This window comes from Vulpes lagopus, chromosome 11, assembly GCF_018345385.1.
Source record: "Vulpes lagopus strain Blue_001 chromosome 11, ASM1834538v1, whole genome shotgun sequence".
NCBI lineage: Eukaryota > Metazoa > Chordata > Mammalia > Carnivora > Canidae > Vulpes > Vulpes lagopus.
The window spans coordinates 47,042,085-47,112,240 of record NC_054834.1 but is presented as its reverse complement, the minus strand read 5'-3'; the positions used below and the strand labels follow the sequence as shown (position 1 = coordinate 47,112,240).

The following is a 70,156-nucleotide window of genomic DNA, read 5'->3' as shown; positions in this document are numbered from 1 at the left end:
GGCCAGTTCCTGTCAGCCCTCCAGGGCTGTGCTCCAGCCCGGGCTGCTCACAGAGCAGCATTGTTCCCCAGGAGTCTCTTGAGCATTTAGCTTGTCTCGTCCTGCTGGTACATTCGTTGGCTGTGATTCCCACTGAAGACATCTTCAGGGGGCGGGCAGGGCGCCAGGCCTGTGGGCAGGACTCAGGCTGTTCCACTGAGCAGGGAGCTCAGGAGAAGCAGGGGCTCACCAGTCTGTGGCGTGACCATCAGGGCCCTTGGCCAAGGGCCACGGCAAGCTGGCCTGGGAGTTGTGACGCCGCTGCTGGTCCCGGGCCAGGGGGCTCAGAGCAGACTCATTCCCCAGAGCCACACAGGGGGTTCGCTCAGACTCCCCAGGGACCAGCTGTGGGTTCATGGGCAAGTTTCTGAACTTTTCTGAGCTCTCACTCTCCTCATCTGCAAAACGTGGATAATAACAGCACCCACCTCAGAGTGACACAAGACAGACCCAACAAGGTAAAATGTGAAAAGCACCCACACTTTCCAGAGTCCCCCCAACACTGTCCTTCCTCCTCTGCCCTCTCCCCATCCAGCTTGAAATGTTCTTTCCTTTCTCAGCTGTCCCTGTCCTTCAGTTCAAGCCACACCTCCTCCATGAAGCCCACCTTGTTTGCTCTGATTGTACCTACACTCCTGCAGTACTCTCAGGTGGTAACAAGCTAGGCGCTCGACTGTGTGCTGTTAGGGATTTGGCTGTAACGGTTTACAAAAAGCTTCCTTCCTGCAGCAGAGGATTTGGGTGTTTTGCTTCTGTTGTGTCCTTCTTAGACCAAAATGTACTCTGCATACTAACAGGTGCCTGCCACGACTGAATGCACCCACCCTGGGTCCCGTCCCAATTAGAAGAGCCGTCACTTATTGTGGTTTCAGCCATGCTCTGGGGAGGTCCAAGGGTTCCAAAGAGGGCTTCAGTGGGGGCCAGCCCATCAGCTGCTGAGCTCTTCTTATGATTTACCTGCAACCTGCTGGCATGTGCCCCCTCCCTCTGACTCACAGCATGAGCATTCCCCTTGGCTGTACTTTCTCCCGTTGGGCTTGGGAAGCTCCGGGGTCACTGGGAAGGTTTTTCTGCTCCAAACACATTCTTCCTACCCATTGTCCAGCAGCCATGGAGAGAGGGTCCCTCTTGGAGAATTCCACATGGCTCCCTCTTGAGGCTCCAATCCTTGAGAGCCCAGTGTCTCTGGACATACTGTCAACGGCATCCTCATCATGTGTCACACAGAAGTGTGGGGGGTGGCTTCTCTCCAATCTGTGTCACACTGTGTTGGCCCAGCCCAGGGGGGCTGTGGTAGGTGGCCAGCTCTCTACCATCGGGGACAGTATTACCGTGAGGTGCATGGAGGCAAGCTGGACTCTGTTTCCCAGCTCTCCTCACCATGAGGTGTGGCCATATGCCCAAGTGCTCACTGGTGGAATGCAAAATGAGGCGAGCCACTTCCAGACCCGGTCTTAAAGTGTTGGGCTTGTCTCTGCCATGCTCTTTCTTCCTCTTGCCAAGCTGGCGACACAACTTCCACTGTGCATGATGACAATGGCCTGGCAGACAGGAAAGCAATAGGTGGAAGGGATTGTAGCCCATGAATGACCTCAAAAAGCTGAGGGCTCCCCCAGTCTGGACAACTCACTTTGAGACTGCCGTATAAGAGAAAGAGTCCTATATTCTGCTACTCGTGGTATTGGGGTGGTCTGCCCTTTGTGGGAGTTTCATCTTTAACACACACATGGGCCTGAATGTGATGAGAACACAGCCCCTCCAGCCTGTTTGTAGTCCTGCACCTAGCACTCTAAGGGCTGGACCCATTCCCAGGACTTAGCTTTGCAAAGGGGCAATAGAGACCCATTTCTTGGGTTCTCCTTCTCTGTCCCAAAGAGTTGAATACAGGGCTTCTTCCTCTCCTTTAAATTGAGGTCTGGAGGGCCTCTTACTCACTGGCTCATCAGACACATCCAGACTCTGGATCCTCATTCTGGGTCAGCTGGGTGCCCAGCTCTGTGTGCCTCTCACAGCAGAATCTTCGGGATGGATGCCCCATTGAAGGTGAGCCTCCCTGGGTGAGGTCTCAGCCCTCCTGCTCGAGAAGACAAGGCAAGGTTAGGGGGCTTTAGGGTCAGGAAAGCACCCTGTGGGATGATAACTTCTAGGCTGTCCTTGATAGTCTTCCTGGGAAGAGCAAGCAGGTGATACAGAAAGTTGTGCTACTAACAGAGGTGAAGAAAACATAGTGCTTTAATGGCTCCTTGCATTTGCAGAGTACTTATAGTTTATGGGATCCTTTCACATGGGTTTTCTAATTGCTGGCCACATCCTGTGATGTGGACGCTACTCATTCGTATCTTACACTTGGGGAAACTGAGGGTCTCACATTCCCATTCACAGCTAGGAAATGCCCAGGCTGGCACTAGACCTCAAGGTTCCTGCTTTCTAGCCTCATATTCTCCCTTCTAGACCCTGCCAGGCCAAAAACCAGTGTGTTTTGACTTATGCTCAGGAAGCGTTGGCCACTGAAGGTGATGTTGGAAAGTAGGCATTGTGTAGACTTGGGTGAGCCCCTTCACCAACCCAGGCCTTAGTTTCTTCTTCTGCAAATGGGAGGGAGATCCCTGTCATTCCCAGACCAAGCAGAGGGTTTGTTGTTCTTCCCACATGCCTTTCCTCATCTGATTCCTGCCCTGACTCCAGGACTGCAAAGTGGATTGGTCTGTGGGCCCAGTCTTGTCCGAGGAAGTTGGGGTTAAGGGAGGAAGAGGCATCCTAGGGCTGCTGTCCCCAGATGGGCCTGCCTAGGACAGACTACTAGGCTGCCCCTGATAAGCAACATTTGAAAGAAGTCCTCAGTCTAGGGAGACTTTGGGGGAGGGAGAGGGGGAAGGAGACTTGCTCTTTCACCTTGAGTGGCTCAACCAGACCTGGTGCTTGGGTGGAGTGCAGGATAAAGAGCCAGTGGGGAAGAAAGGTTGGTTTAACCTCAGTGCCCCTGATTTTGCTGCTCCACCAATTATACAAACACAGCCCTGTGCACCCGACATGAGAACACCCATATGCTGAGAGCCACAGACCCTTGGCACCACAACCCTTGAGCTTCTATAGGAAAGCAGCATGCAGGATTTAAGTTAGACACAGAAGAGAAATTTTGGGGGTGAGAATATTAGATCAGAGACTGAACAGTGGGAAATCTTCCAAAAGAAGTATAGTAGTCTTTATAAATGTGGACGAAATGCTTGTCCCTCTGGTCATGGTGGTGAGGGTGGGGTTGGGGAAGACGCTTAAACTGGACTTGCCCAGAGGCAGCTGGCTAAATAAGGCATTGCAGTCCCCATTAGTGAGCCTCTTCAAGCCCAGGCAGAATGAAAAGCAGTAAAAGAGCAAAGTCAGAGATGCAGAGGAATTACATCCCTTACTTTTTTCTGTGCCTGGGCATGGCAGAGAAAGAGGGATTCTGGGCTTGGGGTACAGCAGTGAGGGGCTACTTGCCCTCTGGCCAAAAAGTTATCAAGGAAGGAGGATTCTTCAGTTCTTAGAACAGGGAGATGGTAAGGAGTCTGTGAGATGCAGCATTTCCCTGTGTCCAGTGGGCCAACAACATCTGGACTGGTGATCAGGTCATCGGGTCTGCCCCCCAATGTGAACTCAGGCACTAGAGCATGAGGGAACTTGGTGAAGAGTGTCAAGGAGGGCGACTCGCCTCTCCACACAGCTGGAATCCACAAAGTGGAGTGAACTAGGCCTTGGCAGAGGGGCTGAGAAGGTCCTTGGGAAGTAGGATGATTCCCTCATGACTGGATTCTTTTTATAACCATGCTCTAGGGACACCTGGGTGGCTCAGTGGTTGAGCCTCTGCCTTCAGCTCAGGCCACGATTCTAAGGTCCTGGGATGGAGTCCCACATCGAGCTCCCTGCAGGGAGCCTGCTTCTCCCTCTGCCTGTGTCTTTGCCTCTCTCTCCGTGTCTCTCATGAATAAATAAATAAAATCTTTAAACCAAACCAAACCAAACCAAACCAAACCATGCTCTATTATGAAAGTTGTAAACATATGGAATAGTGAGCACAAGAGACCACCAGATTCCACCATTAGCATTTTGTTAAACACACTTTTTCCTGCGTCTACCCAGCTCTCCATCCCTCTATCCACCCATCAACCCTTCGTTTTTGGGGATGCATTTTATTTTATTTTATTTATTTTTTATTTATTTATTTTTAAAGATTTTATTTATTTATTCATGAATCACACACACACACACACACACACACAGAGGCAGAGACAGGCAGAGGGAGAAGCAGGCTCTGTGCAGGGAGCCTGATGTGGCACTGGATCCCGGGACCCCAGGATCACACCCTGGGCCAAAGGCAGATGCTCAACCTCTGAGCCACCCGGACGTCCCTGGGGATGCATTTTAAAGTAAGGTGCCGACATTAGAACCCATTCGGCCAATGCTTCAGCATCATAGCATTAATAGGAGTTCAATATTCTTTGCAGTTATTTAAGTTTTACAGGTGACCATACATGGATCTCAAGAACAACATGTATGAGTTCTGACAAACACCTACAACCATAAAGTTCAAACCCCTATCAAGACACAGAACTTGGTGATGACTCCAGAAAGTTTCCTCATGCCCCTTCCCTATAATCCTCACCCCACCCCCGTCTAACAACTGTCCTGATATATTTCTGCCCAGATTCGTTTTGTCTGTTCTCTAAGTTCATTTGTATAATTGAAATTATACAGTAAGTACACTTGGGAAGGTTTCTCTCCCTCAGCGTAATAAGTCCACATTTTTTGGGAAAGAGTCTACTTTATACAAAATCAGGAATTTTTTTTTTTAACCATCAAAAGCCATGTCCCCAGATCTAATCTTTATTAAATGCAGAGAAGCTGTGTTTACAAGGGCATGATCAACACCTCAGCACACCCTTTCTGTTTGTCCTTGACTAGCTAAAGGTAAACAGGGCTCAGCCCCCAGGGAGATCTGTGGGGTGTTCGAGGTTTCTTAGCACCCCCTCCTCTCTGTTGTGAACTGCCCTTTCAGGCACCCCTGGCCCCCGTTTCCTATCTTCTTCCCACTCAGTGCACTTACCCTCTGCCTTCTTCGCCCTTTCCCCCTGCTTTCTCCCCCCAACCAGAAGGATCTGATAACCCGTCATTTACACTTGATAACTGATAGCTACACTGTAACTGGGCCGCCTTCCACCTAACCACTGCCTCCACTGGGTATTGACTTGTTCCCACTTTTATCTCCCAACGGGGCCCCGATAGGCTTCCCAACCCTGTGCCTCTCCGACTTCCACGGAGGCTCCCTAGGACAGAGAGCCCTGACCATGTCCCCACAGGGGCCCAAAGGCCTAACCCAGCAGTGCTCAGGGGGTTCCAGCAGTGCCATGTTCCTTGAAAAAGATATCATAGATTTTTAGTCATGATTAGGATCAACCCAGAGACAGAGCACTGAAGGCTTAAAACTTTGATGATATAAAAGTTTGAGCAGAAACTGTGCTGGCAGAAACTGGGAGGAGGGGTGGAACGATATGTTTCTGAAAGACCCAAAGGCAGCTGCCAGAAAACCCCAAAAACCAAAAATTTGGGAAGTGAATAGACTAGATGGTAATAGTTTCAAAAGTGTCATTGAAGAATGGTGTATTTCCTCAAAAGTGCATGTGAGTGAGCCATCCCACTATATACTACGTTCAGGTTTATTCATAGTAGGAGAGCACCCACCCCAAAACCCTGCCAAATCGCTGAGTAGAAGCAGGCTCCAGGGTTGTACCAAGATTTCCCTTGGCTGGGGGTCTTCTGACTCCTCTCGCCCCGCAGCACACCCTGGGCTGAGAGGCACATACTTCCTTGTTGGTGGGAGATGGGAAATGGGTCCGGAGTCCACGGGACCTAGAAAATCACTCTCAGTCCATCCTGTTAGACCTGAAGGGAAGCCCAAGTGAGTCCTTTTTTCAGGAGTTGGTTGTTGGAGGGGGTGTTAAGGGGCCTGGGCCCCTCCCCACCACCCCCTGTCCCCAGGTGGCCTCCTGCCCTCTTGGAGCTCTTTCAGCAGGGGAACAGATAATACCATCTTGGGGATAATACCATATTGGTCCGTGATCCCCACAGAGGAAAATATGCACCAACAAACTTGCATTAAATTATGGAAATCTAACCCCTCCTAACCTTTCCTTTCCAGAGCATTTGTAGTTAGGGCGGGTGGGGGGAGGGGGAAGAAAAAATTCTGTAGGAAGAGGGTGAGAAATGCCTAGTCCTAAAATGAAATTTCGAACACCAGTGAAGAAGTCCTTCCAGATTGGGACATTGTTGAGGTCCCTCAAATCACAACTACTTGCTACAGTCCCTGATGAAGGGAGGGAGAAACCGTAAATGTGTGTGTGTTTGATTGATTCACCTGAATCATAGCTTGCAAGTTGCTTCCTCCTTCTCTGGCAAAGGACAAATAGAGGGAAGCTCCCACTAATACTGAGGGTGTTAAAAAAAAAGTGATATCTGTAGAAAATTCCTTTGAAAGGTCAATAAGATCAAAAAAAATTTTTTTTTTTTAATAAACGACCTTCAAAGAGCTTCAGGCATTTTGCCCTTCACTGGTGTAGCCCAGGTTCAGGCTGGGGAGTGAGGTGATAGACCAGAGACAGGGGTCAAGAGAAACACCCCAGTTAGGAGCCTGCAACCTCCTCTTGGCCTGGTCCCAGTCTCACCTTAGGTTCTGCTTGCTCCCTGGAATACATCAGCTCAAGTTGATGGACATCCCCCCGGGCTGCCCTGTGGCATCCCAGGGAAAGGACTGGCCCAATTAATGAACACTCCAGCCACTGCCAGGGGGCTCGAGTCAGACTTACTGCTTCTCCAGGCCCCGGAGGGGACTCCCTGCAATTCCCCCTGCAATTTCATGCTCCCCCAATGCCATGCTTCTTAAAGTTCCATCATACAGAGAACACTCTTTCCTTGTGTATTCTTTTTTTCTGTCTGTGAAAGTAATTCTTGCTCATTGCAAAGATTTCACACAAAATAGTGATGTGCAAATAAGAAAGCCAAAACCTCCACAACCTAATTCTCCTGTGATAACCAGCCTTAGCAGCTGAGCATACACCCTTCCAGATTTTTCTCTAAGCAGGTGCAGTTTATTCAAGCTCTACTAACTTGTTTCCCCATTCCTTTGCTCATGCTTTCTATTTTTGCTTCTTTGAATGCACTTGCTTCTCTTTTGCTGGGCTTACATCTACACATTCTTCTGAGCTCATCCCGCTTCTGTCATCCACCAGCTGGGATCAGGTGCCCCTCCCTGGGCTCCCGGAGCCTCTGCACAGCCTTATCATGGCACCTAGCACGATGAACAATCAATTCCTTGTTAATGTGTTTGTCTCTCCAGTTAGAATACAGGTTAAAAAATAATAATAATAAAGAAAGAAAGAAAGAAAGAAAGAAAGAAAGAAAGAAAGAAAGAAAGAAAGAAAGAAAGAAAAAAAGAAAGAAATAATGTAGGTTAGTGGTCAAGAGATGAGGGCCAGGGTGGGCCCCAGCCCCTCTGGCTCTGCCGGGTTGTCCTATTCACTTTGGCATCCTCAGTGTCTAGCACACTGCCTGGCACATGATGGGCACTCAATATGTGTTTGTTGAATGAGTGGCAAAGAGTAAGTTCTGGATCACGGCAGCTGGCCTTACCATGGGACTTTTATATGAAGGTAGAGGGTTACAGAGAGAGGCAACCACCCAAGAACGGAAGATCTCCATGTTGCCTGGTCTCAGGAGCTGCCACTAGCTTACAGTAGTTGTGTAATCTTGGGAACAGCCCTCTCAGGGTGTTGTGAGGGTGAGTTTATGAGATGTGGTTTCCTGCCATCTCCCACCACGATGGCTCTGCTACTCCCACCTAGGAGGCAAAGGGCCCTTTCCCCTTAAGCCCAGATAAACACAAAGAGCTCAGGTCTCTAACAGAACTTGTCATAATTGGCTTCCCAGGAACAGAGCTCCAGATACGCCAGCTGTGCGACTGCAGGCAGGTGCCCTAACCCTTCTGAGCGCCCTTTGCGCAAGAATAAAAGTAAAATGCTGCAAAGAACACCTGCCTCACAGGTTAGAGAAGACTCAGTGAAAGATGATTGCTGAGCTCTTTATAAATTCCCTAGCCCCTCATCCTGTCCCTCCCAGTGGGGTTCAGAGTAAGAGCAGAGTGCCAGGAACTCTGGACTCCAGCTCAGCCCCTCCTCCCAAGGGGACTTTGGGCAGGTCACTTCCTCTTTCCTCATCTGTAAAGTGGAGATAGGAGGGGTATGTGGGATGAAATGGTCCCTAAGTCTCCTTCCAGCTCTAACATTCAACATGCTCTGGGAAGTAAAAAGTATTGCAAAACATCCCAGTTCCTCGAACTACCATTTGGCTGTGAACAGAAAGGTCTTTGCTAGTGGCCAGCACTGCCAGGGAGGGTCTCTTTTTCACCAAAGCGCCTGCCTAGGAGCAGTGAACACTGCCACTGGCGGGCCACCAACTAGAACCCACCCCTCCCCCTGAATTTCTGTGCTGGGTCACTGTGACTTCACCTGATGCTGCAGAGTCCTCAACTAGCTTCCACGTCCCCAGAGAGGGACGGGCTTGGGGATGGTTTGTGTGATGTGTCTTTCATGACATTTGAATTCTTTCGAACCTGATCATTTGAGGTTGGGATTAAAGAGGCAAGTCCTAGAGTTTGCTCCTGGGGAGGGTGGAGTCTCTGCGGAGAGAGAAGGCTGACAGATGACCTGGTTTGGGGAGTGATGGGAGAACTCAGTATGGGATGGTGTCTGCAGGCTTTGGAGTTGCTTAGGATTTGGGTTTACAGAGGGAAGGTGTCAGGGAGGCCAGTGATGAGGCCAGGCCAGCTGAGGCTGAGCGGGCAATGTCTAGGCAATAGAGCATGCATTTATTTGATTGATCAAGCACCCTCTTTCCAGAGAGTCCCCTACACCCCCCCGCCCAGAAGGAGTAGTGGCTACTTGGACATTTTTATTTAGAAGTCACCTCCTTGAGCATCAGAGAAGCTGAATAGATGTCTCCTTTCATTGTTTCCCCAGGCAGGCCTATGGTAAGAACACGGAGAACATTCTAAGTGAGTGCTTCACACTAAGCTCCTCGGGACAGTTTATCTCATGGTCTGATCCTCCATGGGCCCCATTTACAGACGAAGAAACCAGGGCTCAGGAATACCAGGACTGTGCCCCAACTCACACTGCTTGTTAGCGGCAGAGCTGGAGTTCCTGGGCCAGGCCTCTCCGCTCCAAGCCCTGAATACCAGTCTGCCCGGGGCTCCTTGGAGCTGCCGATGTGTGGCTGGGGAGCAGCATGTTTGCACAGAGCCCCATGCAATCTGGGGGTTGGAGTGCGGGACTGCACTGAAGGGCTCCCAGGGCTGGATGGAGTGAAGGGGCAATGGGGGAGTGTTTTCTGTTCGTCTTTAGGCTGGGGGACACTCAGGACAGAGGCACAGACTAGAGGGACAACTGGACAGTCTTACAGGTCACTGAGGGACCAATCACCCTGGGTGGAGGTGGGCCATTGCCCTGCCCTTGCCCCCTCACCCAGCAATCAGATGTCCCTGTCAATCGGACAGCCAGTCTGTGCCTGTTTGGTGCCCCGGGACCCAGTGAAATGTTTGTTGCTACAGAAGCTGCCTGGCCAGGCCATGTCATTTCTTCTCCTCTCTGGGGCTCGTTTGTTTCTCCCTCTCTAGCTTCTTGTTACTCTGGGCCCTGAGTCACATGTTCGTGGGAGAGGGTTTCACTTTCCCATGGTGGCTAGATCCCAGATCCCAGCTAGATCCCTGCTGCACCTCTTCATCTGCCTCTTGTCTGGTGTGGGCAGCAAGGTCTCTGCTTCCTTGAAGGAGCCGCCCACCTCCCATCCCATCCTCCAGTCTCCTGGAGAGGTGGCATGGGGACAGCGTTTGGGACCCGCAGCACCTGGGGAGCTTGTGAGACCAAGCTGGTTGGGCCCTACCCCAGAACCTTGGGATTGGAATTTTTGAGGATAAGGCTCGGGAATCTGCATTCCGACGGGCTCCCTAGAAGAGTTCTGAGGAACTGAAGGTCAGGAGCCAAGAGCTCCGGCATGAGATCATCACCCATACCCTGCTGGAGGGACTAATCTCCCAGGATGCCAGGAAGGAGTCTGGGTTAGTGGCAGTGAGATAAGACTGGTTGAATGAGCAGAGTTTCAGAAACCCAGGCAGGAAGGCAGTCCCCTGGCTGGAGGCCCTTGAAGTGGAAAATTGCTCTCACCTCCCAGTCCCCACCCCCACACCACCCCACCAGGGCTTCTTCAGAGGAGAGCTCTCTTCCCCAGCAGAGCAGGCCAGGAATGCTCAGCTTCAGTCCAAAGAGGAAATGTGAGGACGGGCTTGGAGATGGGCCAAGAGGAGAGCTGAGGAAGTGATGAAAGATATTTTTGGGATTACTTCTTCCAGCAAAGGCTGAGGGGGCACCTTATCACCATCCAAGAACTTGGAGAGGCTTATTTATTAGACTCTTGACCTAACAATCAGAGATTAAACAAGAATGGACCTAAGTGAGATGGCAGGAAGGGACCTGTGAGGTGCTGACATGGGTCCAGGATCAAGGCTATGGGAGCTTCTAGCCTGTTGCTTTTTTTTTTTTTTTTAATTTAAGATTTTATTTATTTATTCATGAGAGACACAGAGAGAGGCAGAGACACAGGCAGAGGAAGAAGCAGGCTCCTCACAGGGAGCCCAATGCGGGACTCTTTCCCAGGACCCCAGGATCATGACCTGAGCTGAGGACAGACGCTCAGCTGCTGAGCCACCCAGGCATCCCTAGCCTAGTGCTTCTTGAGTACGGTTCATTCAGGGGTCCCTGAGACATGGTTTAATGTCCACTCTGTGCCCACTACTTGCTCAGTACAAGGAAGAGAACTACAGACAAGGGCATGATTCCTGACTTCTTCAGCTGAAGTTCAGGTGGACAGTCTGTTCTGCCTGGAAAGACTTTGTCCTTATGTCTGCCCAGGGCAGACACCTGGGTGGCTCTGGTTTCTGCCCAGAAAGACTGGCATGGTATGAATCCCCAAAGTGGGAGTGGAGCGGAGCAGAGGGGAGGATGTGCGGGATCCTGGGTGGATCTGGAAAGTGATGCCCAGAAACATGAAATGCCCTTCTGTGGAGTCTCTTTCCTCCCTACCAAAATACCCATTCTCCCACCATTGGCATCATGATTCTTCAGGGAAACATCTGGAGAGTCGGACTGGCTGCCAGCTTTCAAGCATGGGGCTGCATGTCCACAGGAGCCTCCTTCCATTTGACTCCAAGGCCTGTGGGCCAGCTGAGCAGCCCAGGCTGTCCTGGCCTCTGACTGTTCCCTGGGGCAAAGCTCCTACCTCCAAACCAGTGCCCCCAGCTTGACTTGCCAGGCCTGCCAGGTAGCTTCCCGAGCCCCCATGGCATCATCTGGGTGCTGCTCCCCGCTGCTGGATATCTGGACCACCCGGGCAGCCCTGTTCCATGCTGGCGTCCTTGGTTCAGTTCAGGTTTCTCTGGGAGCCTGGAGCAATCAGGGAACTACTTCTGCTTTGCCATCTGCTTGTCAGCCTTTCCGCTATTTAGTTTTTGAGGGTTTCTACAGCCCAGCACTGCCAAGGGGTTAAGAGGGACATAGGAGAAACCTCTGTCACTGCCTCCTAGGGTGGCTGGGACTTGCACGCATGAAGTAATGAGAGAATGATTCAAGTTCAAAACCACAAGGAAATGAGAGTAGAAACTGGGGCACCCTGGATCTGTCCAACTCCCCTTCTTGAGTCATTGGTAGCCTGTGGTAAGTTCCGGAACCTCTCTGGGTCCTCCTTTTGTAAAATGGGAGGATGATCTGTGTGTTTCCCCAAACCAAGGCGAGGTTCAGTCCTGGGACAGACTGGCACTATGGCTTGTGCTTGTGGAGCACTTGGGTGCCGGCAGCCCTGCTAAATCTTTTACTCATCTCATTTAAGCTTCTTGGCAGCCCTAGGAAGCAGGACTGCCACTGTTTCTGTTTTATAGGAGAAGAAGTTGAGGCAGAGAGAAATGAGTAACTTGCACACTGAATGATGGGATTCAATCTGCCCAGGCTTTATTGCCTCCAGTAACCAGGAGAGTGCAAGGACAGAAGAAACAGGCCATCTAGTTTCAGGCTTGAGGGTTGTCTCCTGGGGTTTCCAGTTCTGGGGACACAGACTCACAGACTTGGCCTTCAGACCTGGAAGCAGGAACCCCAGGTCTCCACCCAGCTCCTGTGGCAAGGTGGCAGCTGGGTGCCCGCGGGGGCCTCTGCACTCTGCCTGAAGAACTATATTTCCTCTCCTAACATGCTCCGTTTTCCTCTAACCAGGCTCCTTCACATCTCCCCACATAATAGCTCATGCATTAACTTCTTGGCCATTTCCAGAGCATTCTTTCCATCTTCCCAATATTATTCTTCCCATTTGCCAGAAGAGGGGACTGAAGTTTGGAGTGTAGGTATCAAAGACTTGCCCAACATCCTATGGTTGGTAGACTCTAAGCCCAGTTATATTCATTAGACAGGAGTCTCCAGAGAAGGCTGTGAGAGATTCCTGGTTCTTTCCCCAGATCTCTTCATGACTCAACATCTCTTTGGTCAGAATTCTGAGGACTCAAGACCCAGGAATGGCCCACACCTGCTGAATTCATTCAACCATTCATTTACTCAACCATATTCATCTGCAGGGACCTTCTCTGTCATGCTCTAGGAGTTGTGCCACACATGGGTGCCATTGGGAATTGCCCCCAGGTTGCTCAGAGGCTGGGGTGTCAGAGGGACAGGGAAGCAGATTCTGAGCAGACAGGTATATTACCAGGTTCGAGTACTGAGGAGGGACACCTAAATTTGAGAAGCAAAGATGACTTCCTGGAGGAAGTGATGAAGCAAAGTCTAAGCTGAGCCTGGAGGGGTGGATAAAACTAGCCTGGGAAAATTAGGTTGATAAGTGGAAGGCAGGAATGTTCCAGGCAGAAGTAGCAGCATTTGAGAAGGCCTGATGGCAAAGGAGCATGTGGTGTACCTGCTGTTGTGTCCTCAGCTCCACCTGAAGCTCCCTCAGCCCAGATCTTTTCCTCTCCCCCTACCATCACCCACCCCTGGGTGCCCAGCCCCCACTTCCTCTCTCTGATGGGCAAGTAGGGTGTGGGCACCATTGCATCCGGCTGTCCACTGCCCTGGCATAGAGCTGTCTGGCATGAAAGCGGATTATTTCCCTCAGGGGGTAACTGGACAGGCAGCGGCAGGTGAGGCGGCAGGTACAGTAGCCCGGAACATCCTGCGCTGGCTCTGTCCTGGAGACCTGTGGAAAGCCTTTGTCCCCACTGCCTGTAATGGGTTTCAGGAGAGAGCTTTAATATTTGCAGCAAACAGAGGCACAAAAGATGTGGAGGGCTATTGTGGGCTCTCCAAAGAGGAGCTAATCCTCAGGCAAGCCACCTCGGTCAGGAGGGGTTCAAGTGCTGGGCGGGCCGCTGGGGGCTGTTGTCATTTATGAGCAATTGTGGGAGATAATAGCACAGACTGGACAAGCTCTACACAGGGGAGGGCGGGGGAAGGGGGATAGCACCTGTCCTGAAAGCCCAGGACACGGGCAACTCCCCCACCCCCACTCATCCCCACTCAGGGCCCACTCTGGCTCCAGCTCCGTGCCTGGAACCTGCAGCTCCCTCCAGGCAGCCTGGACTGCCCTGTTGGCTGTCCTTTGCCCCCGGGGGGTCAGTTGAGTCTGGGGGTGGGGAGTCCGCCAGGGCTCTTGGCCTCTCTTTCTTCCCGTTCCCTCTCTCTAGCTCTCTCTCTCTGGGGCCTCTTTTCGGTCCACTGCACATAGACAAGTCATTTCTTGGCTCCAGGGGGCCAAGGAATGAAAAAAAAAAAAAAAAAAAAACCCAACAGCTGTATTTGCATATTATTAGCATAAAGAAACTGTATTAGCATGAGTGTATTTTCAGCTCCTCCCTCCTCCAAACCTGCCCCATCCTCTCTAAGTTTGGTACATAAATGTCCTATCCAGTCGCCAAGACAAAGGGAAATCTTGGGGGTGGTGTTCGGAAAGGGGTTTTGCGCTGTGGCCAGAGGGGAGCGAAATAGCCCCAGTAAGAAATCTGCAGTCCTGGGAGCGAGAGGTTGGAAAATTCAACTCTGCAAGCCTGGCATTGTTAGCACAGGGGGTGCTGCCAGAGTCCCCTCACCTCCAACAACGTCAGAGGTACAAAAAGCTAGGGCTGGGAATAATGAGGAGGAAATGTGACTGTGCACTGATTGGCATTACAATTTGCATAATTCTTTGTAATTTGCGTGGGTGGGATTATTCTGTTTTCTAGAAATTTTGAAAGACAATCTTTTTGGCTTCTTAAAAGTTTCTTTCTTGTTTTTTTTTTTTTTTCCTTTGCTTCTTGTCAGCTTCCTGTGATTCAGCTCTGCTTCCTCTCTAGGAGGGAGAAAAGGACTGGACAGGAGCATGGTGAAGGGGACAGGGAAGAGAAGCCAAGCAGTTAGACACCCAGCTTGGAGAGGAGAGGCAGGGTCCTGCCAGGACCCGGGACACTCAAGGATCCTGAGGTGTGTGGAATGCACTCTCTTTGCCATGGCTCTGTGGGATCTTGTCTCCACTCATAAATTCGTGGAAGTGGAGCTGAGATGAGGCTGGGTTTGTCTGTCCACTTCCAACTGGGCAGCCAAGGGTACAGGATAGGAGCCACGAGAAAGCCTGACTCTCAGGCCATCTTGCACAGAGACTGAACTGATCGAGAAATCGAGAGCCTTGCTCCTGGGGGTCTTAAGAAGAAGCATCCTCCAAATGGCTCAAGAGATACTTCTTCCAGGCAGCAGGAGATGGGTTATGAGCCACTTCTTTCCTTGGAGTAAAAGGGAGCCTGCTTCTCCCTCTGCCTGTGTCTCTGCCTCTCTCTGTGTCTCTCATGAATAAATAAAAAAAATCTTAAAAAAAAAAAAGAGAAGGGAGAAGAAATCTGATCCCTCTTGTAATGGAACCCTGGACATTGATTTAGTTATTTCCATCTGCAGCCTATTATTATTATATATAAGATGAATGAGGCTTAATTCAGTTGAAGCTGAGCCAAAGGAAAACACCTGCAAAAGTCCTTTGTTAGCTGAATGACTTTCTCCACTCCCATTCTACCTCCACCTCTTCTGCCCTCTTTTGTTCACTTTCTCTCTTCTAAACACATTAAAAATATATTGTTATAATTACTACTAGCAAATCCTAATGCTATTCATTTATATTTTTTAAAAGTTTATTTATTTACACCCAATATGGGGCTCAAACCACGACCCCGAGATCAAGAGCAGCACGCTCTTCCAATTGAGCCAGCCAGGCACCCCTCCAATACTACTTAAACAATAACAATATGTCTTTTAAAACACAGATCAGATCACATCTCTATTCTGCCTGGAAACCTTGGATGCTTCCCTGGCCCTCCTTTTTGCAGTCTCTAAGGACCTGCGTGGTGTGGGTCCAGCTTTTCTTACTTTACTCCTTACTGCTGTATGTCTTTCTTATGACTATTTATTTTTAATTTTTTAAAAGATGTCATTTATTTATTTGAGAGAGAGAGAGAGAGAGAGAGAGGTTTGGGGGAGGGGGAGGAGTAGAGGGGGAGGGAGACGGAGGAAGAAGCCCCAGCAGACTCTATGCTGAGTTCAGAGCCCAACATGGGGGCTCAATCTCACAATGTTGAGATCATGACCTGAGCTGTAATCCAGAGATGGATGCTTAGCCAACTGAGCCACCCAGGCACCCCTCTCACCACTCTTTAGGCTCATAGGCCGCCCTATGGCTTGGAGAACATTCCCACTTCATTCCTACCTCAGCTTCTTTGTCTTTGCTGGCTCTTGCTCCAAGGTCTGCTGGAGACCAGTTTCTTCTCATCATTCAGGGCTCCTTCTCAGACAGACCCTCCTTCGCCTCCCCACCTGGACAGGATTCCTGGATGTATCACAGCAGCACCAAGCTTTTTCATTTGTTAAATTATTCATTTTGTCCTCTGTATGGAGAGGCCTCATCTGCCTCATCCGTTTCCATGTTAAAGCTCCTGGAATGTGCTCATGAAATATTTGTTGCGTGAATGAGTAAGTGTGAATAATGATACCCAACAACGGCTTGGGGTTGGTGACGGAACGTGGATTTTGGAGTCAGAGAGATGCAAGTTCCTATCCTGGTTCTGTCACCCCCTGGTGAATATTTGGCCATGGGCAAGCTGCTCACCCCTCTGAGCCTCTGTTCCTCCTCTGGGAATAGGGATCATAGTAACTTCTACACTGAAGGTTAAATTCAGCAGTGTCTACCGCTACTAGTAGGAGCTTACTAAAGAGTGATTACTAGCATGAATAATTATACCTCTGTTTCATACTCATTATGTACCAGGATCTGGTCCTGCCCTCAAAAATTCAGTTTACCGAGAGACCCAGAAAGCTGGGTGGCCGACTATGAAACAATGGGGAACGTACTAAGTAGAGACATGCATCAAGTGGTACAGAAACAAAGAGGCAAAAACAACAAATGCTACAATCCCTGTGCTGGAATAGCATTTCACGGTTTGTATACCAGGTAGACAAGGCAAAGCAGGTCTCAGAATGCCCACTTTACAGTAAGAGAATAGAGGCCTGGATAGATGACAACATTGGCCTCTGGTCACCCTAAGTCCCCTTGCCCTGCTGTGTGTACCCCAAAATTGATACGTTCAATTCTAAAGCTTATTATTTTTATTTTTTATAATTTTTAAAGATATTATTTATTTATTTATTTATTTATTTATTTATTTATTTATTCATGAGAGACACACAGAGAGAGGTAGAGACATAGGCAGAGGGAGAAGCAGGCTCCCTGCAGGGAATTCGATATGGGACTCAATCCCAAGACCCCAGGATCACGTCCTGAGCCAAAGGCAGACGCTCAACTACTGAGCCACCCAGGTGCCCCTAAAGCTTATTTTTTGAAAAGATAATCTTACACACATCGAGTGGCTCGAACTCATGACCCCAAGATCAAGAGTCACACACTCTCCTAGCTGAGTTAGCCAGGTGCACCCTGGCATGTTGAATTCTAATCCCCAAAGTGATGATGTTAGGAGGTGGGGCCATAAGTCATGAGAGTGAAACCTTCATGAGTGGAGTGCTCTAATATATCTATATCTATATCTACATATATATTTTTAAGAAGTTTCTTTTTTTTTTTAAAGATTTTTATTTATTTATTCATGAAAGAGACAGAGAGAGAGAGAGAGAGGCAGAGACACAGGCAGAGGGAGAAGCAAGCTTCATGCAGGGAGCCCGATGTGGGGTTCGATCCCAGGACTCCAGGATCATGCCCTGGGCCGAAGGCAGGTGGTAAACCATTGAGCCACCCAGGGATCCCCAAGATGTTTCCTTTTTAAAGGATTTTATTTATTTGAGAGAGTGAGTGACAGAGCAGGCAAGAGTGTGCACAAACCCAGGAAGAAGCTGAGTAGGGGGCTCATCCTAGGACCCTGGGGTCATGACCTGAGCCAAAGGCAGATGCTTAACCAACTGAACCACCCAGGTCTCCCGCATTAGTGCCCCTAATAAAAGAGATCTCTGGGAGTCAGCTCACTTCTTCTACCACATGGAGACATAGCAAGAAGTCAACAGTCTGCACCACGGAAGAGAGTTCTTACCAGAACCTGATCGTGCTGGTGCCCTGATCTCAGACTTCCAGCCTCCAAAGCTGCAAGGAGTGAATGTCTGTTGTTTATTGTGATTATCCATACCCAGTCTGTGGTATTTTGTTATAGCAACTCGAACAGACTAAGACACCTGCTTTGTTTTTCTTCCACTGCACTTATCCCTCTGGACACCTTATGGGATTCCTGGTGTGTGATCCATTTGTCACACTGGAATGCAAGCCCCGCATCAGTCTCAGTTCCTGGAGCAGCACCTGGCACAGAGTAAAGGCTCAGTAAATATATGTGGAATGAGGGAATGGAGGATAGGAGAGTAAGTAAATGGCAGAGGTAGGATGAAACTCTCAAGCAGGAGGCAGAAGAGCTGGTGAAGGGCCAGCTTCTGGAGCCTGACTGCCTGGGTTTGGATCTCAGCTTTGCAACATACTAACTAGTGTGCAAGTTACTTAGGGTTCCCTGTGCTCCTCGCCCCCCCCCCAAGCTGTCTGATGGGGGTGGTAATACACCCCCTAGTTGGTAGGACCTTGGTGAGGACTCCATGAGATATTTGTAAACTGTGGAACAGGCACAATATATAATAAGCCTCAATACATAATTGGCAGCTTAAAAACAACCACCCAACCAAGGTATCTTGACCCCAAATGCGGTGTTCTTCCTCTACAACATATAATATAAAGCTGTATAGTTTCCAAATCACCAATTATAGTCATAGTTTTCTTTTAGTTGGCAAGAAATAAGTATTGTCCCATTTTACAGAGGAGCAAACTAAGATGATATCAGAAAGGATACTGGCTCCAGATCACACAAAGGCTTAAGATGTTCGGACTTCAAATATACAACTCTGGCCATGATCTCACAGGTAATTCCCTCCCCCAGATGTATTGCCTGAAATTGGGGGAGGGGGGAATCAAATCAGAGACTGGCAGGTATTCTCAGGAGGCCTACACATATCAGTCTCCTATTGTCAGGGTTTGGAAATCCGCTTACATTTCCTCTAATCTTGGGCTGTCATTGTAAGACAAATGTTGCTGAGGCTTAAAGTTCTGGGGGAACTTAGGGATTTAAGAGTGACAGTCCAAGGCTGTGAAGAAGGTCTAGGGAATCTCCCTGCAGACCAAGGGCCTCTCTTCCCTCAGAGCAGCTGTCTTGGCCGAGCAGCTGCGTGGGCCAAGACCTATGCCAGGAGATGTGGGGGCAGGGAGGACATAATGAGGTTCTCCTGCAGGGATCTTTGGTTCAGTTTGCAGAGCGGAGGCCGGATCTTCCTGGGGCTAGGCCTGGCAGCTGCCTGCTTCTAGAGACTCTGGGTGGGTGTGAGAATTGTATTTTGGATTTTGTTTGAAGTGACCACAAGGCTAACCAGACCATTTGGGTCCCAGAGCTCACTCAGGGGAGGACATGTAGAGATAGGGATCGAATGGAGGAGCTCATTTGTTTATTTGCTCATTCATTCATTTAGTTCCCATTTATTTCACCCTGAGCCTGCAATGGGGATGCTAGAACATAGGTCTATGTTCACAAGTAGATTTGAAACAAATTCCCCTGCGACTGTTCCCGACCCAAAGCAAACCACCACGTATTGAGTATTGACCACGAGTTAGGCATGGGACATACAGCAGTCTCTTCTTATCCGTGGTTTCAGTTACTCATGGTCAACTGTGGCCGGAAGCAGATGATCTTCCTGACAAATCTCAGAAGGTCAGTAGCCCAATGCTACATTACAATGTCTATGTCACTCCCCTCGCTTTGTCTCATCACGTTGACATTTTATCGATCACATCATCACAAGAAGAGTAAGTACGTACAATAAGATATTCCGAGAGAGAGAGAGAGAGAGAGAGACCACATTCACATAACATTTATTATAGTATATTGTTACAATTGTTCCATTTCATTATTTTTTATTGCTGTTAATCTCTTGCTGTGCCTCACAGCCAGTATACATATATAAATATGTATACTGAGCTCTATCATAGATAGATATGTATAGCAAGAAATGGTATAATACATAGGGTTCAGTACTATCTGTGATTTCAGACATCCACCAGGGGTCCTGGAATATGTTCCTTGTGGACAAAGGGGGACTACTGTACCTAACTCTAACCCTTGAGGTAAGCATCATTATTCTCACTGTACAGGTGAGACAAGGGAAGCTCTGAGAGGTCAGGTAATACACCTAAGGTCAAACAGCTATGGGAAAAATAGGGTTCAAACTCAAGTGAGTTTGACTCCAAAGCCCAGGCTGTGGTTGATGTTTTAAAAATTTTTTAAAAATATGTGTAACAACCATCTAAGATGCAAAGTGTAATAATAAAATGATTGCCTGTGGCCCCACCACTCAACTGGAGGACTGGATAGTGCAAACATTGTTCAGTCGCCTGTGTGTCTGGTGTCAATTGCGTTCCCTTGCTTCTCCACAACCTTGACCTCCATGCAAGGTAACTGCTTCCCAAGTTTTGGGCTCCTCATCTCTTTGTTTGCATGTTTTTTTTTTTATTGTTCTATGTTGTTTTACCAGATGTGTTGGTGATAAACATGTGTGAAGATAAACCGTATAGTGTTGCTTGCTTTTGAACTTTACGTAAGTGGTAACTTACGTCTCCTTCTGTGCCTTGTTATCTTCCCTATGCTTTTGAGATTCACCCAGTTGATGTATGTGGCTTTAGTTTATTCATTTCCACTACTGTGAAATTCCATTATTTGAATATATCACATTTTATTCATCTACTTTTCTGTTGAAGAACATCTGGGTCGTTTCCAGTTTTGTTTTGTTTTCTTGCTTTTCCTTGCCTTTTTCTTTTTTTCTATTACAAACAATGCTACAAAGAAAATTCTTGATCATGTCTCTAGTGTCCACCTGCAAGGGTTATATATGTGCAGGGGTGGAATTACAGGATCGTAGAGTCTGGATGTGGTGCTTTTATTCAATAAAGCCCCAAAGCAGCTGTACCAGTTTATCTTGGAGCCCATCCTTGGAAGAGGATCATTTCTCGGGTCACTGTCTGGCTTAGGAAAGTGGGCTCCAGAGGGTTGACTATCTGGTAAGTCTTGATACTAACCTTGGGGAATACCTACCCCTGAATGTAGTCATTCACAAGGTAATGCACAGAGCAGTGAGCAAACTGGATACTATCTCTAGGGCTGAACCTCTGGGGTTGGAAACACCTGTTCAGTTATTGACCAACATCCCAGGCAACCGAAAAGTCCCAGCTGATCTTGTCTCACATGGGACACTTGGCATGTTGGCCAGAGCATGTGGGCTTGGGGAATTTCTTAGACGTGTGTCCTTCTTTTATGACAGAGTCCAATTATGTCAGCCTCGGATTCAAGGCTGTGTGTTGTAACTGGCGGAAGGCAGCTAAGTCCTGGTTGGAGTTCCACTTCTCTCCCTGCTCGTTCTTCTGCACCTTCTTTCTCCCACCATTATTCATCCTTCCTCCCTTTTAAGGGATTTTATTTATTTATTTGAGAGAGAGAGAGCACAAACTGGGGGTGGGGTAGGGAGAGAGAGAGGGAGAGCAGGCTCTCTGCTGAGCAGGGAGCACAATGTGGGGCTTCATCCCAGGACCCTGGGATGATGACCTGAGCAGAAGGCAGACGCTTAACCGACTGAGCCACCCAGGTGCCCCCATTCCTTTTAAAAAATGTTTGATTACGTAATACAAAGAGTTAAAAATTCAAAGTATAAGATTACATAAGCAGAGTCTTACTCCTATATCCGACTCCAACTTGCCCAGTTTCCCCTCTGAAAGGTAGTCACTTTTATTAGTTTCTTATGCATCCTTCTAGAGTTTTCTCTCTGTACAAGCAAAAAATGAATATAAAGTCTTATTGAGGACTCTTTTTACCAAAAAGGTAGCATTTTATACATGTGATTCCACCATTGTCTTTTCATGTAACGATGCTGCTTGGATGTTGTATTCCATGTCATTACACAGAACCTTCCATCGTTCTTTTTAATAACTGTGGTACATTGTTGCATTGCACAATATTTATGTATCATCTACTGTGTGCCAATCTCTATGCTCAGTTCTGGGGTTCAAATGATGAATCAAAACAGCCTTTAGGGAGCCTACAGTCTAAGAGCATACAGACAAACACTTAGGAGGGCATCTCCTCTAAGCCGGAGGCTAACCCCTCCTCCGTGGGCTGGGGTGGGGCCTCGCAGACACGAGGAAGTCTCTCCGCAGCTACTGTTCCACTCCTCACCCCTCACGCCTTCACCTATTTTCTTGCTTTCCTCCAGTCTTATGAACTTGTTTGTGATTTCTCTGTACTTTAACAAGGGAAATTCACTGGCCCTCTAAGTCCCTGCTTCCTTCCCTCCCCACCTCCCACACAAGCACCCCCATGCTGCACACACTGCTCCATGCACGCTCATATAGCACACCCCACACAGACATGGATGTATACACTGCTCCATGCACACACCACACACACCATGCAGATACCTACACACATGTTTCTCCCCACCAGCACACGTCCTAGAGGGAGCCTCCAGGTGTGCACACCGCAGGCAAGTCCTCATGTCCTCAGCCCACTGTCACGGCTGGGCCAGCCATGCATGGCTGCTAGTTTTGGGTGTCCCTGCTGGCACGGCTATTCCGTGGCTGCCACTAGCCTTTGTGTTGCCACAAGACAGCATTGTGGGTGCTGGCCACACATCTGACTTTGCTGGGAGTTGCCTGTGGCTGGTGGCAGGGCAGTGAGGGGGACCCTGCCGAGTGGGAGCAAATGAAAAATCAGCATTTTGCTAAATCTTTTTGGGCAGTGTGGCCGCCAGGCAGGCCCAGCCCAGGATTATTTGGTGATAAGATTTGTTCCCCCCCCCCCCCCAGCCACATCCCCCGTGAGCCCCAGGGGCGTGTGCGACCCAGAGCTCTGACCTGGATCATTAGCAGCCTGGAGTTGCCCCTTGGAGCAGGACCGTGGTGGTACAGGGTGGCCTGGGTCAGAGCAGTCTTAGGAATTGGAGTCCTTTTCTCTGAAGGGATGGTGACCGAGGGGCCCCAGGAACTGCTGCCCACCACCCTCTGCGCTCTGGTGGTTGCACTTAGCCCAGGTCACAGCCCCCACATGTGGCTTCCCACTGCCAACACCTGCCCTGACTGGGTTTGTACCAAGGGCCAGTCTCAGTCTCAGGAGTGGGGGCGCTCTGCTCTCCCACATGGAAAGTTCTGTTCTGCTCCTGACTCTGGATGGAGCTCAAAATGCTCAGTTTAGGCCTGGGGTCGAATCTCCATGTGGCTCTCTCAAAGACAGGACCCTTCATCCTCAAGCCGCCCAGGTGGGCCTGGCCAGGGGCTCTGTCATTCTGGAGGATCCTGACAACATAGTTGCCTCCTCAGAGACAGCTTCGGGTGTGTGTAACCTACTCTCCAAGGACCGCGTGCTCGGTTTAAAGATCCTCTGTCACTGTCTTGAAGTTTTTAATCATTTTTTAACAAGTGATGGGACATTTTCATTTTGCCCTGGGCCCTGTCAGTTATGTAAGCCAGTCTTATTTTACTTTTTTGTTGTCTTCTCTTTAGTATCTTTTGAATTCCGAACTACGGAAACATGTCTGTTTTTTGCTTTATTTTATTATTTTTTTAAAGATTTCATTTATTTATTTGAGAGAGAGAGAGAGTGTACAAGCCAGGAGGAGCTGCAGGCAGAGGGAGAAGGAGAAGCAGGTTCCCTGCTAAGCCAGGAGCATAACGTGGGGCTCCATCCCAGGACCCCAGGATTATGACCTGAGCTAAAGGCTGACATGACAGTTCACTGACTGAGCCACCCAGGTGCCTCTGTTTGCTTTTTAAACATAATAACAAAATACCAAAAAGGAAAAAAATAAAGAAGGACACATTTATTACTTGTTGCATGCACTTAGAAAAATTCATATGTCCACTGCAGTGCACGAGCTGCTGTAGATACACACCTGACACCACACATCCTATCCACAGTCTGACGAACTCCCAGGAGAGCCTGTGTGACATGCAGAATGCCACTCCATGGACACAGAGACAGTGGCTTGCTCCCTGCCACCTGCTCGTATGCCAGATTCATGCCGCTGCCCAGGACAAGCCTGTCCTTCCTCCACAGCTGGGTGGAGGAGATGAGGCTCCCCAAACTCTCCTGCTGACCCCTCCCCTCCCAGGATTCCCTACCTCTGGGAGGATCTTCAGAGTCAGATGACATCAGAAGTCCTACCCTAACATTCCAGCTCTGCTTGGAGCTCAGGGCAGGATACCTCTGTGTAGACAGGAGACTTCCATGGTGGGCATTGATGCGGCCTGGGAGCCTCTGAGTGGTCATCTTGTCCAACTCCTTCAGGCTGGGCCCTGTCCATGCTGTCTATGCCAGAAGAGTCTGCATGGACAGGGAGCCCGTGAGTTTTCTAGGTCTCTCATTCTAGTATTTGTCACTGATAAGGATTTCTTGCCTGAATCATTAATGCTTCAGTTTTTTGCCCATTTCTTACTAGGTTTAAGAAATTGGGATTCTCCTGCCCCACAAATCTCACCGGCTTAAACAATCCCACAGCCTGAGAACAAGCTTTGAGGATGAGCACAGAGAGAAAAGCCTCCCTTTCAGGTGTCCTGCAGCGGCCACTGGCCACTCAGCCTGCAAGGGAAGGACACTGCTGCCCTCTGGAGGCCAATCACCAGAAGATCAAGGAGCCACCCGGGGGCGGAGTCTCCTTTGCTTGTCTCTGGGACACCAGCTTTGAGTCTTCAGGTCAGTGAATGGCCTTTCGCTGCTCTTGGAACACATCAAGCTTGTCCTCACCTCAGGGCCTTGGCTCCTGCTGCGCCATCTCCCTGGAATGCTCTGTCTCTAGTGGCAGTCAGCTGTTCATTCTCTAGTCCTGGGCCGAAGGATACCTCCTCCAGGACCATTTTGTCTGAAATAGCACCAACCTCAGTTCCTGTCCTTTTCTATTCCAATACCTTGTTTGCTTTGTTCAAGCACTTATCTACTCTTGGAAAATATCTGTTTAAATTCTGTGTGTACTGCTTCTCTCCCTTATCAGAATGTCAGGTCCAGGAGAGCAGGTCCTTGTTGGTTTCATTTGTCCCCAGACCTCAATGCATGGTACATAGTAGATACTCAACCATACTTGCTAAAGGAATAAATAAATGCGTATCAACAAGAGCAACTGAGATTTAAGCGGAGCTTCTGGTCCTCAGAATCAGAGTCTGATGTGGGCAGGGCACACACCACCCCCGTTTGACAGACGAGCAAGCCAAGGCTCAGAGAGATTTAGAAGAGTTGTCTGAGTGTCCAGCAGAGATGAATGAACCAGTCCTTGGTGCCTTTTCCTGGGCATTTTCCTATGCCCTGGAGGGAGCAGAGCAGTGTTCCAGGCCTGAAGAGTGGCCACCAGGGGTTGAGGCAGGCCCTCACATGAGACCTAGGCCCTCACTTCCTGGCCTAGTCACCAAGATAGCCTGAGCTGTGCCCTTGTCCCAGCTGTGCTGTGGCTTTGCAGGTGTGTGGTGGCATGGGCAAGAAAGGCCCACCTGTACACAGGAGAGGACAGTAGGACTCCAGAGTCCAGACTCCGGCCTGTCCGCCTGTGAGATGTGCATTCTGGAGCAGGAGTGTGTTTGGGGGCAGGGGGAGCAGGAAGGCTGGAGCCAGTGAAGGGATTGTGACTCCTCCAGGGCCAAGATTCGGCTGTGACATTCTGGGTTAAGGCAGGGGCTCTGGGGGCCCAGCCCCATCCTCACTGCGCTCAGCCCGAGGCAGGGGCTATACTCTGGTCTGGACCCAGCGCAGATGCGAGGGGATCAAGGGCTCTGGCTGCAGAGCCTCGGCTGCTTGGGCTGAGCTTGAGTGGGCAGGGGGCTGGTGGGGGCCTGGATGCCCAGGCCCCAGGGGCTTCGTCGGAGCATCAGGGCAGGAGTCTGGAAGATTAGCAACACCGACTCCTGGACTGGTCTTCTGGTGAGAGCTTGATGGAGTCTGTGAGGTAATTCTCTAAGATGCTTTGATACTGGGGAAGGGAAAAAGAAACCAGAGTTGACATCCTGAAAGGCAAAGAGCCTTACCTCCTTTCTGTTGCTTACTGGCTGCTGGTGGTCAGGCTTTTTATTCCTTCCCTATTGCCCTGTTAGGAAGCTGAGGCCTGGGGGTGGGATGGGGTGTGGGCACTTGTCTTCCCCGCCCTCTTCTTTCCTCACCACCCCCTCCAGCTTCTTCCCAGGAGCCTGGACCGGTGGGGTGGCCTTGGTCCCATAGCCTTCCATTCTCCAGAAGGAGTAATGGAGGTGACATTTGACCTCAGGCAGAGATGATGACAACCCACTCCTTATTTCTGTGGGAGGCCTCTCCCCCACAAACACCCTCCATACCCCCACCTTCTCTTGGCATGTCCACCCCCTAGCCTCCCCTACTCACCGCTGCCTTGGCACCTAGAGAAACCCAGTCAATCCTCAACCCTTCCCACAGCCTCTGTCCTCCCTAAAGTAGACTCGGTGTTTCCACTGGGTCTATTTGCTTCTCTGCCCACTCTCCCAAACACTTGTGTCCCAACAACACCCAGAGAAAGCCTCTCCCCATCCAGCTGACAACTTCCTTCCCAGGACCCACCCCTGCTTAGTTCAGGGGTGAGGGCGGGGTGAGGCGCAAGCAGGCCCTTCCTCCAGGAGATGAATTCTAGGGCTAAAAGGCTTCTTCTTTTTTTAAAAAAATGTTATTTAAATTTGATTTACCAATATATAGTGTAACACCCAGTGCTCATTACATCACCTGCCCTCTTTAGTGCCCATCACCCAATCACCCCATCCCCTCACCCACCTCCCCTTCTGTAACCCTTTGTTCATTTCCCAGAGTTAGGAGTCTCTCATGGTTTGTCTTCCTCCCCTAATTTTTCCCCACTCAGTTTCCCCTCCTTCCCTTATAATCCCTTTCACTATTTCTTATATTCCACATACCATATGAGTGAAACCATATGATGCTTGTCCTTCTCCGACTGACTTATTTCACTCAGCATAATACCCTCCAGTTCCATCCACGTCAAAGTAAATGGTGGGTATCTGTCCTTTCTGATGGCTGAGTAATATTCCATTGTACATATACCACATTAAAGGGTCTCTTCCTAAAGGGACCCCATCTCTTTACTCTGCCGGGCTTTCACCAGTCACCAGGCTCAGACATCCATGCCCTGCACAACTGTATTGTGTGTGTGCGTGTGAGTGGCTCTCACTACCTGGGTGTGGACCTGAGCAGCACCCTCCACCACCGGGGAATGTCACGGCCCTTCAGGCTATGGCCCTGGGTCCCAAGGGATGGTGTCAGGCCCCAATTGCTTCATTCTGATGATGGTGGCTCCCGAGATACATGAGACGGTCCTCCCATGTCCCATGACTCACTGCCACCCCCCAGACTGAGTGGTCATCTAGCCTGCCATGCGGAGTTCATGATACTGGGCTGGGATAAAGCTCTTTGCCATCTAGTTTGTTTTTTGAGAGCCCCAGTATCTTAGCCTGGGTGATGGGCCTTAAGCAGCCCTAGCCAAATTATTTAGAGTTATTAGAATTTATATATATAAAATAATAACTATTATTTTAACAGGAATGATTAGTATGGGGGGGAGAGGGGGACAGTGTATGCTCGGCCAATGCTCTGTCTCTCTGGAGATGTCCCCACACTCCAGATGGATCTCCTCCTCTGCTGGGGAGGATCCAAGCCCGTTGCTGACAAACTCAACCCGGGGCACCACAGCGCTTCCCTAGCTCTCACCCTGAGAGAGTGGAGTCCCACCCAAGGTATCTGAGAAGAGAAAATAGGGCTGAGTGGCTCTTTATCCCCAGCACTGCCCAGGCCTGGCGTGTTGGCTCCAGCCTCTGCAGCCCCGGACATGTCCAGTCCTCCAGCTAGCCCCTTCTGCTGTGTGCGGGGCCCTCTCCCTCCATGGAGCGAAAGTAGGTAAAATTCTGACATTTCTAAACCTCCCAGTGAGGAAGAGTGGAGCATCACTGGCTAAGTTCCCCTTTACACTGAGCGATCCATCTCTCCCTGGAAGGATTTAGAAGGATTCTCTTATTGTTCGGTATTTTCTGGGTGCCTCCCTGGGGTCTGGAAATTTCCTAATTGGACCTTTGGACCCAGGAAGCAGGGCCTATGGATTCTTTACCCCCCGAGCGTGTCCCACCCTCATGTCTGCCTGAGACCCAGCTGGGACCCTACAGGCCCTCATGAACAGAAACCTGTGCCACTGTCTACAATGCCAGCCTTCAGGAAGGAGATTTAGAATGCCCCGAGGAGCTGCTGGGCTTTCCAAGCTCCCTTGCATTTTATTCTAGATTCAAATGGAATGCTGTCTCTCCGGAAGGTTTGAGAAACTTCCTCATTTGTTGCCTTGGCAAAGCCTGAGGTCTTCACACCAGCTTTCTTCACCCAATAATAGTCACACCTCCACAGGTCCAAGTCACCGGAGTGCTTCCCATTTGTGACATCATTTCAGCTCATAATAGCATCATCTCGCTCACACAATACTTTCAAGTAACCAGAGGGACACAGTTAGGTTTCCTGTGTAATTCTTTTCTCTGGGCCCCTGTCCCCTCGGCAACGTGGGAATTGAGCTGTAAAGTCACACTGAATCCTCATGCACGTACCTTAATGCACCTAAGAGATGTGACTGTGCCAGTCTGTCCCTTCCAGCCTGGTCACCTCAGTGACCCTACCTTTCCATCCTGAATCTGGAGAACCTCAAAAAAGTCCTATAGTTTCACCAAGCTTACCTGCTAGCCAGCCAGCCTGCTCCCCTCCTGGTCATGCCCATCATGTCCGTCTCTAGTTAGCTTCAAAGGAACCGGGCCTCCATGCGGCAAGGCAGGTCACGGGGCTCAGGCCTGACCAGTCCCAGCAGGGATGGTAGTGCCAACTTGGCAAGAGCAAAATCTCTTCATCCCAAATCCCCTTAAGCAGGTGGTGTCCCTTCTCTGGCCATGACGGCATTCTTAGTTATAGTTTGGAATAACTAAGTATCCTACATCTTTCCTATTGAAATGTTGGCGGAGTACCTATTCTGGTGCTGAACTCACAAATCACTCTTTCCAACCAGCTTTCATGCACAACTCGGACGTTTCGAGGAATCATGAATGTCATGTGCCCCGATGGACTGCATTGCCCTCTCCTCTTGTGATGCCCCTGCTTTCTCCTCTCTTCTGTGGCTTGGTCCCTAGCATTCTACTCAGTCATGCCTCCGATCGCCAAGCTGGGAACCCAGTCATTGTCCTAAACAGCTCCTGATTCCTTCTTTCCTACATTTGACCGTCATCAGCCCCTAAGGTTCTCTCTCCTGAGTGTTTAATTCACCTGTCCTGGCATTTCCATTCTGTCCTGCTTGGACTACTGCAGTATCTTCTCAACCACCCCTTGGGCTCATCCCCCATGAAGCGGGCAACTCCCTGCCGGAAACCCTTATACATAGCTCCTGTTTTAAAACAGGGTTCCAGAAGGGGAGGTGGGTGGGGGATGGGATAACTAGGGGATGGGCACTAAGGAGGGCACATGACGAGATGAGCACTGGGTGTTACACTATATGTTGCAAATTGAATTTAAATAAAATTCTTTAAAAAGTTATCTTTTGTTTAATGCCTTCTCTGTATGGTGAGTTGCTTTATTCGGCCCTTGCAACAACCCCAGTAGGAAGATACTATTATTTGTACTTTAAAGAGAGGGAAGTGGTGGCTTAGGGAGGCTGCATGAGTTGCTTTAGGACACACTGTGAGCAAGAGGTTGAGCCAAGATTTAAACTCAGATCTACTGGGCTTTGGAGCCCCAGCTCCTCCCACCCCAGCCTGAGACTTCCCTCCCATTGCCACCCTAACATCTCCTTCTCAAACATTCTGACTACCTCCCTGGGAAGCAAGGAAAGGCCTTTGTAGAAAATGTGTTTGAAAACTTGTCTGTCTTTAAAATAGAGATGTGCATACTCTAGTTTCGCTTTAAAAATCTGTGAGAATTTTACATCCTATGCTCTAGTAATTATGTTTGTTTTGTTTTATGTGAAAAGATTTCTCCTTCAAGTTTCTGAGTAAAAGGCACGCCCTGTGGGGTGTCATGGTGCCTGGTGAGCACCCGTGTGCCTCGGGTCCAGCAGCACCTTCTGGACAACATGCACCTGCAGCATGAAGTCCAAGTCCTGGTAGGTGCTCATGATCTGCGCTGTTGACCTTGTGGGCTCCCTCATTCACCCTACACCCCTGCTTCTCTTCATACCACCTTTCCTTCTACAGATGGACCCACAGCTGGTTCCTTACATGAGCCCATGGATTGGTGCCCGGGCCTCTGGCCATCCCTTCTCTCTGTCCTAATCCTGCCCCCACCCTCCCTCCTCCCATGTCCACCTTCAAACTGCGGATTGTCTTTCAACACCCAGGTCACATGCCACTTCTCTGGGTAGCATCCTCACCCACCCTCACCACCAGCCACGACTGAGTCATCTCCCTGCCTTGACCTTGCTCCCTCTGGGGCACTTACCTCTATGACAGCCTGTTTGTGAATGCCTTCCTTCTCTACCTGACCTTAGAGTCACCAAGGGCCGTATCTCCAGCCCTAGTCTGACAACTCAATAAATGCTTATGGGATTGCATTATTTCCATTTTACAGATGAGGAAACCGAGACTCAGAGGAGTCACAACATTTTGCCCAGGGGTCCACTTGAAAGCATGAGGGCAGGATTCAAATGCAGGCCTGTATGACTGTGGACACCCTACCTGTGACTTGCAAACTTCTCATCAGTAAATTTCCGCCATTGACACCAGACCTGCCATTGCTAAGCTATTCTTTTGCCAAGTCGGATATTAAAACAACAACAATGACGACAAAACCAGCAGAAAAGTTTCAGAAAGTTGGCGCAGCAAGGAAGATGTAACTTTAAGAGTGAAAGACACTCCTTCTTCAGAAAGGATGGATGCTGACCACATGCAGACACTGGCTCTGGGCTGGTGAGGCTTCCCCGTGACTAAGCATTTGGCAATGACTATACCGTGTTTGTGGAGGATCGTTTAACCCACATCACCATACAAGGTCAAATAACATTCCTCAGCTTTCCGGGGAATGACGTGAGCAGGGCCATCTGTGGCTTAAGAGCCAACGTTGCAGGCTGTGTCATTTAAGCCACACCCCTTGATCATGTGCTAGAGATGGACACCCCCAGCTTCCCCCTAACATGAGACAGTGGCCAGAGGGGAAGCGTAAAAATAGTCTGTGGGGGCACACCGTGAGATGAAGGCTCTGAGATGTGTGGATGGCACGCTTGGGGCTTCTCCCCGCCCCTCTCCCTGGAGGGAGGGCCCCTCTCCCTGGTGGGAGGGCTTCTCTCCAGGGCAGCTGGCAGCACCAGGCCGGGAAGCTGGTCACCAGGATGAGGGCGGGCACTTCCCCATAGAGGAACCCTCGACCTCCCAATGCCCCTTTCCTCAATTCAAAGTCACTGCCACAGTGAGCTTCTCCCCTCTTCTGGGAAGCCCACCCTGATTAAATGTGGCAGAATGATGAGCCAAGCTGATCCCTTCCCTGTGCTAATCACTCATGAACCCTCTTCTGAGTTTCTAGACTCCCTATCAGAAAAGGATGAAAACCCTGCTCCTGCTTCCGGGCAGCCTTCACTGACCTTCCCCTCTTCCCCTCTCTCCTCCCTCACAGTTGGGTTGTGTGCCCCCTTCTGGGGCCCCCCACTGAATCCTTCCCCACCTTACACCTGGACTGTGACCACATGTGGGCCTATCAGACTGTCTCAGGAGGGCAAGGGGCCCCGAGCCCTGCACACTGCCCAGCACAGATGACACACTAACCACAGGGAGTCCACACATATGTTTGACAGGAGGGTGTCAGCAACCCCCGCAGGCTTGATCTCCTACCTGGACAAATGCTTGGCACTGTGGAGCTTCTCTCCTACCAGTCCGGATTGAACTAGATCATCATTTCTCAGACCCCTACTACATGAGAATGTCCAGAGGTGAGGTGCAGAAACTGTATGTTTTAGAAACTCCATCAATGACAATCAGCCAGACTGTGAGGCTACCAGCTATGTACTCCAAGGTAGCTTTATACTTCTGGGACCCTGGGGCTCAGAGTCGGGGTACTGCTGAGCCCACTTAGGAACTGACTAAGACAATGAACAATCCTGTCCTACCCACACCCCTGTCTGTGCCCAGTGTGTTCTTCTCTGGAAGCTCCTGAGCTTCCCATCCCCAGAGACAGGCCCTGGCAGGTGCTGCCACCATAGTCACTCACCCTGGACAGAGCCCGACTGGCCAGCATCTCAAAGGCTTGTACCACATTGATGTCGTTCTTGGCACTGACTTCAAAGTAGGGAATATCCTTCTCTTTACACCAGCCTTGAGCTACCTCCTGAGGCACCTGAATGAAAGGAAGACTGTCCCTGTATCATTGCTGCTACCATCCCCACCCTCATCATATTGCCCACTGTCACCTCCCACCATCCCCACCAGTACTCCCATTTATCAAGAACCTTCCATGTGTTACACACATTCTTTCTTTCTTGTTTTTTTTTTTTTTAAGATTTTATTTATTTATTCATGAGAGATACAGAGAGAGACAGGCAGAGACACAGGCAGAGGGAGAAGCAGGCTCCTTGCAGGGAGTCCGACGTGGGACTCGATCCCGGGTCTCCAGGATCAGGCCCTGGGCCAAAGGTGGTGGCCCAGCTAAACCGCTGGGCTACCCAGGCGTCCCCACACATTCTTTCTTAACATAAATCTCCAATCTGCTTATTGTTAGCTCCATTTTCCAAATGGGGAAGCTGAGGACTGTGCTCAGAGTGTGGGGTTGAGCAGGACTTGAACACAACTTGGCAGAATTAAAGCCCGCTGAACTATGCTGCTTTCCTAAGGCCCACACTAGGCGCTCCTCTGCCATTGGCGTCTTCATCAGTCCCTCCAAAAGGAGATGAACATGATGGCCACGAGCAGGGGCGGAGGACTTCCATCCCCAGAGCCGGCTAGGGCCTGGGCCCGGGAGGTCTATTGTTGAGCAGCGACTCAGGTCCTTGCTAACCCTTTTTCCCCAGGACAGAGTCCTGGGAACTGTTGATGAGCTACTTCTAGGGGACCTATACCATGGTAGATAGCTTGTCGTATTAGCTCAAGCAGTCCTGCCAAAGACCCTGTGGGGTGGGTCTTATTAGCTCCACTTTATAGATAAGAACACAGAGGCTCAGAGGGGTTTAGCGACCTGCCTCAGATCACACAGCTGAGAAGGCGGAGCTGGGGATCCCTGGGTGGCTCAGCCGTTGAGTGTCTGCCTTCAGCCCAGGGTGTGATCCTGGGGTCCCGGGATCAAGTCCCGCATCGAGCTCCCTGCGAGGAGCCTGCTTCTCCCTCTGCCTGTGTCTCTGCCTCTCTCTGTGTCTCTCATGAATAAATAAATAGTCTTAAAAAAAATGCAGAGCTGAACAGAGCCCAGCTCAGGGCCTGGTGGCATCGGAGCTGCCCTCTTCAGGGCACCGCAGGAGGACTGTGTCCCTTCTGCCTCTCCCACTAGACCATCAGCTCCTTGAGCTCAGCTCTTGGCCTGGCACCATGGGCCACTCGGTATAGGTGGAATGAAGACATCTCTATCTCACTGCAAATGGCAGATCAGAGTTTGAGCATGTTGGTTTGGAAAGTGCCTGGCAGCCCCGTGAGTTACTTCCAAAGACAATTGGAGCCATTTAATTTAATGCCTAATTAATTATTTCAGGGAGGAGGAAATGGCTCCATATCGAATATTTGCTGTGCTTAGTACTTTATAATCATGATTTTGTTTTACTTAAGGGAGCCGGGGTTTTTATCATGGAGAAAGGACACTGTCTCTCTCCCAGAAGACAGAGTGGCCGGAGGGGGAGGGGGGGCGGAGATCAGAGACTGCCTCCCTCACTCCTGCAGGTTCTAGGAATGACTGTCTCATCCGGATTAAAGGAACCATCACTGGCCCTTGTCTCTTTGGTTCCTGCTTCCCTGGTCTCAAGAGTGACGGCAATACCAGGGGGTCACAGCTGTCTCCCCCAATGCCTCTGCTGACACCAGCATTGCGGCGGCATTGGGAGGCCCTCCACTTGAGACTAGAGGGTGCAGCCTGGGGTCAGCTAAGCAGCCTGTCCTTTGGGGGGCTAGCAGACACCTCCACACTGCATGCCCAGGCTTTTTTGGGGGGACCCCAGGCTTTGGTCTTGGCCTCTGATCTCCTAGACCCTCTTGCCTATATGGGAAGGATCCAGGAACTGTCCAGGACAGCTTCCTTTCGTGGAGCTCAGATGCCCAAGGACTGGTGAGCAACAAAAAAGCCTCACAGTTCAGGAACATTCTAAACTCTTTGGAGGAAGGGTCAAGAGTGGCTGGTGATTTGTCTTGTCCTTACCAGTAACCACAAATAAATAAGCATTAGAAACTAACACATTGTACCTGGGTGGTGCCTTAGAAATGCAAAGGGCTTCCTATCTTTCAAAAATCTTTAAGTGTGGGGCATCTGGGTGGCTCAGTGGTTGAGCATCTTTCTTTGGCTCAGGTCGTGATCCCAGGGTCCTGGGATCGAGTTCCATATCAGTCTCCTCACAGGGAGCCTGCTTCTCCCTCTATGTCTCTGTGTGTCTCTAATGAGTCAATAAATAAAATCTTAAAACAAAAAAAAGTCCTCAAGTGTAAGGACCAGACTTACACTTCTTATAGTGCCTTCCTTTTTCTATCCACCCCCATCCCTCTGCCCCCACCAGGTGATGAGCATTTGACTGAAAAGAGCAGTGACATGCAGGAGTTGCAGTAAAAACTGAATTCAAGTGAAAAGAAGTCAAGGCCTCTGCTTCTCCAGGATGTAGAGATATTCTTTATATTTCATGGTGTGAGAAGCAGAAGCCCCATTAGTGACCAAGGAACCCAGCAACAGAGCCGGGAAGACAAGCCTGCAGCAGCAGCAACCTGCTGGTCTCGGCTCCCTTCTCTCCCACTGGACAGTGACAGGACCTGTCTGGTGCCTGGTTGTGACAGACGTTTTATCTCATTTGCCCTTGATCTTTCTCTGTAGCGTTTATATGAAGTGGTTAAATACATGCTTCAAAATGTCAGTTGAGATTATGTTGCAAATTAACCTTTTTTTTTGTACCCCTCCTCCTCCCCCACTCCACCTCAACCAGCCTGCCTGGGAAGAAAGCCACCCAGCCAGCGCCTTTCACTATCCACTTCCAGTTCTTGTTACAGTTTCATGATTGTTTAAATTGTCTTGTCTTTTATTTATTTATAAAATAATAGTTCTTTATCATTTAGGCTCTGACTGTGGAAATCAACTCAGGGTGTAGTATGTGGGGACTTGGGAAATAAGGAAGTTTTGAAAGCATTACTTTGGTTACTTTTGCTTTTGGTTGGCAGTATGTATATTCTATTAACATTTTCCTTCTGTTATAATTTTGATTATTTCTTAGAGGCCAAACATTTGACAAAACTACCTCAGTTTGCATAATTTTACGTATGATGCCTTTCCAGCTCATATTCATTTTAAAGGACCAACTGTATAAAATTAAAATGAAAATTAGTGTGTCACATACATCTTAGAGCACTACCAAAAATAACAGAGAATATTTTCAGAAAATACAATTCCCACGTTATGGATCAGTGATGAGTCAGAAATTGCCTACTTGAGCATAAAGCAAAGAATTCACATTCTTATGAATGAATTCTTTGTAGAATGGGTGCTAGCAGAGCTGTTCTTTCTATCGAACTAATATTTTTCCACTATTTCCTTCTATAGAAAGAATAGGGATTTTTTTTAAAGTCAGCAATTAAAAAAATCAATCATGTGATATATATATCCATATATATATATAATGCATGCATACATATGTATTTTATTTTATTGTGGTAACATATACATAAACATAAGAGGTACCATTTTAACAATATTTAAGCGCACAGTTCAGTGGCATTAGGCCCAGTCCCGTTGTTGGGTGTAGATGGGTATCACTCCCAACCACCTCCACTTTTTCCTCATCCTAAATCTAGCCATAAAGTTTTAAACAGTTAATTTCCTTTTTATTAAGTGAGAAAAACTCCTGTGTTTTCTCAGCCCATCCCTTGGAGAAAATCAGAGGGAGGCTAACCGTGGCTTCCAGGTACGAGGCTTGCCCCGTGCTTCTCAGGCACCTTTCCCTCACCCCCAGGCCAGCTCGGGAAGTCTGTGCGGACTCCCTGGCCCCCGTGAGGTCGCTGAGGTCGCTGGAGCCAGGGGCACACAGGGAGCCTGCGGGAGAGCCTGGAGGAGGCGCTGCCTGCGGGAGGGGGGGGGTGCTCGGCTCTCACCCCCTCACCCCCGGGCCAGGGAGGGGCCAGAGCAGGTCTCTCAGCTGCCTCCGCTGCTCCCCAACCCCTCTGCTAAGCGGGGCCAGACAGGGACCCGGGGGCAGCGGCCCGCAGCCTCGCCTCTTCTGGCTCGCGGTGCCTCCTCTCCACTCCCCCCCTCGCTTCCCCCTCGCGTGGCGCCCACTCTACCTGCCCCCACGGGCCCCTCCCCGGGCCTGCCTGTGGGGAGATGGGCTCCCCTTGCCCCCCGCCCGGGGCCCGCTCTCACTTCCCTGTCTCGGCTGAGCTCCAGCTTTTCCTGGGCTCTCCGTGCCCCCTGCGGGCCTCGGCAGGGGCCCATCTCCCTACGCGCTGCCACAGATCCCAGGGATGGGGCTGGGCTTGCCTGGGGCCTCTCCGCTTCTTCCAAATCTCTCTTCTTCCTCTCTCCGCAGAGCAAATCTCCTCTCCTAAGGCCTGGATGGACCCCTCCACCCCTCCGAGGCATTGCCTGCTCTTTCCATCCTTCCTGTTTCCATCCTCGCCCCTTCGCCCCCATCTCTCAGAGTAGCCTCCCGATTCCTGTCCCTCCAACAGAACGCATCTTCTCTCCACTTCAGCCTTTTCTTCCTGGGGCCTGACCAGGACCTCCATCAAATATTGAATCTGGCCTCCCATTCTGTGACACAATCTCCTTCCTCTCAACTTCCTTCTGCCTCATCCCTTCCACCTTGGACACTGGAGCTGCCTGCTCCTTCACACCTCCCCTCTCTCTCTTTCCTTGGTGGCTTGTCAGTGTCCCCACACTTCAACTCTGCAGCTATTCTTGTCTGGAAACACCTGAGTCCCAGGTCCCTCATTCCTGGCTCTCAACCCACAAGTGGCTGCTGGAGAAAAACCCAGCCCAAATGCCAGCTCTAATCCCTGGTCTCCTTTTTTCACTGAGCCCCTAGTGTCACCCACTAGTTCTAATCTTTGTCCTTGACTTTCTCCAAAATAACTGGCAAAGCTTCACCATGATTCCTGAGACTTCTACTTGGTTCCCTTCCTCCTCCTGCTCAACAGAAGATGGTGCCTCTGATTTTAGTGAGAAAAAATCAGACTCTCAGCCTTGGACTCTCTCAACTTCCCATCCTATGACCTACAGACTCATGAAACAGGATGTTAAAATGGAAGTTTCTGTAAAGGTGCTGCAATTTTATAGATGTCAGATATAAAGTAGGTTGGGAGACAGATCGCCCTAGGATCTCACATGTTTCCAAAGCTTCATGACCCAGAAATTGTTAGGTGACTCTAAAACCCACAACATGGATATGAAAAGATTGAAAGGAAGATTAGAAAGGATTTCTTTGGAGAGAGTTGTGTTTTGGGTATACATCTTCCCTTCTTACAAGAGGGAGAATAGGTAAAGCTCACCCCTAGCTAAAAGAAGGCTTCTAGGAGGCCACTTGAAAAGCTTAACATATGACTCCTGGAGTTTGGTGGATACAGTGGACAGGTGCCTGACATGCACCCAAGGGAGCTAAGGCAAAAGGCAACAGGGCAGATAGAGAACAGACTCTGTGTGAACGAATTGTGCTTGCTCCTACAGGGAGGCAGGATTTGTGGGTGAGCCTTGTGAAGGAGGTGGCTCTACAGAGAGCTAGCCAGCCTGGAGCTGTTGTAAACCCCATTAGGAAGACTGCCTACAGGATGTGGTGCCCTCAGTTGGGTGGAGGATGAAAAATCAGGAGATGAGGAGAGAGAGGAGGAAAATGTGAGACACTTGTCTTAGGAGGTACAGTTAAATGCTCTCAGTGAAGGCTTCTTAAGGACCCAAAGGTGACCCATGGGAGAGACCACTTGAAACAGCTGCTGGGGCCAGAGAATACAAACTATCTTGTGACAGTACCCATCAAACAGGATTTTCCTGCTAACCTGACTTCTTCTCTTTCTTCTTGCTTCATTTCTGACAGAGTCTGAAACCAGAATTACCCGGAGAAGGGCAAAAAGTGTGGACACATAAAGTTAGCAACAAGAGGCAAAGGACCATTCCTCCCCCGCCTAGACCACAGTGTTCTCACCTATAGTGGGAAAATGAAAGGAAGATACCTTGCCTTTCAATGAACTTAGGACTTTGATTATTATCTGAGACTGGATGTTAGAGAATTGACACTAAATTTGCAACCTGAAGTGACCATAGAATTGATGATGCCTAGATTTCTGTTTCCAGCACAAGCCATCACCTTTGAAGTTTTATTCTTGTATGTTCCACAGCCCATGGTCATCTGTAATTAGTTGTACTACAAGTTCCTTAAACTCAGCACATCTAAAGTCATCTAAAAAACTAAAGCACATCTAAAGGCTCTTCTTAATGATGGTGGTAGCTTCATTGGAAGCACCATCATCCATCCATCATCCATCCATCCATCCATCCATCCATCCAATCTGTCCATCTGTCTGTCTGTCCACCCATCCATCCATGCATCTATCCATCATTTTAAAAATGCCCCGGTTCTTTCCTTTTCTCCATTTGAACTAGTGTGAAAACATAGCTCAAATATGATGGCAATTCTTCATTTCTTTTCTCTATTTGAAAACCTTGTTCAAATGGCTCTTTTTGGTGTCATTTAAACTTCACTTGGAACAAGAGTATCTTTTACAAATTAAGTCTACCTCTATTATTTACTCTTTAGTAAGCAATAAGGAAAGAGTCTAATCAATTCCACTATAGCAGTAAACACCTACATAAATGCGGTTGTTGTAGCTATGGAGCAGACCAAGTGTCCTGCGGTTAGCCAGATGATCTGGAATACTCTTATGCTAATAAAAATATATTTGACTACTTTCCCAGAAAATTTATAGATTCAAGAATTTATAACTGCAATTCCCTGTCTGACCCTGGGTAGAAATACTGTTCTAGATGTTAATTCAAATTCCACCTGCTTACTTCTGATGCTTTAATTCTTCCATTCCCTGTTTCTAAACAAAATTGCTTTCACTTCTCAGCTCGCATCATGCTATTTCTTGCCTTTGCTCATGCTGTTTCTTCAGACTGGAACCTACCTCTCCTAGGAAGCCCTTTCTATATTCTGGGCTTGAGTAAACGCCCTTTCACGGTGGTTCCTAAATATCCAAGGTATATCTCTATCATTTTATTTATCATAATCATTGTTTAAAGTATCCATACCCACTAGGAGACGTCAAGATTCTTAAGGTAGGGACTATGTCTGATTCAGTTCTACATGTGTGGGACCTACCACAGGGCCTGGCATGTACTAGATGCTCACACAATGTTTGGTGAATGAATGAAATATGGATGGTACCTGCCGGTCTGCGAGATCGATCTTGTTTCCCAGCACCACCATGGGGTAGGATGGTTCCATTGGAATCGTTTTGGCCAGAACATCACCCCTCCAGGTATCCAGTGCTTCAAAAGACTCTAGGTCGGTGACATCAAAAGCCAGGATGCACCCATCGGAGCCTTTGTAGAATGTGGACACCATGGAGCGGAACCTCTCCTGTCCGCCTGTGTCCCAGATCTGGAGGGGAAGAGTAGCCGCCACATAGGGCTGTGATGAGTGCCTGGAGGTAGGCCCAACTGGGTTATTTGATGTCAAGCTTTCTTTTTCTGGGTAGGAAGCAGACAGCCCTGGAACAGGTGCTTGTGGTACTTTTACACACGGGAATCTTAACCCTGTCACCCATGTATAGCACTATCTTTGCACTATCCGTTAGCATCCCAAGAATGCTTTCACATCTGAGTTCTCATTTTAATCCTGGGTCATCAGGACAGGCACAGTTATTCTTATCTGATAGATTTGGGCCTTGGGAGTGACTTGTTTAAGGCCACTTACCAAAATTTCCAGTGAACCTGAGACTAGGGAGTGGGGCCTCCCAACCCCTGGATTTGTCCCCCCCCCCCCCAGACCAGGGATCAGCAATTTTTTTTCTTAAAGGGACACATAGTAAATATTTTAGGCTTTGCAGACCATACATCTGTTGCAACTACTCAATTCTGCTGTTGTAGTGTGAAAGCAGCCATAGACCATAACTAACAGTGGACATGGCTGTGTTCCAATAAAATGTTACTTATAAAAACAGGTGGTGGACCACATCCGGTTCATGAGTTGAAGTTTGTTGAACTCAGCTGTTCTAAACCTTTGTAGCTCCTTGTGCACAGTGCTATGTGAGTGGCTACCTAGGGGATGTGGGATGATTTTCAGGTATGCATGCTGAAGAGGGAAAGGCAGGGCTGCTCACCTGTAGCTTCAAAGTTGTGTCATCCAGTATGATAATTTTGGAGAGAATGCTGGCCCCCAGTGTGGTCTGGTAGTCTTCATAAAATGTCTTGTGCACATATTGGTGTAGGAGGGAGGTCTTTCCTACGCTGAGGAAAAAACCCCAGACATGTATGAACAACACACACATACACACACCTATACCATTCTCAGAATCTTGCCATGCCCCTCTTGTTACCATCTCTCCAAGATTCTGAATTTCTGACATTTGCAGTCCAAGAACTCCAGTTAGCAGAAGGGTTTAGGAAATGGACTCTAGAAGTAGGGACCCATCCAAATAAACCAGAAACCAGGTGGCCCTACTCTCAGGCTCTTTTGCCCATTTGAGTTCTCTTCCATGGGGTGGGATGGCCTCCCTGGTGCTATGCTGAATCAGAAAGGAACCTATGGTAGGTAAGAAATATTCAGGAGGTCTCCCTGCCCTTGGGTAGGGGCTGCTTCCCAACCCCCACACCCTGAGTTGATTTTGGCTTACCCCAGGGCTCCAATGATGATGAGCTTCAGGTCCACCTTCTTCCTGGGATTCATGGAGGGGCTTCAGAGCCTGTAAGGAAATGGATGTCATTTGCATGCTGCCCAGAGTCCCTTGCAGCCATCGTTGTTGAAGCTGGCCTCTACCTTCCCTTCCTTGATGTGCAGATCCCTGCTCTGGGCCCAGGACTCAGGTGGGGTTGTTCTCCAAAAGAGAAGGATAATCAGCAATCTTAACCCACCCCTCCCCCTGCAACTTCCTCTGGGGACCTCCCCAAGGCTGGAAGTGTGGTAGCCTCTCAGGACAGGCACATCTCTCACCCTTCAGCTTTACCAACCCTGCTCTTGGAGGCAGCCTGGAGCGCCAAGAAGACCGGACTGGACTGAACAGAGGCCTTGAGGACAGTCAAGCCTGGAGCCAGGGATGGAAGGCGGTGTGGGAAGAGGGGATGGGGGCAGGACAAGGGGTCCATTGTCAGGACTGCCAGAGAGAGAGGCTTTGGATGGGACAGTGCCCCTCCCCCAGCTCGAGGTGTTGCTGCAATCACAGAATCAAAAGGCTCTTCTCCAATGCAGCTGGTGGCGGGTATAATTGGTACATGTTTCTGGAAAGCCACTTGGCAGCAAGTATTGACAACCTTAAAAACGTTCCTGCCTTCCACTTCTAGGAATTTGTCCTAAGGAAATAATCTGAAATGAAGGCAAAGATTTTTGTTCAAGAATGTTCTTTTTTAGTATTATTTATAAATATCTAATAACAAAGAAGTGGTTTAATAAATCATGGCATGCAATGAACTATTAGCATGGAATTTTTGAGAATATTATATTAATGTGGGAAAATGCTTATGCCATAGCCTCTAAAGATTTTTTTAAGGATCTTATTTATTATTATATATAGAGAGAGCATGAGCAGGGGGAGGGGCAGAGGGAGAGGGAAAAGCAGGCTCTCTGCTCAGGGCTTGATCCTAGGATTCAAGGATCATGACCTGAGCCAAATGTGGATGCTTAACTGACTGAGACACCCAGGTGCCCCTTATAGGGTCTAAATGAAAGACAGAAGACACTAAACTGTGTATATGATACCACCCCAGATATGAACATGAGTTCCTACTTGCATACAAAAAGGTTAAGAGCGAAATATACAACAAATTTAAGTGGTTAATTCTGGGTGGTAGGAGATTACACAATTTAACATGTTTTCTGTGCTTTTTAGTATGTTTGATTTTTAAAATAACAAACATATCAAACAGGAATTGCTCCTATGAGAGAAATACACATATGTTCATGTCTGTATTTTATATATACATATACATATTAATTATTTTTATTTTTTAACAAGCTAAAGCAAAACTGTCACAGGGGGCTTGCTTAACTGGCTCTTTGGGTTCTACTCTTACATGCACACATATGTATATACAATTCTCAACTCCTAAATCTTCTATCCTTGGATGTACTAGGTAGGCATACTGAGAAAACCTTGATCTGACTCTGCCTGGCTGAGGTGTTCAAAAGAGCCAGCTTGACTTTCCCCTGGTACTTGGAAAGAGCTCTAAGTTGGATGTCCTGAGATCTTGGTTCTAGTTCTCTCACTTTGGCACTGTAGGGCATTAGGCCAATTACTTTCCCTTTCTGAGCCTTGGCTTTCCGACTAGAAAATGAAAAAGTTGGGCCCCAATGACTCAAGGTCCCTTCTGGTTGAAATATGCTTTATCTACTGGAGCTGTAACTCACTGGCCACAAGAGGCTTGCCTGAGGGTGCCTAGTTAGCACAAAGTGAAATCAAAAGTCCCCAGAGGCCTAGCTAGGGCTGTTTGTGCCTCTCCATGAGCCATGTCATGGCCCAGGGGTGGTTTGAGGCTCTGCTCAGAGCTGCTTGTCTCAGGAGCTTGAGTTGGTGTCACTGGACCCTCTGCCATAACCTAGGAGGGCTGGATTGGCATGGTGGGCAACAGGTCTTCTTGGTGATGCATGACAGTCATTCCAAAAATACCTACCTATCTCTTGCATTGCAAAGCCCTGCAGTAGATGCAGGGAAGAGCATAAAGATGGAACAAATCAGAAATCCTACCAGAGTCATCACGGGAGAAAGCTCAGGGCTGAGTGATTACACCAGAGAGAAACTGTAAAGCATCCCAACAGAGGCACAGAGAGAGCGCTATGGGGGTTTGGGGTCAGGGAAAGAAGCGAGCAATCCAACTGGGCCCTGAAGAAACAAGATTTGTGGTTAGGGGGTGATATTTCAGAGAGAGGGGACATAGTAAACAAAACCCTGGGAACAGTGAATGGAGAAGGTGGATGGTTTGCTTCAAGGAAGGGTGAGGCTAAAGGTATGGAGATAAGAAAGGTGGGAGAATGGGCAGCCCAGGTGGCGCAGTGGTTTAGCACCGCTTTCAGCCCAGGGCGTGATTCTGGAGAAATCCCGCATCCATCTCCCTGCATGGAGCCTGCTTCTCCCTCTACCTGTGTCTCTGCCTCTCTCTCTCTGTGTCTCTCATGAGTAAATAAATAAATATTAAAAAAGAAAGAAAGAAAGAAAGAAAGCAAGCCGGGAGAAGAAGGAAGGGTTTTGTGTTTTTTTTTTTTTTTAAAGCTTTTATTTATCTATTCATGACAGACACACAGAAAGAGGCAGAGATATAGGCAGAGAGAGAAGCAGGCTCCCTGTGGGGAGCCCAGTGTGGAACTTTATCCCATGACCTGAGCCAAAGGCAGATGCTCAACCACTGAGCCACCCAGGAGCCCCAGAAGAACCAAGTTTTAAGACAGGTCATGAGGATCAGACCAAGGATACTGTCCATTGATTCATTCTTTCATTCAGCAAACATTCCCTGTGCTCCAAGCAAGCAGAGGAAGATAATTCAAGGTGTATTAGCCAGGGCTGGCATTTTGAAACGGGTAGCACTGCCCACAGGGAAACCACCCAAGGGAGAAATGGTTCAGAAGTTTCTGAAAGGCACCACGTCTCCAAGTATCAGTTACAACCCCAGGAGAGGAGTGGGAGCCATGGTGTGTTCTTCCCTAAAGCCTTTGATACAACATGTTAACTTAGCCTCAAAAGTTAATGAAGTGCCTTGGAAAGGGAGTCGGTACCAAAGGGAGGCAGGGACAAGTGGGAAAGGAACTAGCCCCCCAGGCCGCCCCAGAGGCAACTTTGTATTCTCTTAGAACCTAGGGAATCCTCCCAATTATCCTATGAGATGAGTACCTGAGACTCAGAGAAGCTAAGTCACTCATATCTCATCCAAGGCCATACAGATAGTAAGTGAACCAGGGTTTGAATTGGAGGCCAGAAAACGCTGCTCTGCCATGCTGCCTCCTGATCTCCTGAGTTTGGACCAATAGAATCTGTGTGCATAGGATCTGGGGCACTGGACCCAGGTTTGGTGAGCCCCAACAAAACCCTAGCAGAGTTGGAGGAGATGGAGAGAAAAGCAGCCAAAGTGACAAGAGGTACAAATGGGAGCTGAGGGAATGGGTCTTCGGAACAAGAGCTGTTGTAAGAGGATTAACCACCAGCGTCAAGACTTGGCATGCTTAATTGGAAGGGAGTGTGTTCACGCACCATGATAGAGCCACGCTGCCATGCTGGAGTTATCTAGGCCTCACACTATAGTTCGCCAGGCACTATGCAGAGGACTTTGTGAATTCGTACATCATTTTGAGGTTAAATGAATGAATACATTATAATATGTATAATACATTATTATAATACATTTGCTAGCCCAAATTAAAGGTTCAAAAAATATTAGCTCTTTTATGACTATTATTAACACAGGGAAGGAACCTGTGGGGGCTGACACCACTGGTCTTTATTTCACCACTGAAGAAACAGATGTTTAGAGATGTGAAGTAGATTTCCTCTAAAAGCATAGCCTATAGGTAGGGCCTGGATTGGGAGCTGGTATTTGAATCCAGGCCTAACTCCACAGACCATACTCTTACCTGCTTATTCTACTGTCTTCCATAAAACTAGAACAAGGATCACATACCTGCCACTTGGTGCCCCTGTCAGCAAGGCTCAGGTGTTGGGTGGTATGGATTTGGAACCTTCAGTGGAGCTTGTGTGCTTACGAAGGGGAATTTGGGGTGAGAGCAGGGGAGGCAGACAGTGTGTACATATAACAGAGAGTCAATATCCACTACTTGGGAAGCGCTGTACAAATAGCAGAAGATAATATACAACATAAAAGTGGGAAGGAATATGAGTAAGTAACCAACAGAAGTCTTATGAATGATACGTAGTAAGCCTTGAAAGGATACTGAAACTTAGTAATTTTTAGAGACATACAAAATTGAAAAATATCTTTTTTTTCTCTCTCTAGAGAGTGGCAAAAATTAAAAAGATTGGTATCATTAAGTGTCGGCAAATTTATAGGGGAAGTACTGTTGTATATCACTGATATGCTATGCATAGCATGGCCTTTTTTGGAGGGAAATTTGACAATATCAGAATTTTTGTTTTTAAAGATTTATTTATTCATTCAGAGAGAGCGAAGAGAGAGGCAGAGACAACAGGCGGAGGGAGAAGCAGGCTCCATGCAGGAAGCCCGATGTGGGACTCCATCCTGGGTCTCCAGGATCACACCCCAGGCTGCAGGCGGCGCTAAACCACTGCACCACCCGGGCTGCCCACAATATGAGAATTTATTTATTTATTTTTTTTAATATATTTTTTTTAATTTTTATTTATTTATGATAGTCACAGAGAGAGAGAGAGAGGCAGAGACACAGGCAGAGGGAGAAGCAGGCTCCATGCACCGGGAGCCCGATGTGGGATTCGATCCTGGGTCTCCAGGATCGCGCCCTGGGCCAAAGGCAGGCGCCAAACCACTGCGCCACCCAGGGATCCCCAATATCAGAATTTAATACCCTAGCTTCTAATTTTAGGAATTTGTCCTACAGAAAATACGCCTATGTTCAAATACCCCTTTGTATAAAGATGATTGCTGGAGAACACTGTTGTGACCTAGTATCCCTCAATCAGAGATTCTCTGCATAAATTATAATCTGTTCAGAGTTTGGAATACTGACAATTTTAAAAAGAGTGAAGTAATGAGGAAGAAAAATATGGTAACAATTGAAGTGAAAAAGAACATCCCTGAACATTTTGTATGACATAATCTTGATTGTATAAAAACATCCCATGTGTTGACCATACACTTAATATTATATTTGTGCTTACCCTGTAGACACAGGAAGCTGTGGAGAGATATACACTAAATGATTAATAGGAGACAGGGAAAGGTAAACTAGAAGCTAGGAGCTATTGTTTTATTTTACATATGTCTTGTTCTAAAATTTGTTACATGAGGCTCAGTTGTTACTCTAATTAAATAATATCAAACATAAAACCTCAAAATTTCTTTAAAAAGAACACAGGGATGAGTGGCAGCCCAAAGTCATCTGAGTGTGACTTCCTGACCAGACAAATCACTTTGCGTCTGGGGCAGGAGAGGGAGGTGACCTAGTAGTAGGGGCTGATCATAAGGTTTGGAGTCAGAGTTCTATCGTGCCTCCATATATTCATGACCTTGGGTGGATTGCCTGACCTTAGTAAGTTTGTTCTCTCATGGGTAAAACAGACATTGTCATGGCTGTGGCTTATTCTGCAGGGTAACATGTGTCATTTCTTATAGGACAACAGGCTCCCCCAGTCGGGGAAAACCCAGATAAATGGTTAACAATTGCGTGGGGCGGGGGGTGGGGGGGTGGGGCAAGGACCTGATTTGTAGTACCCACCACTTTCTGTGGTGTAGACGCTCCCACCATGTCTGATTTATTTTTTTTAATTTTTTATTTATTTATGATAGTCCCACAGAGAGAGAGAGAGAGAGAGAGAGGCAGAGAAACAGGCAGAGGGAGAAGCAGGCTCCATGCACCGGGAGCCCAACGTGGGATTCGATCCTGGGTCTCCAGGATTGCGCCCTGGGCCAAAGGCAGGCGCCAAACCGCTGCGCCACCCAGGGATCCCTGTCTGATTTAAATCTACTGGTGTGGAGCCTGCTCCAGCACACTGTAGGAGGAACCTCCAAGATGATCCAGTCCAATCCTCCACCCAGTGCTTGAGCCATCTCAACCCCATTCATAGAAAGATGGAGATACACCTGTCCCCATAGAGTTTCTTCCCTCCTCTAGCGGTGGATTTCTCCTGGGGCCACATAAAACATGCCCAATTCTTCTGCCACATGCCAGGCTTTCTGAAGTTTACTGTCTTTTCTTTTCCAGACCCTTGTGACTCACTTTGGCCTTGACCTGAGTTCCCTCTCCACCCCCTCCCCCCAATCCTCTTCCCCTGGATGTGCCCTTAAAGTATCCTGCTCCTGCAGATCCCCTACCCCATGCTCAGAAGGGCAGAATTTGCTGAGCTTGCTATTTAAAATAGCCTGATCCTTGGACCCAGGATAACTAGCAGCAACAAGAGGGTGATCGGGACAGTGTCACTGGTGAGGAAAGGTGGCAGGGAGGTAGACACTGGCTGGACTCACCAAGGAGGCATATGCAGATTTCAAATGGTGGCTGAAGTCCTTTCCTATGTCCTCTGGGCTCAGCCCTTGGCTGGAATTTGGCAATAGCTGTCCTTTCAAGCCTCCTCCCACTCAGCTACCTCAGAGGCTTCAAACTAGGGCATCGTCCTAGAGGCTAGACTGAGTCATCACCTTCCACTGTTAAATAACAGAGAAAAGCAGGCTTGGAAGGCAGGGCCCTACCTTCAGCCAGTGCAGGTCCACCCAGAGCAGAATTAACAGGCCACTCACTCTCCATGGCATGTGACTAAGTCCCCTCTCCTTGCCTGGCAGTCCTTCTAAGCCCGGAGTGCTGCCCACCCACCAAAGCTACTGTATAGCTCAGTCCCTGGGGAGTAAGAAAGACTGAGTTGATGCCTCCTCCCCCCCACAGCCTTAGGGCATAGGTCCAGTCTTATAAGAACTTTTGGATCTGCTCTGCGTTCCCCTCCCCACTCCCCTTCTCTCCCTACCCCACTGGCCCCAACCAGGACCCAGGTACCATTTCCCACCTCAGTGGTGTTGGGTGAAGTGTTCTTTCTGCTGATCAGGAGGCCAGTGAGCAGGGGCAGATGAGAGGGCTGAAGCAGGCGGTCTACTAAATACCCAGCTTTCAGTGTCTCCCCTTCCTGCTCCACGTCTTGGAAAATGACAAATATATCCACCCTAAAAATAATGGGATTTATAATCATGGGAACAAAGTTTGTCTTTGAAAGGAAGCTATCTATAAAGCACAAAGCCTTGCGGGGATGCTCACTCTTCCGCCTTCTAAATCCCAGCAGGTCCAGACCTGCTCCCTCCAGGAAGAGCACCCATGGCCCTGGTTTCAGAAGGCTCCATGTTCGCTCTTGTTCTTGAAGTTCTTTGGAAGTATTAGTCCTGTCTCCTTAAGTAGACTATCAGTGCTCAGAGGACAGGACACTCCTCCCACTTCTCTATCCCTCCATAGAGCCTGGCTCATGAGGCAAATATTAAATCTTCAATAGTCATTCATTCATCCATCCTCATCTATTCATCCAGTTATCTATTCACCCACCTGTCTACCTGTCCATGTAACCTTCCAAAGGCAGACAACTACTAGGCCACCCAGGTGCCCCTCATTATCTTTCCATTTATCCATCCATTCATCTGTCCATCAATCTGTCCACTCACCCAGCACATGTACTATGAGCCTACTATGCATTAGCACTGTGTAGATCTGAGGATACAGACAAGTTTCTATCTCTATGGGACTTGTGTGGTAGAACATCAATTGACAAGCTCAAATGAATTATTTTCATTAATGCACAATGCCTAGCAATTGCATTAATAGGGCACTTAGCTGTTTACAAAATGCCATCATAGTTCATTGGACTCCTGAGTCAAGAACTGGTTAGTGGCAAACTGAGACTAACTCACATCTGTCCAATTCTGTTCATTGCTTGCCTAGGATTGGAGAGCCGTGCCAGGAGACATGTTTATGATTTAGAACAAGAAGGACACTTTCCTACTCTAGGAGTTCCTCCTTCCCCAATGAGACCCTTTGGCCAACAGCTTCCACCCAAGAAGGCGCCCTGTCGATGTGGCAAGGTGACCCAGGGAGCTGGCTGTACCCTCTCTGCTGAGCCAGCTGGCCATGTCCTCCTGCTGAGACTGATGGCCTGAGCAGAGCCCTGAGCCAGGCCCCAGCTCCCTGGGCTGGGCGGGGAAGTCTTCTCTGCCTGGCTCCCTGCCATGCCCTAGACGTTTCTCTGGCATGGGGGGGTCTTTAGGTTGGATCTGAGCCCTCCAGCTGTCAGATTCAAAGCCTCATCCTTGCATTCCTTGCCTCTACTCCCTCTCTCCCACCCCCAAAGCTCAGTACCTCTGGGGGTCTCTGGGACAGACAGAAGAACCGAAAAAAACTTCCAAGGCACTTACAGCTGTGGCTGCTTAGCATCCGGCAAATGAGGGCAGGCAGCGTGCTCTCTGAGTCTGGGGGTCTCCTCTTAGAGCAGAGGTCTCAGGCCGTTCAGAGGAAAAAGGCTTTGGATCAGAAAGGTTTGTCGACGCCAAGCAACGTCCTTCTGTTTTCCTCCTCTCTTTCATGCACAGACTTGGGAAAGTTGCAAAAGAGGCAGGCTGGGTGAGCTCAGCTGTGTGGGTGGAGGGGGTGGGGTGGAATGGGAAGCTCAGCTTCAGAGCTCACTCGACTGGGTGGGCCCCATGAGAATGGGGTTTACAGGGATGCTGGCCCTGGGAGGGGAGTGGGGGAGTGGGGACAAGGAATGGGAGTGTGTGGCTCGAGTCTGCAAGGCAACATGCAGGTTTGGGAGCACCATGCAGAGCCTCTGACTGGTTTTAGGAATTTTCTGCTGGGGCTGTTAGAAGTCACCCAGTGAAGGGGACCTTTTGTTTGTCGAAGTATTAGATTCACATGTATAGTAGATTTGGTCCCCCCACCAGCCCAGCAGGAAGACATTCTGATCCTCACGCCTGTTCTCACCCTAATACTGTACATATACCATACCACACTGCCACCCCCTCACTGCACGCGTGTATGCGCGCACACACACCCCAGTCTTATGAGATGGGAGGCAAGTCCTGACATCTCTCCCTGGGCTCTCAGATGAAGATGTGTGGCTCCACCTGAAGTTCTTAAGAGACTACAGTAATTTTCAGTACTGTTAGCATGAGCCTCAGTTTGGTATCCCTTTGAGCTGCCTGGAACCATGCCCTGAGAAACTATGGTTGGCAGATAAAAGGGGAATAAAGTGAGTTTAGGCAAGCCCAAATTAAATGGGTTACCAGATCCCAAGAGCTCTCCTTAAGGCTTGTACATTTGATGCAGCCCTCCATCCTTCCAAGATGGGCTTTTCCCTTCTTTTGTCTCAAGATCCTCACTGTCTGTCTCTGGCCTCATTGCTTCTGTCTGTGTCTGTCTGGTCAGCTGGACTCTACTTACCCAAAGGCAGACCAGTCACCTCAAACCCCTAGTGGGCCACACTCCATACCAGGTACAGGCATTGGTAAGGGATTTTCAGTGGGACAAAAGCTCCAGCTGAAGCTCACGCCCTTGTTCTAATTTGCACCCGTGCCTGGAGGGAGGGCACGATGATCTCCCTGAAGTGTGCATTGGGCAGGAGACACCTGGCTGGAAAAGTTCCAGAGACCGTTTACCCATGACATGCTATTCCAGAGAACATTCACCCGTAATATTCTATTTCAGAGACCATTCACCCGTAATATTCTATCTTGTTTGCTTGGGAAAGGGTGCATCAGTCCACCCTTAGGATAACCCCTGGTTTATGACATCTGATTTGTTCCTTTTTTTTTTTTTTAATTTTATTTATTTATTTTTGGGAGAGAGAGAGAGAAAATGAGGATAGACCTCTGTAGAACATTGGAGGCATGTTTGAGCCTCTTGCAGAGAACATGTAAAGTCACCAGCCACAGGGTCTGCCGCTGTGGGGGAGTTTTGGGGAGGGGAAGTGACCTACCCTCGCCCAGCCCTCACAGTCTCTGAACACAGGACTGAAACTTATACTTTCAGGGGATGTTTGCAGAACTGTCCTTAACACCTTTGAAAGCCACCCTCAGGCGTTAGTTCCTGCTTCTTCTGTCCACATGGATCAAGAGTCAGCAACTTCCCTTCTCTTCCTCTGATACATGCCCCTGTGGAAGACCACGACCAGCCTCTTCCCTGCAGGGGTGGCCCTGACCCTGCATTCATTAAACTTCCTTCCTTCTTTCCCTCCCACCTGCATTCATCCAATAATCCCCAGCCCTCTGGGGAACAGAGATAGATACTTGCATTTAATCAGTGAGAATAGGAAACGGTACAAATAATGATATAAGAAATGCAAGGCGTGGGGATTTAAAGGTTTTGGAGGAGGAAAAGGCTTTGTGGGAAGGAGGGATCTGAATTGGAGCTTGAAGGATGGACAGGCTACGAACATGTGCAGATTGTGATAAGTGGAGGAAGGAGCCCAGTTCAACATAAGAAGCGATCTGTGGATGGGGTGGGCTCTAGATGAGGGGCAGGACGTGCTGACCCTCTGCTTGGCAGGAAGGAGAGTGCACAAAAGAGGCTCCGAGGCAGGGGTGACCACCCGCAGGACTGCGATTTCAATCTGTTTTTTCATGGCACCCAGTCTAACATCTTTTCACCACGATTTTAACAATTGTTGTAAAAGGGTTTATTCTGGGGAAATGTGCTCCTTCTCTGGTGAACAGGATAGAAGGATTTCTTAGAGCGAAAGCATGTGAGTGAGAAAACAGGGATGGTTTGGTTTGATCCAGAGTAGAATAGATGTGACAGGAGGTCAAACTGAGGCATGGCCCTAGAGATCCCTCATGTCAGCTTGGATTCCATTTAGTGTGCAGTGGGAACCACTGGGAAGTTGGGAGCTTGGGAAAGGTGTGATTCGAGCTGGGTTTCAGAAATGTGTCTGGAAGGAGGAGACCAGAATCAGAGCATCAGGATGATCCTGAAATACACCTGGTGAAAGGTAGTGACAAGGAACCAAGTCATGGGGCAGTTTTGTAACAGAAACACCATAGCGGTTGTGAAGACTCACCACTGACTGTTCAGTCAGCAGATGTTACAGAGGCCCTAGTGTGCGCCAGGCACTGAGCTGGGTGCTGTGTATTCACTGGACAGCAAGACACCCTTCCTTTGCTCACTCCTGGCAGTTAGACAGCTCTTAGTAAATCTTTTTTCTTTTTTTAAACAGATTGTATTATTACTTTATTTTATCTTATTTTTAATTTTTTAAAAATATTTTATTTATTTATTCATGAGAAACACACAGAGAGAGGCAGAGACATAGGCAGAGGGAGAAGCAGGCTCTCTGGTGGGGACTCTGATGCGGGACTTGATCCTAGGACCCCAGGTTCGCGCCCTGAGCCTAAGGCAGACGCTCAACACTGAGCCACCTAGGTGCCCCTTATTTTTTTTATTTTTATTTTTTTAAAGAGAGAAAGCTTGTAAGTGCATTAGTGGGGAAGGGGCAGAGGGAGAGGGAAGAAGAGAATCACAAGCAGGCTCCACACCCAGCACAGATGTGGGGCTCGATCCCACAGCCCTGAGATCATGACCTGAGCTGAAATCCAGAGTCTGACACTCAGCTGACTGGGCCACCCAGGCGCCCTGAGCTCTCAGTAATTCTTAATTAAAACTGAAGATGTGCTGGAGGAGTCGGAGGCAGATGGAGGGATGAGCCTGTGTGACCAAGGGGACACTGATGCCCTTGCTGAGACAGGAAACAGTGAGATCGAAAGAGGATAAATGAGCTCTGTCTTGCCTAAACTGAGATTGAGGTGCCAGCAGGACGTTTCCGTGGCACCGATGAAGGTTTTCCAGGCGAACTCCACCTTGTCTCGTTCATGCTTTCATCCCCAGTCCACAGCAATCATGCCCAGCGCCTGCTCAGTGCTTGGCCCTGACCCCCATCACCCCACCTAGGTGCCACCCCTCATCTTACTTGCAGCCACAGCAATTCTGGGGATGGCTCCTGCGCTTTCCTGGTCTCAAATCCACAAGCGTTACCACCATGGGTCAAGGAACCTGCAAGGTGGTCGCCACTGGGGAAGAAGCAGACAGCAGGCCTGCATCTGGGCTGGTCGATTGGCAGAGGCCAATCCTGGGGATGCCAGGAGCACACATCAGAAGTGCGAGGACTCGGTGCCTCCGGGCGAGGCTGCCCAACGGAGACAGGAGAAAGAAGAACCTGGCGAATAGTTCCCCGGGACTCACCTGCCACCCCACTGCCCATGGTGGGACCATTCTGAGCTGCGCCCCATCCCCACGGCCTTGCTGGTGATGCAGGCTGTGTTCACTGCGATTCTGTAGCTGACATGGAAAGTCACCTTCTTGTATTATTTCCCTCTCTCTCTCTCTCTTCCTCACTTCCCTTTTCCCTCACTTGCTTCTTTTGAATTGCACTTCCCAATAAAATGTTAAATATAAGCTCCTGACTCAGGAATTTTTTTTTTAATCCCCACTTAGGGCTCTGTAAATATTCATTGGGTCCATGAAGGTGTTGCGGAGCTAGAGCTCCAGGAGACGGTCCAGGGTGAGAAATGAAGATAGGAGAGGTCATCGGAAAAGGTCACAGATTTGCAAACTGTCTGCTTGGAAAGGTCAACGTGGGGGTTGTCTCCATAGCTCAGACCTATGCAGAGGCATCTCATCTCCTAGGTGAAGGGGAGAGAGAGGAGAGAGGAGAGAGAGGAAGGCTGATGTGGAACTGGAAACAGGCTCACACTAATGAAGCAAGAGAAAGAAAAAGATCTGGGCCGGAGGCCTGCTGAGGCAGACACAACTAGCGAGTGTTCATCTAAGCCCCCCGACACCTCCAGGCCACCGATCCAAGGCTTCTCCAGCCCTGCAGACAAGATGTGGCCGTAGATTACAGTTGAGCCAGTGGATCGAGTGGTGAACCAGAGTTCCTGTCTGCAGGAGCTCAAGCAGGTAGATGTAGAGAAAATGTCCTGCGGGTACCCTAGCCTCTCCCAGATCTGGCCTGTGAATGTGGAGGATATGCTACTCTCCCTGTCTGGGGGACGGAAAGAATGACTCTGAGGTCCCAGGGGCTGTGGGAACCACAAGACAGAAGGAATCCCCGTTCTTGAATTGTGCAACTCTTCACCTGGACACTTCAGGTAAGAAATAAGCTTTTATGAGGTCAAGACACTGTGATCCAGGGGTTACCCATTATAGTAGTTGGTGTTACGTCCTAACCTGGCGAGGATTGAAAAAGCAAAAGGCAGATGTTGAAGCTGAGAAATAGAAGCCTATTCTGGTCCTAAGGCCTGGACTTGTGTGTCTTTCACACTCTACAATTTTGTGGTCGGGGTGGGGGTGGGGTAATTTCCCACACGCCTCCTCTACCTTTCCTGTCCTCACAGGCACAACTTCTGGATGAGCTCCCCAGCCAAGGTCACTGAGCCATTCTTCCGAGCTTCGCTAAGGGAAGGGATCAGGACCTCACAGCCCCAAGACCTCTGACTCCCAGGGCAGGACAATCATCTGGTCGTCCTCCCACAGTGCGATACACGTGCCAGAGTTCATGAGCTCAGAGTAACGGAAGCAGCAGGAGGAAATGAGCAACGGACCTTGCGCAGGGCAGAGGCAGCATAACCGTGGCGGTCTCAGTGCAGGGGACTCGGGAGCCCTCTCTCTGTGTGCCTGCCATGCCCCTGACACCTGTCCTCCCTCTGGGACTCAATCAACATTCAGATTCCCAGGAGAGAGAGTCTGATGGGTGTGCCTGTGGCCCGTGTGCTCCTCTGTAATGCCAGTGGTGATGACAGGACTGCCAGCCCTCCAGGCTCACATAGAACAGGAGAGGGATGAATCCTCAAAGGAGGTGATGCCCAGTGCAGAGCTAGCAGTTTCCCTGGAATCCTGTTTACAGGGTCTTATTTCCATAGAGGAGCAGACAGGAGGAAGCTGTTTGGAGCCTCTTGGGATCAGCAATCTTTGACTTGTCAGCAGCAAATGCGCTTTTATTTTATTTTATTTTATTTTATTTTAATTTTTATTCTTTAAAAAATATTTTGTTTTTTTATTCATGAGAGAGAGAAACAGAGACATAGGCAGAGGGAGAAGCAGGCTTCTCACAGGGAGCCTGATGTGGGACTTGATCCCTGAATGGGGATCATGCCCTGAGCCCAAGTCAGACGTTCAACTACTGACCCACCAAGGTGTCTCTATGTGCTTCTATTTTATTTTATTTTTTTTAAAGATTTTTATTTATTTATTCACGAGAGACACACAGAGAGAGAGGCAGAGACACAGGCAGAGGGAGAAGCAGGCTCCATGCAGGGAGCCCAATGTGGGACTCGATCCCCAGACTCCCGGGATCACGCCCTGAGTCAAGGGCAGACACCCAACCACTGGGCCACCCAGGCGTCCCTATGTGCTTCTATTTTAAAAGGCAAATATGACTGGGGGCACTGGCTAGAATATACCTGCCATCTTTGCTTGCGACATCCTGAACTGACCTGGGCTTTGGGGCAAGGGTATAATATTAGAAGCAGGGGATGAGAGGCCAGGAGATGTGGATTCTATTTTCACTACTACTTCTGACAAATCATTTCATTATTTTATGCTTTAATTTCCCCATGTAGAAAACAGGGTAATAAAACCTGCTCTAATTTATAGACTTTTTTTTGTGAAGGAGAGAATAAATAGAAGAAAGAGAAGAAAGACAAAATACCAAAAGCTCCTGAAAGGACTTAATTTTACTTTTATTTTTAAAGATTTTATTTATTTATTTGACAGAGAGAAAGAGAGAGAGAGAGAGAGAGTACAAGTAGGGAGAGTAGCAGGGGGAGAGGGAGAAGCAGACTCTCCGCTGAGCAGGGAGCCTGATGTGGGACTCTATCCCAGGACCCTGGGATCATGACCTGAGCTGAAGGCAGACGCTTAATGGACTGAGCCACCCAGGCGCCCCTGAAAGGACTTTAGGAAGCCGAAAATCAAGTATAAGAACAGTTAGTAATGCATCTGTTGCTCCCCCCATATATATGCTGAAGTCCTAACCCCCAGCTCCTCAGAATGAACTTATTTGGAAAGAGGGTCTTGGAAGATGCGATTAGTTAAGGTGAGATGAGCTTATACTGGAGTAGGGAGGCCCTTAGCCAATACAACTGGTGTCCTTGGACAGAGGAGGACAGGGCAGAGACTGAAGCATTGTCATCGTAACACACGGGATGCCAAGGACTGCAGCTACTACCTGAAGCTTGGAAGAGGTGTGGGAGATTCTCCCCTACAGGTTTCAGGGGAATAATGACCCTGTTGACACCTCGATCTTGGACCAGATGACTGTCCTGCCCTGGTAGTCAGAGGTCTTGGGACTGTGAAGCTGGATCCCTTCCGTAAGTTCTAGCTTCCGGAACTGTGAGACGATCAATATCTGTAGTTCTAAGCCATCCAGTTGGTGGTACTTGCTTACAGCAGCCCTAGGGAACAAAATAGGCATCCTTTAACAATTTCCAGAATGCAAGGAAGCTTGGCCAAAGCTCATGGCCCATCGCTGAGAGGTTTGTTACCTGATATCAGACATGGGACATGGGATGAGCACCTGAATTTCAGGGGTAACACCACTGATGGGAAGGTCACAAAGAACAAAGGTCAGTTTTGGGAAATGCAGTTAGTCATTAGGGCTCAGTAGGTGCAGAGCCATCAGGGTTTGGTCCACATGGAATGAAAGTGTCACTTCTGCCTTGAGAGGCCAGTGTGCTCAGAGCAGAACTGGCTTTGGGCAGCTTGTGGACTGCTCTCACTTCCTGTGGGCATGGATTAAGCACTACCCTCATACCCCAGGCCCCCAGCTCTCAGGCTCCTGTACCCTCAGGGACCTGGCTGTGGGGTAGCCCACTGTGCAAAAACTGCCTGTAATGGTACAGCCTGCAGGGATGCTATCCTCCAGTTGGTTCCCACGTGGCTCCTGGGTGCTTTGTTTTAGAGGAAAAGTCATAAAGCCTTTTTACTCTAGGCCTTTCTGTCCCGTGTGAGCTTTGCCCCTGCTGAGTGTGGGTTTAGTCCTCATGTGATGAACACAGGCATGTAAACTAGTTAAGTGTTTACATGTATGCATTGTAGCTATTGGATCCTCACAATAAACCCATGCAATAGTACTGTTTTTATGTCTATTTTACAGATGAAGAAACTGGAGTGCAGAGTTCCCACAACCGGTGTCAAGAATCAAGTCCAGATCTGTGGGAGTCTAGAGCCTGTGATGTTAACTGCTCTATTATATTGCTTTGATAGTTTATTTGGACCAGGCTGTTCTGAATTAACTCTGGAAGTAATAATTTAGTAAAAAAGAAAAAAAGAAAAAAAACAAAACCAAAAAAGCGTGTGTGTGTATGCGTGTAGCTATGATCTACTTTGATCTAATACTTAAAGGGGGAGAGGAGCTAACATTATGAGCTCAGTGCTTCCATTGAAGCAAATTCATCGATTCACCCTATACCTCTGTGAGGTGGGCATCTCAGAGACATGAAGTAACTAGTCAAGGTCACCAAGCTGATCGGGACAGGGCACAAATGTGAATTTGGATTATCTGACTGTAAGGCTGGTGTGTTTTCTGTGGCCTCTGTGCCAAAAGTGACAGCTGGGATCCATCCCATCTCTCTTGAGGGTCTTAGAGTAACTCACTCAGTGCCTGGCACAAAATAAATATTTATGGGTTTGGGTTGAATTAAATCCAAATGAACCTAATGTTCATTATGAGAGTATTTGATCAACAATGGATGCCATGCAGATGTTACAAGGCAAGAATTGACTATACTGATATAGAATCTGTTAAATGAGCAGTTTAGAGACAAGAATTTGTAGTATGATTCCTTTAAAAAAAAAGATTTTAAATTTATTCATTTGAGAGAGAGAGAGAGAGAGAGAGAGCGAGCACCAGGGGAAGAGCAGAGGGAGAAAGAGAAGCAGACTCCCTATTCTGGGCTCTATCCCAGGACCCCAGAGTCATGACCCTTGCCAAAGGCAGATCTTAACTACTAAGCCACCCAGGCGGCTCTATGATTCCTTTTTTTGTAGGAAAAAAATTCCTTATCTATGGCTATCTCCGTTTGTATATACAAAGGAAAAGTCTGCATAAAACTACCTGAAATTAATAGTAATGCTTTGAGGGTAAGGATCATGGAGGACTTTCACCTATTTTATAAGAAGAAAAACCCTGAAGATACTTGCATTTTGCAAAAAGCAAGAACAAAAGGAAGAAAAAGAAAGGCATGTTGTTTCTGGTGTCAATAGACCTCCACCAGAATGGGGATCCAGGTTGGACCTGTATTCACCATGTCAGCTCCCATAGGAGAAAAGGGTTCATTCAGAGTCCCCTTGCCCCAGTATCCTCTCCTTGCACTCTGAAATATTTTCATTTACGACAAACTTACGAGGACATGACTAGGAACCAGGACTCCTTGTAAATGGGCCCAGAACATCTTTTCATACTGGGGTCAAGTCAAAACTTCACAAAAACTAATTTGAAGGGGCACCTGCTGGCTCAATGTGGGTTGCTTTGATATTGAAAAAACTGCATTAAGTTGAAACACACTCATTTTTCTGAAAGCCAGTAAATAAAGGGAAAAAGCCAAGTAAGTTTGCCTTTCCTATATGAGCCATATCTAATGGTAAGCAAATAGTTGATGAAAGATTTTTTTAAATAAAGGAATTCTAGCTAACAAACACAGGAGAAAAAATAGAATTAGAAAAATCTCTGTTTTGCAGCCCTGATGACAGCATGGATCTAAGCAACGATAGATAATCAGTGGTTGCTGAAACCTTTGGATAAAATGCCGAAGGAAATTGATTATGGATGGATGAGCCTGACAGCTCTAGCACCCACTCGTCAGTCCTAACGTTGTGAATAAAGAGGCCAGTATTATCTGCTTCCTGATGGGGCTACGATGGGATGTACCTAGTACCATTGATGAAATATTCTAGCCACAAAATCAGGCTCTAGAACCAACTGCCATTTTGTAGGAAAGATGGACTCACATTGCATGACACCTCTGGACTTCAACTTGCAAAATTCAGAACGTGGTCAACTCTATGCATGGAAAGAGGCACAGAGACAGTTCAAACAAATGCAATTTGTAATCTTTATTTGCATCCTAATACAATCAAGTCACCTGTAAAAATGACCCAACATTTCCCAGACAATAGGGAATATTTGAATACTGATTGCATATTTAAGAATATTGCAAGGATTTGTGGATAAATCTTTGATGTGATGATTTATGATGTAATGCTAAGAATTTGCTTTAGGATCTTGCAGATATGTGGGGCTGGAGAGAGGATGGGTGGTGGTGTAGATAAAACAGGGCTGGCCACCTGCCAGGTGAGTTATGAAGGGTAGGTGGGGTGCAAGGGAATTAGTAATCTCTGCCAATGTGCATGTTGGGAAATCTCCAAAAGAAAGTGTTAGCACAAAGCAATAAAAAGTATGGACATACAACTTAATTCTTCCATCACGATGGTGGTGAAGGAGGTGTGTATGAGGGTGGTGTAAGGTGTGTGTGAAGTGCATGCAGTGTGTGTGTTCTCATGCTCTATTTGGACCTAATTCAGTTTGCAGCTCTAGAACAATAGTATCCCACCGAAAATGACGTTTTGACAGCTGTGAAGAACGCCCCAACTAAGGGGCACCGCTGGATTTCCAAGGAGTGTCGGGCAAGCAGGCATAGGCAGATGGCCTCTGCTTAGGGGACTGCCGGGGCCAGCCCAACACGGTTATTCCCACGATCAAAGACTGAGTAAAACTGCCTGATGAAGACATCGCCCAGGATCCAGAGAGGCCCGGCTGGAGGCTGGATGTCAAGACCTTGAAAGCCACTGCTGCAGAACTCCATTCCATCCACATAGTCCTGGGGTGGGAAGGAAGGGGTAAGTGACATATTGGGAAAGGGAAGTAGTGCTACTTGGAGGTGGTACTGTGTGGTAGTGGTGGTGACTATACCAAATGGCCCTGGACGGTCACAATTTTGGCTGATTGGCTCTTCCTGCTTCATACACCTCTACTTGTTTACTCAGTAAAATATTTGCACAGTTTCATATACGTGGACCTGGGCTTCTAAGTTCTACAATTTTGAGAATTGTTCATCTGTTATACATGCCCCCCACCTCCCACTTTACAACTGGAAAAAGTGAAACCTTGTTGCATGACTGGAAGAGCAAAAGGTTTGGCTTTAGAAGATCTTAGCTTAAATTCTGGTTACTTTAGTTTCTAGCAAAGCTCAACTTAATTTTTTTTTTTAAGATTTTATTTATTAATTCATGAGAGACACAGAGAAAGAGGCAGAGACACAGGCAGAGGGAGAAGCAGGCTTCTCACTGGGAGCCTGATGTGGGACTCGATCCCAGGACCCCGGGATCATGACCCGAGCCAAAGGCAAACACTCAACCGCTGAGGCACCCAGGTGTCCCTCAATTTAGTTTTTTAAGGGAGAGAAACTATACTGCTTTCTTGATGTTCTGGGGAAGGATCATTTTTTAGGTATAAGGCAAGTAGACATCCATTGTTCTGTGAGAAGAGTGTAACTTCCCACAATCTTACTTTTTTAGTTTGGCAAAGACTTGGGGTCTACCAGGCATGTGTGGTCTTTCCAACAACTATCTGAGATTTGAGGTTGCTGATGAGGGTCTGGGAAGTTTGCAGAGGGCTTAAAGTGCCTTCTTAAGAGTAAAGGGCTAACCATGCAATGCTGTTACAGCATCATTGGCAGACTGAGGTGTCTCTGATTGAAATCTGCTGGCAGAAAAGGATAAGGGCACCACGCTGGGCATAGGGAAGGAAGTGAGATGAGCAGGGACTCACATGGGGTGCAGGCGGGAGAGTATGAGGGTACCAGACTGCTGAGGGGTGAATAGGCTGATGAGCACGGCCCACTTAAAGTGCCTAGCTTGTCTCCAGTCTGGTGTTCATAATGGCAGCTCCAGAATCCCTTTGTTGGAGATGCTTAGGGGGCTTGACAGGAAGTATATTTTAAAGCTAAACATTCATTTTCTTATTAGTGCAATTGCTAGACCGTAGGGTAGTTTTATTTTTAACTTTTTGAGGAACTTCCATATTGTTCTCCAGAGTGGCTGCACCATTTTGCATTCCCACCAGCAGTCTAAGAGGGTTCCCCTTTCTCCACATCCTTGCCAACACCTGTTTCTTGCCTTGTTAATTTTAGCCATTCTGACAGGTGTGGGGTGGTATCTCATAGTAGTTTTGATTTGCGTTTCCTTGATGATCAATGATGTTGAACATCTTTTCATGTCTGTTGGCCATCTTTTCATGTCTGTTGGCTATTTTTAAGTTGGATTATTTGTTTTTAAGGTGTTTAGTTTTATAAGTTCTTTATATATTTTGCATACTAATGCTTTATTCGATGTCATTTGCAAATATCTCCTCTCATTCTGTAGGTTGCCTTTTAGTTTTGTTGATTGTTTCCTTCATTGTGCAGAAGATTTTTGTTTTGATGAGTTTCAAATAATTTAATAATAATAATTTAATAATTTAATAATAATTTAAGCAATAATTTGCTTTTGTTTCTCCTTGCCTCCAGGAGACATATCTAGAAAGAAGTTGCTATGACTGATGTCAAAGAGGTTCCTGCCTGTGTTCTCTTCTAGAATTTTTATGCAATTGCACTATAAGTATTTATCCAAAGAATACAAAAGTACTACTTCAAAGGGATACATGCACTCCAATGTTTATAGCAACATTACCCACAATAGCCAAATTATGGAAACAGCCTACATGTCCATTGATTGATGAAAGGGTAAAGAAAATGTGGTGTATATATATACAATGGAATATTATTCAGTCTTAAAAATAATGAAATCTTGCCATTTGCAATAATGTGGATGAAGCTAGAGGGTATAAAGCTAAGAAAAATAAGTCAAAGAAAGACAAATACCATATAATCTCACTCATATGTGGAATTTAAGAAACAAAATAAACAAGCAAAGGAAAAAAAGAGAGAGAGAGGGAGAGAGATTGAGAGAGAGAGAGGCAAACCAAGAAACAGACTCTTAAACTATAGAGACCAAACTAACAGTTACCAGAGGGGAGGTTGTGGGGGGATGGGTGAAATAGGTGATGAGGATTAAGGGGGGCACTTGCTGTGCTGAGCATTGGGTGTTGTTTGGAAGTGTTGAATCACTATATTCAATGCTTTTAGTACACCTGAAACTAATACTACACCGTATACTAACTAGAATTTAAACAAAAACTAAAAAAAAAAAAAAAATTCTTTTCACCTGCATTGTCCATTGAAATTTGGTGGCTTGGGGAAGGGGTTAGCAGAGATCAAGATGTGGGGGGTAGATAAGTCCCTAAAGTCCTCTATACCTGGCACCTTCATTCTGACACAATCACCCTGGTGCTGTGGGTGACTCTCCAGTAAAGTTAGTATATTGAGTGTCACCAAAGAACTGCATGTGATATTGAAAATCTGGGCCAACTGCAGTGTGAAGCAATCATAGATTTCCCCCAGGAATTCCCTTCCCACTTCACCCTACAAATTTAGGAATCTACTGCAATAAAAGACACTTTGTTGTTTGAGAAGAAGGTTAATCTGATTGTTAAAAGATACAACCTCATTCCGTACCTCATCCCCCAAGCAACTCAAGTCTTGAACCTCTTAACTTTCGAGTCTCAATATCCTCATCCATAAAATGGCATGATAATATCCATCTTACTAGGTGTTTGAAGGGATTAAACTTTGTCAGATGAAAAATTCTTTGTGACAAGTTCAGAAAACTTTGCTAAATGGCTTGTCCCAGGTTGGCTGCTGCTTCATGGTGGAACAGAAACTGAGAGAGAACCAGCCCGGTGGTCTTTCTACCACAGGCAGCTTTGTCCTTTCTAGAGGGAATGCCACTTCAGTGCAGGAGAGGATGGGAGGAGGGCTCGGGGTAAATGCAGCCTGAGTGCAGGCAACTGAAAAAAGGAAGTGGTAGGCTTGTGGGGAAGGCCCAATGACTTGCAGAATAAGGAAACAGTTCTTACCAGTAGGGTATAGGCAGTTGGCTGGAGGGTGTAGGAGACTCCATTGATGATGAAGGTGACATCTGGCATGACGTTGAGGTTGGCACACTCCACCCCATACTAAAACCCAACACAGAGGACCCATTTAGAGGCCTCCCACCTCCCAGGAGAGGGCCTCGCTCCCCTGCTCCCACCTCCTCCCTCCCCCAGCTGGCACTGACTTCTCCATCCATGGGCTCTGCCCCAATGGCGTTTTGCAGTTGCTTGATTTCATCTGAGGGGCCTGTGATGAGAGAAGTCCCTGTGTCCACAATGGCCTGGCAGCCCTCAGAGCAGAACATCACTGTGCCTCCTACCTGGATTCTGAGGGCAAAGGAAATGTCATCAGCCGACCTCCCACCCCTACCCCATGTGGACCCCTTCCCCTCAGCCATGAAGCTTCCAGGTTCCCTGGCTGCTCTCAACCTTTGTTGGGTTCTCAGATATACATTAACGATTTTCATTTTGACTATCTCACACATGAGTATTTCTCAATTTTTCTGTGACTGAGATCCATAGCAGGAAATACATTCTACTTTTGGACCCAGCACACACACACACACACACACACAGAGGCATGTACGCATGCATGTATGTATGTCAAGGCCCAGTCAGTGTCACCTCCTTCATGAAACCCTTGCTTGAGGAGTTCTTCAGATAGAAGCTGTCCTGCCCTGACTGCCAGGCCACTTTGGTGGCACATCTCATGGAGCACTGACCGCTCTCTACAATGATAGCAGGGTATGTGTGTGTGTGTGTGTGTGTGATCTTCTGGACATGCTTCATGGAGATGAAATCTGAGTTCAGTTCACTCTTATACACTCATGTCACCCACCCCTTACCCTATATGTTAATTAATGTTAAATGAGCCCCAAGTAATTGGCTGAGGGTTTGTATTTATTGTCTGTTGACTTGGGGGCACATCACATGTACAGGGTAGGAAGCTGAGACTTGGTACCTCCTGCCTGTTGCCCTGGCGACTGCGGCCCCTTCCTGCACCTTTGCTCAGCACCACCACACTTTCAGCCTCACACGGCAGCAAGCCCTCAAGGACCCTCTCCCAGGGACCAGCACTTTGATTCAGGTCAATTCAGTGAACCCAATGTGAGTTGTGCCTGTCTTGAGTTCTTCCTTCATACCATAAGTACTTTGTGGAAAATACTCACGCATCTAGTGCAATCTGCCAGTAGCCTTGCTTGGTGACGGGGACCCAGTTCAGGTTCCCAGAGAAGTGTGAGTGGTCATAGCCTCCGAAAATCAGTTCGCTTCCCGTACCACCTTCTGGGTCACTACACGGAAGGAAGGGCAGATGGTCAGGGAGGGGCCCCTGGGATACCTTGGGGACAAGCCGGCTTATACCATGTATAGGCAGAAATAGTAGCCTGGGCTTTGAGACTAGGGCTCTGACTACTGCAATTTGCTTAGTCTAGGCCTTTTTGGGCAAAAGGAATGAAGTGTAGAAATAGCTCTGCTTAACAATTTGTGGATGTCTTTTTGCTTCTTAGTTCTTGGTCAAAGGGCTAGGGGGAAGGCAAAAAGGGATAACCGCTCTGGTCATGCAGAGCTCATGCAGAGCCAAGGCTAGGACCATCTGGGGCATGCACACACCCTGTGACTTGATGCATCCCCCCCCCCAAAGTCTTTTGCCCCCAAGTATCTTTCCTACTACTGTTTTGGCAGTGCCTAGAGTTTCCATGCTATTCGCTCCATTGTGTTAAGGTAAGGAAGCTAATGGGAATGCAACCTGACTTACTAGAGCTTGACAATTAATTTCCAATGGTGTGGATTTCTCAGAGTATGTTCTGGCACCTAACAGGATTCTGGGGAAATAGGACATGAAACTGATTCATTTTTAGGAGGAAAAGGAACAGAGAAAGTCAGGGTGCTCTGAGGCACGGTGGTAATGGGGAACAGAACCGAGTATCTGTGGGCATCTTAGAAAAGTGGTTTTGAGGAGGTAGGGGAAGAACTATCATTTGTTGATGGCCTTTGTGCAGGACACTGGGTGAGGAATTTTACCTGCGTCATCCTATTTACTTCTTACATCAACCTTGTACCCATCTGAGGACCTGAGACTTGAGGCTTCCACCCAGGTCAGTCAGACTGCAAAGCCCTTGCTCTTTCCCATCCTCACCCTTGTCTTTCTGGGCTGGAAGGTGGCAGCCCAGGGGTCTGGACAACCTGCTGTCGTACTCACACCCGCACCATGCGCTTGAATACAGGAAATTCAAACCTCTCCTCATGAAAGTGGAGCACAAGGGATATGGGCTTCCACGAACACAGTGGGCTCAGGCCAAAGCACACTGGTGGGGACATCAGAGAGGTAGGAAATCCCCTCCCTAAGTGGGGATGAAGGTGAGATGATGCTCTCAGGATCCCAGGCCTCATGAACTTTTTCAACTACAATAGGCAATTTTTTTAAAAAATTGCATTGCATAAATTAACCATTTTTAAATGTCCAGTTTGGTAGTGTTAAGGATATTCATTCTGTGGTGAGCCAGTCTCCAGAACCTTTTCATTCTGTGAACCCAAAACTCTATCTATACTCATGAAACAGCAGCTTCCTAGTCCCCTTCCCCCTATACTTGGCAACTGTGGTTCTACTTTCTGTCTCTCTGAATGGGACTGGCCCAGGTACCTGCAGGTAGGTGAAATCCTGCGGTATTTGTCCTTCTATGACTGGCTGTGTTTCACTTAACATAATGTCCTCAAGGCTCATCCGCTTGTAGCACATGTCAGAATTTCCTTCCTTTTTCAGGCTGAATAATATTCTATTTTATGGAATTACTACATCTTATTATTCCCTTAACATTCCATTATTTTATCATCTGCTTACTTTGGAATCTTTTCCTGACTCCTCCCACGGGAATCCAGCTTCCTGAGGGGAGGGATTGTCTTCCTTGTTTCACTGTGCTCCCTTGCCCAGCAGGCACATAATAGGAGATTAATAAATATTTATTTACTGTGTTAATGAATATCCAATCCCAAAGAATCCTCCTATGAGTTCAGGGTGGTGCAGTTTACAAAGTGAGGCAAACTTCATTTCCTCAATATCCCGAGAAGGTAAGCTCAAGGTCACATAGCTGGTAATAGGTCAAGCAAGAGATCCAAGCTAGGTGTTGGACTATCCGCCCTTTCAGCAGCACCACGCTGCCTCCCTGTAGTAGTGACTGACCTTCACCTTGGTGGGCTGGATGGGCCTACCTGCTCATGTACACAGAAAACATGGGTATGTCCACCAGGTTCTGTGCCATCATGTTGTCGAACACTGGGGTCACCCCTCCCACAGCCAAGGAGGGGTATCCCAGGCCTAGAATTCCATCAAACTCTGCGTTCACAAAGGTCTGGCCAGGCTCCGTGACACTCTCTCCAAACTGCTGGCCGACCACAACCAGTCCCTCCACCTGATGGGAGAAAGCCCGAAAGAAAACTGCACAGGATATCTTTGGCAAAGAGTCTCAGATTCCAGGATTCTCCTCCTGGTCTGAAGCGAATTCATCCCCCACCCAACTTTCCTTGATTAGATGAGCACACTGATTTCATCACATCCCCACACTCTTAATTTTTGTTTATGGAAACTTTAAAAAAAATTGAAGTGTAATACAGAAATCCTAAGTGTACAGTTGGGCGAGTTTTCCCAAACTCACCCTTGTCAGCGATCTCCCAAATTGGAAGCCCCCTCATGCCCCCTGCTAATCATTGTACCTTTCCTCAAGAGCAACTCATCTTCTGACTTCTAACATATACTGTCTTTGCCTTTTCTTGAACTTTGTATAAATGGAATCATACAGGATGAATTCCTTGTATCTGGCTTATGTCACTCAACATGATGTAGTACACTCTTGTAGTTTTGTTCATTGTCATTTCCCATGGTATGAATATGCTGTCCTTCATTCTACTGTTGATGGATATTTGGGTTGTTTCCTGTATGGACTATCATGAACAGGGCTGATTGTGCATTTCTTTTGGTGAACATGCACACATATTTATGTTGTCCATATGTCAAGGAGTAAAACATCTATAATGTATTGAAGTTTGATAATGCATGAGGTTGGAGTAAAGAGTTTTCATTTTTTTAAGTATATGGCTATCCAAACGACCTAGCATCATTTGATAGGTACATTCTCATATCCTCCACTGCAGTTTCATGGTTGACAGAATTTAGAGGAGTTTCTGATTATCCATTTTGTTCCATTTGTCTATTTGCTTATCTTGTGTCAATACCACACTGTCTCCATTATGATAGCTTTGTAATAGATCTTTATAGTGTTTTTCTTCACCTAGATTTTCTTGGTGTATTACCTATCCCTATAAATTTTAGAATTAGCTTATCAATTTCTAATAAAAATTGCTGTTGTTTTGATTGAGTTGACATTAAATCTATAGATCAGTTTGAGAAAACTTTGATGTGTCTGTAATACTGAGTCATGAAATACTGAGTCGTTTCAATTTATGTAGATCTTCCTTAATTTTACTCAGTAGTGTCTTGCAGTTTTTAGAGTGGAGATCTTGCACATTTTTTTATTAAATTTACCTGTATGTGTTTGATGACATATAAATAATGGCATTAAAAATCTATTTTCCATTGGTTTTTCTGGACATTTAAATTACAAATTATTTTGTTTGTTAATCTGGTATTCAGCAACTTTGCTAAATGATTACTAATCTCAATGATCTGTGGTCATTTTTGGATTTTTTGCCTATAGAATCTTGTCTTATGTAGTAAATAATGACAATATAGTTTCTTCCTTTATAATCTTAATGCCCTTAGTTTCTTTTTTCTTGCCTCATTGCACTGAGAGTGAGCATCTTTGATTCATTTTTTTTGTTGTTTGTTTTTTGCCTTAATCCATTCTTGAAAGCTTGCCACCAGGCTTTCAGTCCTGTGCACTGTTTCTCTGTGGAATTCCTCCTTGCTGCCTGTCTAGAACCCAGCACACTGAGCAGACTGGCCCACTGCCATTATCTCAAGCAGGGAGTGCTACTCCCGCCTGACCAGGCTTCCCCCTTTCCCTGGAAGCCAGCTCCTTGTTTCTACCTCTTCCTGAGGTAGACCTGAAAGTATTCCCTAACAACTCTGAAAAATATTCTGTATCCCAAGTTTCTCGCCAAAAGAGAAGAGATGAAGAAATTGTACTCACATAGACTTGGTCAGCTCCAATGATTCCAGACAAGCTTCCAGTCCCATACTGAATGGAGAACTGATTCCCCAGTGCACTGTATGTGTTGGACTGGGAAGGGTAGAACTTGGCATGTGTCTCTGGAAAAGCAAGGAAGCTGCTGTTGCCTGGGCCACCAGCTCGCTGCCTTTGTCTCTGCCCTGATACCCTGGAGATGTGGAATCTCTTCTCTCAACTCCCAAGATTGGGTGGGAGCCTCTAGAAGGATTCACCATGGCCCACCTTAGTGAGTTACTACATTCTTCTCTAGCCACATGTGGCAGCCCAACTGGGGACACACTAGCTGTCCCTGGGCAAACATAACTGCCCCCAGTGACTTCATGAGGCACACTAAGACAAGCATCATGTATTGAGTGCCATCAGAAGTCTCTGCCAACTAATGTGGGCCAGAACCTGGTATTCAAAAAAACCCAGGGATAAACAAATGCCATTTCAGGTAATGACTCTCAGTTCCTTGCCTAACCTGTAGACACTTAAGCTTGGGGTTTTCTGAGACACTGTGTCTCTAGAACATATCCAGCATAGACTGACATCTTTCCTTAGCTCTTCCCTTTCCAACGTTAACAAAGATGCCTGAGTTACCCTGGCCAAACGGACCCACCCTTACACTGTACCCCACCAGCCCCACCTATGATATCCGGGGATAGGCCACCAAGCCCTCCTGAAGCACACAAATAGTCAGCACACTAGAATCCAACCCACCAACCTGCCCAGGAACAGCCAGGGTTCATGGCACTTGCATTCTTTTGGGTGTTCCAAAGGGACTGAGTCATCGTGTATTCAGAGATTTGTATTGAATTTGGATTTTCAGTGGCTGAGTTTTCTCCTATTGATTCTGGTCAGTATGAAGGTTGCTAGCTTGGATAGCAGTCCAGTTTTAGCTCTCTCCCTGACTCAGCCCTGTTTCTACTGTAGGCAGTCCCAGGGCAGACTCAGAGGTGGAGAGGGGAAGCCAGTGTGGCATGCATGACCAGTTTCTGGAAACCAAGCCCCTCTCCCCCAGAGTGCCAGGCCCTAGTTGCCATTCCCTGCTGAGTATCCTAGCCCTACTTACTGCAGGCTGGGCTGGTGCAGTACACGGAGGGGACCCAGAGGTTGGAGGAGCCAGTGTCAAAGATGACAGTGAAGTTCTGCGGTGGAGAGCCAATGGAGATGGTGCCGAAGTACTCCATCTATAGGGGAGGGAGGAAAGGAAGCAGAGTGTAGGTGGTGGGAAAGGGGAAGGCGCCCATCATTGCAGCGGGGGGTGGGGGTGCCCTCGGGAGAGCTCTCTGGGACCGGAGCCTGGGCTAGCACAGACTGGGGCTTACAGAAGCTGAGGAGGGGGAAACACGAGGCAGTAGGAGCAGAGACAGGGCTGCAAGGGAGGAAATCCAATCAAGCCTCTCACACCCTGCTACTTCTTTGGCTTTCATTTGCCTTATTCCTCATAATGGTTTTGTGAGCAAGGCAGGAAGGCATAATGCCTTTGTTCTACAATCAGGGAAGGGAAGCTGGTGATGGTTAAGCCTTTCGTCCAAGGACAGCAGCAGGGCCCTTCTGTTTGGGATGCGTGCCTCACTCATCCTTTTCTTTTGCAGAGAGCTCTACACATTTGGGCCCACTGGGGCTTGCTCGGCCAAATCCCCAGGGACACAGGGGATCAGTCCCTGTGGGTTATCCTAGAGGAGAAATCCACACTGGCCTTCAGCGTTGCTGACCGTCACTGGCCAGGCCCAGAGGCCAAACCATCCTCCCCCTCCCTCACTTCCCCAGCCCCTGCTCCAGAATGCCTCACGTCCAAGTAGTTGATGAGGGGCTCGTTGGTATCCTGGTTCATCATGCAGGACTCAGTGAACTGGATCATATCCAAATTCTGGGATTTCCAGAACTCAGAGAGCTGGCCCCGTGCCCGCAGCTTCTTCCGGAGGGACTGATGCCTTCTGAGAGGCACCCTGAGGACAAAGCCTGTGTGAGAAAGAGATGCAGTTCTGTCTCGCTCAGACCCTGCCCTCTCCCAGCAGTCAACTGGGAACCACACAGAAGAAGATCTGCAAGGCAGCAGAGTTGCCAGAATTTGCCAGAGTTTGGCCAGAATTAGTGCCCTCTGTGCCCCCGCCTGTCTGCCTTGTCTCTGCTCCTGAAGAGTCTTAGAATCTTAGCCTTGCAGTGGCCTCTGTTCAGAGCCGAGCTCTTTGGGATCTCCTAGGAAAATGGTCTGTAATTGTCCATGAACCTCTTCGGGGGCTGATGGAAGGGGGCAGCCA

General features: G+C 48.1%; 2 protein-coding genes and 1 long non-coding RNA gene across 14 annotated transcripts in view; 1 reads left to right on the top strand and 2 right to left on the bottom strand.

Moving 5' to 3' along the window:
• The first annotated feature begins 14,052 nt into the window (after positions 1-14,052).
• On the top strand, positions 14,053-35,388 carry LOC121471801. 5 transcript variants are annotated; one of them, XR_005982706.1, is made up of 9 exons: positions 14,053-14,256; positions 14,451-14,609; positions 18,467-18,569; positions 19,353-19,408; positions 19,748-19,821; positions 24,177-24,430; positions 29,718-29,849; positions 30,314-30,733; positions 34,419-35,388. It is a non-coding gene; the product is annotated as an uncharacterized LOC121471801 (long non-coding RNA). The 5 variants fall into 5 exon arrangements; XR_005982703.1 differs by lacking the exon at positions 34,419-35,388 and having other exon boundaries at positions 30,314-32,272; XR_005982705.1 differs by lacking the exons at positions 19,353-19,408; positions 34,419-35,388 and having other exon boundaries at positions 30,314-32,272.
• Positions 24,423-49,729, bottom strand: RAB7B (RAB7B, member RAS oncogene family). 6 transcript variants are annotated; one of them, XM_041722603.1, is made up of 8 exons: positions 49,127-49,343; positions 47,740-47,893; positions 47,210-47,386; positions 40,729-40,797; positions 40,216-40,342; positions 39,279-39,494; positions 31,943-32,068; positions 24,423-25,691 (listed from the first exon to the last, which is right to left on the bottom strand). In XM_041722603.1, exons 4-8 carry the CDS (start codon positions 40,779-40,781, stop codon positions 25,611-25,613), a joined length of 603 nt encoding a protein of 200 aa, XP_041578537.1. In that variant the 5' UTR covers positions 40,782-40,797; positions 47,210-47,386; positions 47,740-47,893; positions 49,127-49,343; the 3' UTR covers positions 24,423-25,610. The 6 variants fall into 6 exon arrangements, with proteins under 6 accessions (XP_041578537.1, XP_041578536.1, XP_041578541.1 ...); XM_041722602.1 differs by lacking the exon at positions 47,210-47,386 and having other exon boundaries at positions 49,127-49,341; XM_041722607.1 differs by lacking the exons at positions 31,943-32,068; positions 47,210-47,386 and having other exon boundaries at positions 49,127-49,729.
• A 9,070-nt stretch (positions 49,730-58,799) lies between these two features.
• The window catches only part of CTSE (cathepsin E), an 11,782-nt gene continuing 425 nt past the window's right edge, over positions 58,800-70,156 (bottom strand). Inside the window, exons 2-9 of one of the 3 annotated variants that reach the window (XM_041722517.1) lie at positions 69,688-69,844; positions 68,965-69,082; positions 67,872-67,990; positions 65,935-66,134; positions 63,897-64,019; positions 62,913-63,054; positions 62,713-62,811; positions 58,800-59,578 (exon numbers count right to left, since the gene is read on the bottom strand). In XM_041722517.1, the coding sequence (XP_041578451.1) occupies positions 59,414-59,578; positions 62,713-62,811; positions 62,913-63,054; positions 63,897-64,019; positions 65,935-66,134; positions 67,872-67,990; positions 68,965-69,082; positions 69,688-69,844 (1,123 nt within the window). In that variant the 3' untranslated portion in view covers positions 58,800-59,413. Of the gene's footprint in view, positions 59,579-62,712; positions 62,812-62,912; positions 63,055-63,896; positions 64,020-65,934; positions 66,135-67,871; positions 67,991-68,964; positions 69,083-69,687; positions 69,858-70,156 lie in introns of all 3 variants that reach the window. The other 2 variants (XM_041722518.1, XM_041722519.1) reach the window with 2 other exon arrangements.

Bases quoted from the DNA above. Each gene is read 5' to 3' on its own strand.
- RAB7B (XM_041722603.1), bottom strand. From the start codon at position 40,781: ATGAATCCCAGGAAGAAGGTGGACCTGAAGCTCATCATCATTGGAGCC. The intron at 40,343-40,728 runs GTAAGCCAAAAT...TTTTTTCCTCAG, and splicing joins ATCATCATTGGAGCCCTGGG to CGTAGGAAAGACCTCCCTCC. The intron at 32,069-39,278 runs GTACCATCCATA...CCTTTCATTCAG, and splicing joins TCGATCTCGCAGACCGGCAG to GTGCCTCAGGAGGTAGCTCA.